Raw genomic sequence first — 72089 nt, forward strand, 5'->3', positions numbered from 1 at the left:
CCCGCTAAGAGGCGACACCAAGGACCAAATTGGTTCCACCTATATTTTCTAACATCTATCCATTCCTCTTCATGAGATAGTTGTGGTCTTATAATAGTCTTATATCAATTATAACAACATGTTGCTAACATAAGGCCACTCTACCTAGAATGTAACTCGCACCTCAGGAACTTAAGAAAATCTTCATCAGATGTTGGATGGTGACTCAAATCCCTAAGCAGTTATCAAATATGGATAGATATGGAGATTCTATACACAATCCTCGACCTCAGCTGAACCAATTTTCCTTATGTATAAAGCCGACATGTCTTCCCATAACCAAACTTAAGAAAAACAAGATCACATGTGGAGAACCAAAGAAATGTTGTTTCTGATAATTTGAACTTCTATCATCACATGTCAAAACTTCATAAGTCTATAATAATCACTAATACCAACCACCCCTACATGAGTCAAACAATTTTAATCCATAATCCTCACACATTATGGTGGATCACTAACGAATTCCAACCGTATCACTCTACCCCTATACTCAAGGAAGATTGTTTTCAAGAACTCATTTACTTTTAAACTTGTGATGATACCCAATTACAACATAAAACAAAGAAAGCATACATACCTGTTTCTAAAACTGATCCGCAATTTCCAATCCTTGACAATAGAAAACTGATCCTTGATGCGAGCTAACCAAGTTCTAACATTCGAATATTCGATCTAGGTTATCCACTTACAAGAGAGTTTTGATTAAGGAATAATGATCTCGAGCTGACACTCTTATGGTGATCCACTTGTAAGCGAGTTTCCATTAAGCAACTCCTATGTTGCGAGGACCACTCCTGTATTTCTAACAGCAAAGACCCAATTGGTTACACCGGTTGCACCCACGATCTGATCGATTCCTACATTCCTTCTGACATCGGGATAGAAATCCAACATACCTTTGATAGGTACACTGCTTAAACTTGTAACCACAAGCACTCCAATGAAAAATATGTCTCCTTTCTCTTAACACGTTAACAAACCTGAACTGATAATTCTGCATATGCGAATCGTAGACCGTTCTGACCCATGACGTTGAAACCGAAATTCAAACTGTCCTTCGAATAACCAAAACGAATATCCAACTCTCCCCGACTTAGGGTTCAAACAACCATCGGTTGTCGTCCACAACATCAAATTCCTGAATCGGATCGGCCAACACTTATAATCCTTGATTCTCAAAGACTTTTCCTAATATAAAATCATATAGTCCTTTGGATAATCAACTCCACCCTAGAACCCTATCCGAACATTGACATAATTATAGTAGACCACCATCATAACAAAACATACTGGCTGCCTCGATGGGTGTTGGTTCCCACACTATCCTTTCGATCCAATCAGAGACAATCATCCTTGACACAACCCAGTTAATTGCAAAGAGAATTATACTCTCTTTTCACCTTACTTATAGTCTCAGTTGAAATAGCCTCTTAACGATATTCAAAGTACTATGAAATGTAAGAAAGACATATCCCTTTGTGCGTCTTCTATACCTAATGAAATGACCACGACATCCCTCATCTACTGATGAGCATCGACTGTCTCGAATCTCTTACCTACTAGTAGCGTCTAGCCATGGCCTAACTCCATCTTCCTCTTTCGGATATTCAGTCCGGACCCTGGAATCAATACCTCGACCTGCGTCGGGAACACCCGCTCTTCTTAAAACAAGGTCGGAGACTCGACTCATGACCTGGTCTTCACCACGGCTACCAAACCGACTAACAAAGCCAATATCTAATACCCATCGTTTCTAGCAAACGACTGAGTATCAGATCTATTATCCCTCAAATTCAGGATACTGGAAAAATATAACTCAATCATAGCAAAAGACAACATAAGTCCTCAGCTAATCATCCTTGATAAAAGCTTCAATCCTCCTGTCAAACATCATGCTCACTTTTTCCTTGAGTTTGTAAATTGACTGATGAGAGTCTAACTTCTTCTTCTCTAAAACATGGAAGACATTATTAACCTTGTCATAGCAAGTGGCATCTCCATCCTTCAGCTAACTGTCCCAGACAATAATTGAAAACCTCATGTCGATCATCACGTTATCTACTTCCTTGAGTCTAGAAGCCTAAGCTAATACTACCTCGAACTAGGTCTATGCGACCTCATAATCGATTAATTGGTGCATGCCTACAATACTCAGACTCAATCCATCCGGGCCACTTAGGACTGAACCCAAACTAGAATCATTCTCATCCAGAATAATCATAATCATAAAATCAATGGAGACAAAAATATGTTATGAACAACTGTAGCACCATACCATACTTTTTACCTCCTACCAGTTCCTCGGTAACCTCTTCGACTCTTCCTGATCCTCATACGGATCTTGTTCTTCCAGTAGTATGGGTTCATACTACCTTGCACACCCATCCGTACATTGTCCCAAGAATTGCCTTACAGTTCCCAAGTCACTACTCACTACCAATACTTAACGTTCTAATCACATATACGCGTGCTAATACGAGCACACACCATTAATCTTCCTAGACTTTCCTACTAGGATTCTTCTAACCATATATTCCACCTTACCCTGCTATCCTACTAGCAAGAAACTTGTATCGATATCAATTAACTATCTTATGAATACTAACTACAGGCATCTAGAATGAAGCCGCCCTTCAATGGAGAGATCCACTCTATAACGGTTGGACTCAAACAAGAGTTGCGCAATAGGAATAAACGAAGTTATCTAAGACTATTTAATCCTAGGGGCATGCAATCCTAACGCATTTGTTTAACAATTAATTAATATCGATATAAATTTCAAGCAAACCAACAATCAAGCAAGTAATCTAACATGAAAGTTTAGCACACTATACTAATAAGCACCTTAGTTCATCTACTATAAAGCATAATCATGACATGCAACTACAACCTGCTTAGGTGGAACTAAACATACATTGTCATATAAACACGAACTGATTGCATATGATCATCAGATAAAGAATATAAGTCATTTTTATCACATAAATAACCATAATCTTTTCATAATCATAACTGACTAACCATGGAGCTCGGATGAATGGATGATATGAATTCTCTTCTTCAAGGCATTTGGAATTTTTCTTCATTTATATTTTCAAAACTAGTCTCTTTCAATTAGTTTTACTTATAAAAACAATTCTTTTCAGAAATTTTGTAGTGGTTTGAGTCTAAACACACTAAGTGTATGTTTAATTGTCTCAAACCATACCTCTGGTACTAACTTGTAACATCCCAAAAATCCAAGTAATTTAACTTTTTTTTTTTTGAAAAGTAGAGTATATGTTTTCCAAAAGGTTTTATTCATAATCATTACTAAAATATAAAGTTGTCTTTTCACTTCATATTAATAAAACATAATGAAATTGCGGAAGCTATGTCGTGTTTTGAAAACCATAATATAATAAATAACACAGAGCTAGATGCCATCCCTCCAAGAAAGTCTAGATATACCAATCATGCCAGCTCCCTGTCCTTCGAACCTGAAGGACCTATAATATAAAATATAAAGTAGCAACTCTTAGCCTAAGTCTTAGTGAGTATTGACAACACTCACCCATTATATAGATCATATACAATACAAATAGCACATATAATAAATCACATATTACTTACATTCTATCACATATAACTAAACACATAAGAATGCTAGCATACATAATCCAGATGGTACCACTAGATTCCCATCCTATCACATAAAAGGTAGCATACATACACCAGATGATACCACTAGATTCCCATCCTATCACATAATTGCTAGCATATATAATCCAGATTGTACCACTAGATTCCCATCCAATCACATAAATTCTAGTATACATACTCCAGATGATACCACTAGATTCCCATCCTAACCACCTACCTATATTGGGACCTTTAGTTGTATAATATACACATATAAATATACTCCAGATGGTTAAATTCCCATCCTGACCACCTATCCACACTGGGACCTTCAGTTATGTAACATACACATGCAAAATCACATAGTCCATATAATAAATAAGTTCATGAGAACTCACCTAGCGAAGTAAAAAAACTAGATAAACCTACCGAAGTCTCTAGGATTGAATTTCAACACTTAGGGGGTGTTTCGGATAACTTTTTAAACTAAAAAGTCCTTTTTAGAAAAGTATTTTTTGATTCATGTCTTTTTCCAAAAGATAGTTTTAAAATGTGTTTCTATAAACTTTTGAGGGGGCAAAGGGAAAAAAGGCAAAAGTTGCTAAAAGTCACAGATTCATGACTTCTTAACCCCCCTCCTTTTTCTTCTTCTCAAAAAACTAATTTAAAAGATCTTTTGAAGTAACCAAACAACTTTTTAAACTTTTGACTTTTTGAAAAAACCAAAAGTCTCAGGAAGGTTTTTATGATCAAAAGGTATACATGGTTTTGATTCATGAAAACAAGCTATTTTCATACACGAGGCAAGGTCAGAGAAAAGAGAGAGGAAATACAAAAAAAAAAAGTTAATAAAAGTACAACATCAAGTAATTAGTGAAACCTACATGATATATACCATGACAAATTAAGGCAGTATAGTCCAAATCTTATTTATTAGGATAAATAGAAACTATATACAAACAAAGATTTTCATTAATAGGGGTGGAAATTGAATGTCTATTTCATTTATATTGCAAATTAGAGAGCATCGAAAAATTAGTGTCAAAATTGGAGAGATTAAAAACTCAGTGTCTACATCGCATATATATATATATATATATATATATATATATATATATATATATATATATATATATATATATATATATATATATATATATATATGAAAACATACTGACTTTTGCGCCACTTTTTTTTTCGCTTCTAACACGTCATAATGTCACGTTAGCAGTGGCAACCGAATGACCTAAAGCAAAACGGTCAACTTGTTAGAATTGCAACAAATTGAAAACATAGTGACTTAATTGTAATAGAAGACGTTATCAAAATCGGAAAAAAAAAGGTGAAAAGTTTGTGACTTTTGTGTCATTTACCTTATAGATAAATGAAAAATACATTAATTTGTTTTAAGAGGGTGCTTGGCTAAGCTTATTTAAGCTCCTTTTTAGCTTATTATCGATTCTATACCGGTATAAGCTAAAAAATGTGTTTGGATAAGAATAACTTATCGAGATGTCATTGTAACAACCCAAAATTCAAGGCCAAAAATTTTCATGTTTATTTATAAAACCGATCAATATAAAAACTTTCATAATAATATTTCATATCAAAAACCAGAGTGTCAATGATTAATAGAGTATCATAAAACTATATCAGAGTGTAATCCCAAAGATCTAGTGTGCGGAAAACATAGTGTGATGCGCTGCGACCAAGCCGGCTCCTTTCCTTTAAAACAATGTACATGAAACACATAACACATAACACGGTAAGCACGCATGCTTATGAGTTCCCAAAATACCACATATACATATTAGCCACTCGAGGGTATAGCTCTGTAAGACCTTCCGGTCAATGTGTCTCAGTGGGACCTTCCGGTCCCACAACTCTGGTAGACCTTCCGGCCCTACCATGACTTGCCTTCCGGCCTCAACTCTGATTGCCTTCCGGCCATAACTCTGTCGACCTTCCGGTCCCAAATCATACAACATATACATATCACATAAGTCACATAGCTCATACGAATATACATATATAAGACCTTATGGTCACATATCACATAAGTCACATAGCTCATACAAATATATAAGACCTTCCGGTCACATATCACATAAGGTCTCATAACTCATTCATACACATAAGACCTTCCGGTCATACCTAGTTACCATTCCAGGTAAGGTATAGTGAGAAAACTCACCTGACACTGAAGTCCCGCAGACTCAATCCCACGCTGCTGAAGTCCTGCAGACTCAACCCCAACTGCTGGATGACAGATTCCCGATCTGTCAATATCAAAACATCACCCAATTAATAATTGGGTCCCACTACATAACCATAAATACCTACTTTGGATAATTACTACATTACACCAGGCTTGGCTTTATTTAAACCCAAGGCCCAATCCATAGGCCCAAAGTCAATTAGGAATCAAAGCCCAACATATGGCCCAACCTTCCAAACTGGGCCCTAGCCTGTACATGGTCTTATTTTGAGGCCCAACATCATGTAATCGTTAAGGCCCAAATTGTGGCCCATCTATGGCCCAATTTTCAAAATTGGGCCCAACCCCTCATATGGGCCTTACTTCAAAGCCCATCAATTATTCTAGTCCCTTTGCTTGATCTTGGCTGGCCCATTGGTAACCCAATCATCAAGGCCCACTAGAAAGGCTCAACAATAAACCCAAGTGAAATTAGGGTTTCACATAAAATGACGATTAGGGTTAAGTTTTCCTACTTAACCCATTAGGGACTTAATCCACTAAAGACTTAATCCATTAAATCCAATATTGCTTAGATTAATTTTTGCCAATGATTATTATTTAATATCTCCAGTTATTAAATAATTCTCGTGTGTCCCGATTAATTCCACAAATTAGGGTTTTATTTGCATAATGGTTTTCCAAACCCTACTTAGGGTTTCCAATCCAAATACTAGCCCATTTATCAATTTGTTGGGCTTTTAGGTCAATTAGGGCTTTATTGGGTCTATTAGGCCCACTTGAATATCATTAAGCCCATTAGGGTTTATTAAGCCCATTAAGTCTCATTGGGCCCATTAGGGCTTCTTTGCGCCCATTAGGGTTTCAAGCACCCTAAACGAATCAACACAACGAGGCAAAGCACACCGCCACCCGACACGGCGGCCGGTGGCGGTAGGAGGCGGCAGCCACCACCATACGGTGGTGGTTAGGGTTTCTTTTATTATTCCATTTTTACAATTTATAAAGAAAATACCAAAATAAACACACACACACTATACTAAACCACACATACACGCAACCACCCTTGTGGTGGCCGGTGGTGGCACAGGCGGCAGCCACCATGGCTGACGGCCACGGTGGGTATCCTTTTTGTTTTCCGGCAAACAAACACCCTCAACAATTTACACACCCTCGATTCCAATTTGTTCAAACGGTCGAGCCACCCACTTGGTGGCTCACGGAGGCGACGGCGACTGCTTCACGATGGCAGCCACCACCTCATGGTGGTGGCGGTGGTTTCTTTTGGATTTTGGATCAAGCAACCCCATGGAAAACGGCTTCAACTGGAACGAGTGCGAACATAGCACCATTACGCACACTCACAGCCACCACTCGCAGTGGCTGGTGGCGACAGGAGGAGTTTGGATGTCGACAGCCACCATGGTGGCCCTCTTGCTCTCCAGCCAACATCACACGACGACCACTGAAATCCAGACGCATACACGAGCTGGAACACACAACAGAATAAACGGGGAAGAGGAGGAAGGCCGCAACCCCGCCTTGCAACCCGCAGCGGCGACAGATCGCGTTCTTCTATTTCTACTTCGACATCGGCTCCATGCAAACTTATAACGAAAATGGCGGAATTGGTCCCTCCCATTCCAATCTCTTCAAACAGAGTCCAATAGTTACCATTTAAACCCTGAATCCTTAAAATCCTTTCAACTTTGATCCAATATTTACCAAATGGCCCTAGCCTCTAAAATCTCTTTAGATGAAGTCCCAAAAGTTACCATTTAGTCCCTGCCTTCATAAATACTTACAAAACTAGTCCGGAACTTACACTTTAACCTCCAACTTCTAAAATCGCGACAATTTAACCGTTGAAACCATCACCTTACTATATTATTATTATTTATCGATTTTTGGATCACTACGCATTCGTAAATTTATTAATTTATTTATTTATTTAACTAATAAATAAACAGGGTATTACAACTCTCCCCCACTTAATTTAGATTTCGTCCTCGAAATCATTCCTTACGATTCCTTCCACACCCAACCACTCTTGTAACATGGTCACTATCCTGGGCGCACCCTAGCCTTCTCAGGATAGCCGTGACCAATCTTCGCAAAGCCCTAAAATTCGCAGATGAACGAATTTCCCGCAACAAAATAACATCTACTTGATTCGAAATTTGTTGTCTCGAGACGGTCTGAATCCCTGACAGACCACTCATATTGAATCATTATCGTTCAGTCCAGCCCGTTTATCCCTCAACAGGCTACTCAACTTCTGAGAACTCAAGGTTCCCGCTATAACACAGGGTCACAGACCTAATTATCCCTGCAGATCACTTGTACTCGGCTAAGGCTCAGACACTCCTGCTGTGAGTGACTTATCACTCCTGAAATCATCTAGCCATTCCGCCCGGACTTGCAATCCAAAACACAATACTAACTCTGCCCAACGCCGAACTGTCCGAACACTGATCTGCCTGAAGCAGTATGTTGTCGCATGACTGTTTTCCCAAAGTCTATCGAGACTTTCCGGTCTCACTCGTTCACCAACCATCTGAAATACCGGGTTCCGGCCCGGCTGCGGAGCCAAAGGACTCCCTACTTAGTTGATTCACACAACTTCTGAACAAAATCCTTCTCGGGAACTAGTTGCCACTAGTTATCATACCACTGTGGCTCTAAACACTTCCCGATCCACCCGATCGGATCCATACGTCGAATCCTGACGTCACCAAATGCAATACCAAAAGTGATTGCTACCTGACCAATGGTAGCCTTATGTCACACTACCTTAAGCAATTCCTTGCTCCCTTGATCTCCTAACTGTAGTGACATTCCTGCAGTCTTATTACTGGCTCAACTAGATCTAATCCATCCAAAAATTCTGAAATCTAATCCGTGGATTTCCCTATCCTCAATGTTGCACCCGAACTGGTGGGTGCTACTGTCCCTTTCACGTTCTATGAATGTGCTCATGCTATCTACCAATCTAGTGGATGCTACGGCTACACCCGCAGTCTTACAACACTCTATCACTATCTACCCATCTGATGAATGCTGCAGCTACACCCGCAGACTTACAACACCCTAAACTATCTGCCCGTTTGGTGAATGCTACGGCTACACCCGCAGACTTACAACACCCTCCGCACTGGTCGAACACACACTCGACCTAACATGCACTGAACTTGAGTTCTAACTGGAGCTCTAACCTGGTTCCCAAAACCTGCTATCAGATGCCAAGGAAAAACATGAACCAAACGTTGGAACGTTTTCTAAACTTCTAGCTCACCCAACCCTCAACCTAGACGGCCACTCGACCGTCTTTCCCCCCAACGGGGATACGAAACTCATTCTAGTTTCAAACCTACTTCTGCTCCTGGACACTTGATCGATTCTCCCCCACTTAGCTTCAGCTAAGTCTTCACGGTTCGTGAGAATTGAAGGACTCCCAATCCTTCTCGCTTCCTAGTATCCCACTGATGACACCCGGTGCTTACTAATGTTAGCGATCAATCACCAGTTACACCCTAAGATCGCCCATCCTTTGAAATCTTGAAGAGTACTCATGAAATCTGGTTCAGTCTGATACCTCAATCCACTTCCCATGCTGACAACCAGAGGCCTTAATCTTCACTCTGGCTGACGAATCCTCGTTCTCACTTTCATTCTTGTAGCATTACTGAACTCTAACCGAGCATAACCATGCAAAAATGCAATTCTCTCGAAAATTCAATGACCAAACACCCATACATTTAACACTCACAACTGAGTCCACTGTCTTAATGCTACCAGTCCTCCCCTAGTAATGGTAGTGCCTTGAACTCCAAAGTTCTTCCGTAGGCAGCTAATGATCATACCCAACAATGATATAACCACTGAACCCCGACTTCACTGGAGAACCATCGCTCTAATCCTGACCCAACGTCCCCTGAATAATACTCCTGTACCGATCTCCTCAAAGATCCGGAGTGATGATGGTATACGCGGAACCCACTCCGCAAGATACGTCCCTCTGTGGGTTCATCAAGGACCTTTCGGCATGCAGGATGGCATATATGATCCTTGATAACCCAAATACTAACAGAAAACCGACCTGAGATCTGTCCTGTCCAAGCTCACTCACAATTCCAAGGCGATACGGATTCCCAATATCCACCTTGGAGTGGCAAAAGATAACATATTCGCGTACATTTGGAGGAATACTGATCACCTTCAGCTGACATGACCAACCCTGCCACACCTGTAGCAGTCTACACCCTTGGAGTGACAGACTCCCTTATGCACTTTCTTGTACGTGCTACACTGTCTCAGGCCCTGCTGGCATTTCACCCGCTGATCAGAAGTCATGGGTCTCTTCCCAAGACGCTCTTCTATATGCACCTAGCACGCACCTCTCTCCTTAAGGTGCTCCAAATTGATTATCACATCTGCAACCTCTTGTAAATTATATCCTTCAGGGTCTGACACGCTCACTAGCTCACTTGCCAATGGCTAAGCTGCAACAACTGGAACATCCTCTGTTCCCAACCGAGTCACAAACTTCTCCCCGAAGCTTCTCAGATTCTCCAAGACTCTTACCGATTCGAGTATGGATCCTGTGCTTTCAATAGTACGGGCCCAATACTACCTTCCACACCTATCCATACTTTCCTCAGCAATCCTCCCGAATCCTCCAAGTCACTTCCTCAAACTGGTACACCCAAGTCTCACTGAGCCTCACTACTAACCCACTGAATCATATCCTAGGCTTCCCTAGGTTCCCGAACTCACCCAGTCCTCAGCTGCTGAAAGATCCCCAATAATGACAACTAGCTACCTCATGAATATAGCGAGCTCACATTACTAAGAGTCCCCCAAAGCACCAAGCAAGCAACATTCAGACAATGGAAAATCTAACCATCCTATTCCAATCAAACCTTTCTATCCTCTACTCAGGGATTTGTACATGCAATTCAAAGGTTCATACAATCAGGCATAATCTAAACAGGCTATCCTATCGCTGACTGATCAGTACTAGCATGCAGGTCTACAAGCACATACGGTAGGCATATAAGGCATCCTTCCTAGATCCTTAGCCCTAATCTAGCATGCAGTTCTCATAATCATATCATATCATAACATATCACAACATGTAATGGTATCTTGGGAAAACTTACTTGAGCTCGGCTGATTGCACGCATCACACACCTTGTTCTTTTTAAAGTTCTTTTCTCCATCCAAATTCTTTTTCAAACTCCTTTTTATAAAATGGTTTTATTTTTTTTTGAAAAATTTTCATACCATGTCCTTATTGAGTTTAGGCACACCCGAGAGTGTACCCGAATCCCTCAAACCAAAGCTCTGATACCAACTTGTAACAACCCAAAATTCAATGCCAAAAATTTTCATTTTTATTTATAAAACCGATCAATATAAAAACTTTCATAATAATATTTCATATCAAAAATCAGAGTGTCAATGATTAGAGTATCATAAAACTATATCAGAGTGTAATCCCAATGATCCAGTGTGCGGAAAACATAGTGTGATGTGCTGCGACCAAGCCGACTCCTTTCCTTTAAAACAATGTATCTGAAACACATAACACATAACACGGTAAGCACGCATGCTTAGTGAGTTCCCAAAATACCACATACATATTAGCCACTCGAGGCTATAGCTCTGTAAGACCTTCCGGTCAATGTGTCTCAGTGGGACCTTCCGGTCCCACAACTCTGGTAGACCTTCCGGCCCTACCATGACTTGCCTTCCGGCCTCAACTATGATTGCCTTCCGGCCATAACTCTGTCGACCTTCCGGTCCCAAATCATACAGCATATACATATCACATAAGTCACATAGCTCATACGAATATACATATATAAGACCTTCTCGTCACATATTACATAAGTCACATAGCTCATACAAATATATAATACCTTCCGGTCACATATCACATAAGGTCACATAACTCATTCATACACATAAGACCTTCCGGTCACACCTAGTTACCATTCCAGGTAAGGTATAGTGAGAAAACTCACCTGACACTGAAGTCCCGCAGACTCAATCCCACGCTGCTGAAGTCCTGCAGACTCAACCCCAGCTGCTGGATGACAGATTCCCGATCTGTCAATATCAAAACATCACCCAATTAATAATTGGGTCCCACTACATAACCATAAATACCTACTTTGGATAATTACTACATTACCCCAGGTTTGGCTTTATTTAAACCCAAGGCCCAATCCATAGGCCCAAAGTCAATTAGGAATCAAAGCCCAACATATGGCCCAACCTTCCAAACTGGGCCCAAGCCTGTACATGGTCTTATTCTGAGGCCCAACATCATGTAATCGTTAAGGCCCAAATTGTGGCCCATCTATGGCCCAATTTTCAAAATTGGGCCCAACCCCTCATATGGGCCTTACTTCAAAGCCCATCAATTATTCTAGTCCCTTTGCTTGATCTTGGATGGCCCATTGATAACTCAATCATCAAGGCCCACTAGAAAGGCTCAACAATAAACCCAAGTGAAATTAGGGTTTCACATAAAATGATGATTAGGGTTAAGTTTTCCTACTTAACCCATTAGGGACTTAATCCACTAAAGACTTAATCCATTAAGTCCAATATTGCTTAGATTAATTTTTGCCAATGATTATTATTTAATATCTCCAGTTATTAAATAATTCCCGTGTGTCCCGATTAATTCCACAAATTAGGGTTTTATTTGCATAATGGTTTTCCAAACCCTACTTAGGGTTTCCAACCCAAATACTAGCCCATTTATCAATTTGTTGGGCTTTTAGGTCAATTAGGGCTTTATTGGGTCTATTAGGCCCACTTGAATATCATTAAGCCCATTAGGGTTTATTAAGCCCATTAAGTCTCATTGGGCCCATTAGGGCTTCTTTGCGCCCATTAGGGTTTCAAGCACCCTAAACGAATCAACACAACGAGGCAAAGCACACCGCCACCCGACACGGCGGCCGGTGGCGGTAGAGGCGGCAGCCACCACCATACGATGGTGGTTAGGGTTTCTTTTATTATTCCATTTTTACAATTTACAAAGAAAATACCAAAATAAACACACACACACACAAACTATACTAAACCACACATACACGCAACCACCCTTGTGGTGGCCGGTGGTGGCTCGTGGCGGCAGCCACCATAGCTGGCGGCCACGGTAGGTATCCTTTTTGTTTTCCGGCCAACAAACACCCTCAACAATTTACACACCCTCGATTCCAATTTGTTCAAACGGTCGAGCCACCCACTTGGTGGCTCACGGCGGCAACGGCGACTGCTTCACGATGGCAGCCACCACCTCATGGTGGTGGCGGTGGTTTCTTTTGGATTTTCGATCAAGCAACCCCATGGAAAACGGCTTCAACTGGAATGAGTGCAAACATAGCACCATTACGCACACTCATAGCCACCACTCGCAGTGGCTGGTGGCGGTAGGAGGAGTTTGGATGTCGACAACCACCATGGTTGGCTGCCATGATGGCCCTCTTGCTCTCCAGCCAACATCACACGACGACCACTGAAATCCAGACGCATACACGAGCTGGAACACACAATAGAATAAACGGGGAAGAGGAGGAAGGTCGCAACCCCGCCTTGCAACCGGCAGCGGCGACAGATCGCGTTCTTCTACTTCTACTTCGACATCGACACTCGTCGGGGAACATCTCCGGTGGCCCACGACCTCAACCGGTCTACGTGGGTGGCGCTGATCGCCGGTTCTGGTGAGATTAGGAGGTGGCAACGCCGGGAATAAAAGATGGGGAGGTGAGGACGGCGGCTGGAAGATGGGAGGCATAAGGGTGGCGGCTAAAGAAAGGAGGTTAGGGTTAGGGCAACATGGGGGCAACGGGTCTTAAATCCCGTCTCCATGCAAACTTATAACGAAAATGGCGGAATTGGTCCCTCCCATTCCAATCTCTTCAAACAGAGTCCAATAGTTACCATTTAAACCCTGAATCCTTAAAATCCTTTCAACTTTGATCCAATATTTACCAAATGGCCCCTAGCCTCTAAAATCTCTTTAGATGAAGTCCCAAAAGTTACCATTTAGTCCCTGCCTTCATAAATACTTACAAAACTAGTCCGGAACTTACACTTTAACCTCCAACTTCTAAAATCGCGACAATTTAACCGTTGAAACCAGCACCTTACTATATTATTATTATTTATCGATTTTTGGATCACTACGCATTCGTAAATTTATTAATTTATTTATTTATTTAACTAATAAATAAACAGGGTGTTACAGTCGTACCGAAAATAAGTCAAAATGACAAAATCTATAAGTAGATTATAAGCTATATTTTAAAAAATGCTTAAGAAAAGTCATAGGCTTGGCCAAATAGCCCATAAATAGTATCTATATTCTCATGGGCATTTGGATGGTGGCTTTGATTCTGGAAGTCGCCACTCGCAAGCCACATATATGTTTCATTCCTACGTATACGATATTCCACTATCCTCAAACTGGTTTGCCAACAGAAAAAACAATTTATATACTTCCAATCGTTCTCTAATGAGAAGCAAATATTAAAAAAAAAAATGAAGATCACTGCCGCTACGTTTGTAAGCAAAATCTTAGAACGCTTAACGTCATTCCACCATATGCTGAGATGTTTGTGCCACTGGTCTCGAGCCATACTATCTTCTTTACTTCGGGCACTCCTCCTTCGACTGGACCCTTTTTGGCGGCAAATCTGGTACTTTGTTTCCCTATTCATGTTAGGGTACTTCGTTTTGGCCATTTTGGAGCCACAGAATCCTATGAATCGCCCAAAAAGCTATGATCTTCTTTTCACCGCTGTCTCAGCAGTGACTGTATCTAGCATGGCCACAGTTGAGATGGAGGTTTTCTTGAATACCCAACTCTTTTCCTTGGCAATTCTGATGCTATTGGGAGGAGAAGTTTTCACCTCAATGCTTGAACTTCAAATCCAGAAATTTAAGTTGTCAGAGAAGATGAAGAGCAGATCCAACACTTCAAATAGCGATATACACTTAAAGTACAACTCAATGATGTTTTTAGGGGTTATCGTGGTAAGTTACTTCGTTGCTTTGCATATAAGTGGATTTCTTCTCGTTTCTTTGTATGTAGGCCTTGTTACATCGGCAAAAGAAGTGCTCATAAAAAAGAATCTTAATATACAAGTATTCTCAATTGTTACCACTATCTCTACTTTCTCCAACTGCGGATATCTCCCAACCAATGAAAGCATGATGGTTTTCAAGAAAAACTTAGGCCTGCTTGTGATTCTAATCCCACTAAGTCTTCTTGGAAACACATTGTACCCTGTGTTCCTCAGACTTTTACTATTGTTTTTCGGTAAAATAAATAGTAGAGAGGAATTGAAGTATGTTTTAGATAATGAAGCCGAGTTGGGGTATTACCATTTGTTATCAGGGGTGCATTGCTGGTATCTTGCTCTAACATCTATTGGGTTCATAGTGATTCAGTTTGTGCTTTTAATCTCTATTGGCTGGAAATCTCAAGCCATGGATGGATTGAATCCTTCCGAAAAAGTAATAGGCTCTTTGTTTCAAGTTGTGAATACCAGGCACGCAGGCGAATCAGTCTTTGATCTTTCCCTCATCTCTCCAGCAATCATTGTTCTAATTGTCACGATGATGTAAGTATTCTCTCCCCTCTCAACATTGCTATACTATAATTTACGCGCTTAGTTACCTTCATTTACACAGATACCTTTAATGTTACATGATGACAAATTAGATTTAATTACTATTCGACTAAAACACAGAATTTCAATTCTACACGATTAGAATTGCTAGTGATCCATATGCAACAATAATACATACAGGGTCAACGAAACATGATTTAAGTTGTGAACGTACATACATGTCGGACGGATTTTAAACGTGAAATGATATTCAATATTGATTACAACGTATTGTAAGGTTTGTTTTTTTTAATCAGTTTAGACAAAAGGTCCCACCATATGCGCTTGGCAGGTAGGCAACGGTGTGGTCCGAATGAATTGAATGTTAGACACCGCACTTAGAACCACATATATTTCATATAATGCTTTTCACCACTCTCTATTGGATATTCGAACTTAAGTTATGCTGCTGGCATATCAGATCTTATCTCAAATACGTACTTTATATACATATATTCTACACTAAGGCTTAATAAAGTATATTTAGCAATACCTTTTCTTCGGAACGTACAAATCCTTTCTAATGAATATTTGTTACTTTTTGTCAACTAGCTAGATATGGATTTTTATGGGTAGAATATAAGGACATATTTTAGAATGTTATATGCTTTAATTCCACTAGTCACTACAACTATTTCATAATTTTTTTATCTAAGGTTCATACAATTTTAGTATTTGGTTACACCAAGTATATGCTGATACGGAAACACTAAATTTCTATCAGACAACACATGAAGAGATAGAACATTTAACAGCTATACAACTACATAGTATTTTATTTAAATTTTGAACAGCAAGCAAGTATATTACGACTAGGGGTGTGCTAGCTAGGGAAAAATAAAAGATTGCAAGAATCCTCAAAGGGTTTAAAGAGCACGTTATATCCGAAGAAAAAACCTTCCCAAAATTTGATCTAAAATTCACCAAAAATACAACTACAAACTATTATAAAGCTTACACAAGTAGAAGAATTTTTAAAGAACAGAAAAGAATACTAGTCTCACTTAGAGCATTGATTGGTGTTCTCTATAAGATGTTCTTTATTTGGCCATTAGTCAGGTACTCAGGTTGTCAACTTCGACATGTCATATGGTTTCTATAATTCATTTGTGTGTTCATCTCTCGGCTTGGACGTATCACTTTGCAAGACAGCAAGGTGATGGTACCCCACCCTTTCATTGTAAAGATTGTGATTGTGCGCTATCACAAAATATATATAATTAGTGCTATTGTTGTTTTAATATATATATATATATATATATATACATATATATATATATATATATATATATATATATATAAACAGAATTAAGAAGAAGTATGCTCTAATGTTATAAATTCAAAAGACTTCAATGTGTAAAATAAAAATTACCAAACTTCATATTGTGTACTTATAAGTCTGAGGAAGGTTGTTTGATTTGATTGACCAAATCGTGGTTAAAAGGAATGAAACTGTAATATTTATTACTATAGGTGAATCCATACGCAACCAATAAAATTATAAAAGTCAACATAATAATAGGGGTATCAAACGTGTAAAATTTTCGGGTTTCGGGTAGAACGGGTATTTTCTTAAGAAAATAATACCCGATACCCGAAAATTTCTTAAATGACACTTATTGATAATTTTTTTTTTTTAATATTTTTTTTTACATGTTGGTTGGTTTAATAAAGAATTGGGTAGGAAAATACTTCATACAATTAACAAGTACATATATAATAACAATACAAATGATTATAGTATGTTATGTACTTTTTTAATTCCATTCCAAATTTTGATAAAATAAAAAAAACCATGAATATGATTAGCATGGAATAATAGGTCTAAACACAACAAAAAAAGTCTAAATAATTAAAGTCTAAACACAACAAAAAAAGTCTAAACCCAACCCAACTAAACTATAAAAGTTTAAACATAACAAAAGAGTAAAATTCATAAGTCATATCCTAACTCAAAACATAAAAGTCTAAACATAACAAAAAGAGTAAAATTCATAAGTCATAACCCAACTCAAAACATAAAAGTCTAAACATAACAAAAAAAAAGTCTTGCATCTTCACGTTGTCATATTCATTTCCATATCCAATCCGAGCTCTAATTAGACATACCAACTTCTCCCAATCCTATACAAATGGAGGAGTCGATGAGGGTTAAGGGTAAACTGAGAAACTGAGAATTGCGATGTTGTGCGATAGTGAGAGACTGAGAATTGTGATGACGATTCAGGGCTTCAGCTTCAGCGTCGTATTCCCTTTGCAAGTTTGCGGCGACTGTCGAGCCGTCGTTCATAAGAAGGAAACAAAGGGTTTTGTTTTATTTGAAGTGTGCGTACGTGACTGCATTGTATATTTGGTATTATTTAAAAAAAACGAATCCGGGTATTCGGGTATACCCGAAAATAAATATTCATACCTAAAACCCGACCTATATTATTATCGGGTTAACCTATTACCCGAATGTTCATACCCGTTACCCGTTCTGCCCGACCCATTCTACCCGAATTCGGAACGGGTCGGGTGGATAGAACGGGTTTCGGATTTTTTCGACAGACCTACGTAATAACAAATATATTTTGTTAATAATATCTTAGTCATTATTTAGTAACTATGAATTAACAAAATTTATACATTAAATCAGATGATGCGTATAAATCTTTGTTATTATCTTGAATATTATATCAAAAAACATACATATACTAGAAGTTGAAGTAGAAAAATTGTAATATGTATAATGGTTGAATAATACTTAATAAATCTATGTATTTGTTATTTCAAACTTATATGTTATTTTCTTCATATTAAAAATATATAATAAAAAGTATCTAGTAATTACGGTGTTGTACATTCATTTGTGAGAGTTAATAAATAATAACATTTAAAAGTATAATAAAAATAATTATTTATCTTGGATGATATTACTTTAAAAGTCTGTTATTTCTATTGTAATAAATGAATAGTTTTAATCTCATTTTAACAAATGTCACTCTAATACAATTCTTCATTAATATTATGTCATGTGTCATTTAGATATATTAGGCAACTTATTTCAAAATTCAAATTTATATTTTATAATTATATGTTAAATTTGAAGTTATAATAATTTTAAAATTTTGATATATCTCTTAATTAATAATTTATTTAAAATGATTTATTTAAAATAATTGATTAATAATTATAAATTTTTATTATAAAAATTAATTATTTTTATAACCGTGGTTCCCACGGGTTATAAACTAGTAAGTGAATATAAATTTAACAGCTAGACAAACAAAATAAAATAATAAGAATGGTTTTTGTAGTGATTAAATTAATATACCGATAAATATCCAATAATAAAATAAACGGATAATGGTCCAAATAAGAAATGTTAATTTATTCTTATGAAAATATTTTCTTTTAAATTTATTGCAAATGAAGTGTCTCAAAATTAGGACATCCCTTCTAAAAAATCAATACATAAATTGAAGAAACCAATTCCATAACATAATGTAACAAAATATCATCTGATGATGGTAAAAGTAAGACAAAGAACCTACAATATGATTGTACATGCATGTCCATGTGAAAATTTTCTATTTTATATTTATCAATAATCATCTAACATAACTAAAACGTGTGTTAATTGCAATAAGTTATTGTTTTAATATAATAACGTTTGAACTTTATGATTATGACTTTAACCGCTATAACTCAAAATACATAACTTAAAAATTGTTTAATGACATTTTTGTTAACTATTACAATTCTTAAACATTCTACAAAAATTATTAAACAACGATAGCAATAAATAAATTTGGTTAATTGCACTAAAACAATTTTAGTATTAAAGCTCTCCAAACTCCATGTACAACTTATCTAACATCATACTATTATAACTCAAAAAACTATTCTAGCTTACTAGGGGTGTGCGCGGTGCGGTTTAGAGCCAAAACCGCAAACCGCACCACATATGCAATTTGAGTTATTTAGAAACCGCAAACCGCACCGCGAACGTTCAAAACCGCATTATGCGGTGCGGTTTGGTGCGGGCGGTTTATATGGTTTACATGCGGTTTTGCGGTTTGACTAATTATTTACTTTAAATTTAATGATAATACTATCATTGTCATCACTAAAGGCTCACTAAGTGGTCATTAAGAAATTGATTTTGTGGTCAAATAATTGTGGTCATTAACTACTTATGAATATACATAAGTTAAGAAAACACAGTGATCATAAAATAATGGTCACTGAATTTTAGTTGAAAATGAATTTTAGACAAAAAAATATGGTAACTGCGTAAAATTTTAGATTAATTAAGATTACATTTTAAAAACATAAGATAATGTCACTGATTTAGGACATATCAAAATATTTTCGAATATATATATATATATATATATATATATATATATATATATATATATATATATATATATATATATATATATATATATATATATATATGATCATTAATTGATTTTATCAATGCGGTGCGGTTTAAACCGTAATTGTGTAATCGTAAACCGCAAACCGCACCGCATAATGCGGTTTAACAAAAATACAAACTGCAAACCGCACCGCGGGTGTTTTAAACCGCGTTATGCGGTGCGGTTTGGTGCAGTGCGGACGGTTTATGCGGTTTGTGTGGTTTATTGCACACCCCTATAGCTTACCATAGTTTTAATCTATGGAAAAAGTAATTTGGTTTGTAAAACTAATGAGAGTGGTTACGCAAAAATGTAAACCAACATTAATGTTTAGGAAGTTGATTTCGTTTAGTATTTCTAACTTAATACTTTTAGTTTAAAAATTAAAATAATATGAACGAATTTTCTCGTAATAATTTCATGTTCTAATAAATAAACAATAATAAATTTCTTAAGTAGTTGTAAAAATAAAGCAACGAACACAAACTCTAATCAATAGTTGTCTTATGAAATTTTTTAGGCTTATTAACAAACTACAATGAATTATTATTTTAACATTTTCAATTATTATTTTAATATTTCTACTTGAAAAACTCACATTAGTACAAAGCAAAAATCTTCTTAACCAACTTTTTTTACGCATCATAATTGTAAACTAGAAAGGTCGGTGATGTCTAAAATAGAAATGTACTTTTATGTTTTGTCTAATAAAGGCATGTACTTTCATATGCACAATATAAGTTGGTTTCTTTGAAAGACTGGTGTATCTTTCTTCTCCGGGTCCATAAATAGCAGCCGTAACGAATCACAGATGTGCAAAAAAATTCCCCTCTTTTTTTTCCTATAAAACAATAGCCAACAAAAAATTGGGTAAACAAATGTCAAAGTGTTTTAAAATTAAAGATAAGGCATTGTAACTGTAAAATATTTAGGTACATGTCTATAATAGCCACACATTAACATCACTTTTTACCTTCCACCTAAAAAACCAATGAAAAGGCATCTGATTTGAACAAAAGAAAAAACAAATAAAAAGGACCAATCACAATCCCTTATTCTCTTCACAACTTTTTCTTTCCTCTTTCTAATAAGGCAGCGGGCCTCACCTGGCGACTTGCTTAGCACATCTTAGGGAGTGGACTTGGCGAGCTTGGCCAGCGAGCTACTCCCTCCAGCCTAATAGTAAAAATGTACATTACTATTTCCTGCAATTTGAAACAGATACAAGTTGGTTAATTTTCCTGCTATATGTACATTTGACGTATTTTAAGTCTGATAATTCTCTTTTTAGTGGCTGTTTGGAGGTTCTAACGCTTTTGCCTTTGGTTTTTTTCTTCTCCCGTTGACATTCACCACACCGGCTAGTAAATGTGTTTTCTCATCTATCTTAACACAAAACTATAACAAAAGAAAGCAATAAGTCACCAAATGGTGAAGTTGTAGAAACAGTCATTCAAAAATTACCTGTTTAGCACTGACCTTTGCCTTGCGTATGCTTATCATATGTATCAGCAACCGGCCATTTAAAATTTCCAGCTCCTGTTTATAGAAAAATATGGATTTTAATTGGGACTATGCAGCATATATCACCCATAACAACTATATACTAAGAATTTGGGAAGACATCTTAGACAAACATACCATTATGGGGTAATTAAAGAACTATATGTAATTTTTTCGGTTTAATAAGGCTAACTTATGTCAAGAAAAATATCAACAAAAACTTGATAGATTTTTGTTAAGAAAATTCTTATAAGATTTTGTCATTTTGATGATTTGCACAGCACTTTTACAGCGACAATCTAATGTATTTTTAACCATAAGTTAATATTTAATACTTTATATCAACCGACCAATTATGCGCTAATGAACCCCATTTAGAATGAAATGAACCTTACATTGTAATGTAGCACGTGAAATCCTATTGAAGTAGATCAACTCATTAGTTGCCAAACTCCTTGCAACATAAAAGAATCGAGTGATTGAACCATGATTTCCAATGAAAAAAATTAATTTTACGTTAAAAGGTTTCAGTTAAGCCTGAAATTTCCTTTAATAACCTGCTGTTAAGCTGCCACCACTGCAAAAAAAAAAAAAAAAAAAAAACCCAAAAAAAACCTCAAAAAGAATGGTCAAATAGAATGATGTTGTTTTTTCTGGAATTTGGCTGATATTCAAACGATTCTTAATTTTCACAAATAACTGAAGAGATATAGGACTATAATTAAAGTACCAAGAAGAAAGCTTTGAGAGTCGGTTAATCATGAAAGCAGAGTTCATTTTTTCTGGAAATACCTGCGAATAGATAGAACACAGGGCCTTATGTTATATTTTAATTCAATTTTACATTGATGACAAGTTAGTGTATTTACATAAAGGAAGTGCTCATTATAGTGATAACTAACTTACTAACAATAAAACTTCAAACTTAGTTATATTTTAATAATTTTGTTGGAACATCAGTTGCTTCAAGTAATATAATTATTTATTATCTCATTTTCTAAATGATTTAAAAAAAAAGGAAAAAACATCGTATTTCTTATTTTTAAAATTAAAAAGAGAAAACTTTTTACAACTGATCAATCTTAGGCTCTTGCTTCATTCTGCAGATATCATCACAGCTAACAAAAGTATATAAATATGATGACCTTGTATCTACAACGGAAAAGGTTTTCTTTTCAAAAATTAGTTGAAACCAAACTACCTTTTCTTTAAACAGATAAAAGAATCAAAAAAAAAAAAAATACCTTCATCTTTTAACGGTGCAGGCTACCCGTTTAGTACTGGCACCTTCAATAAACAAAAATGACAAAAAGTTAGTACAAGGGCAATTAGGTAAATTATCTTTAATCAGTGCAGATAAATATCAAAGTAGCAACTTATTCTTCTTTTATTTCGGGTCCACTTTGGCTCTTGCATCTTTGAAGGCATAGTACTCTTTTTCCCGTAGTTGTTTTTGGGTTCCGTGGGACAATTTTGCCCCTGCCTTATTTTTTGTTCAATTTTTGCCCTTAATAAAAAGCTTGTTCCAGAAGGCAATTGATTGGAAATGCTTATGGAAGTGATTCGTTAAAACAAATAATACACTGAAAGCAAGGTTATATGAAGATAAACTTACAAAAAAAAAAACCTTTCTAGAAATCACATTGAAAGAGTCCAGTACAACCTCTCATTGTGAAGTACTATCAAACCTAGACAACAAACCCAAATTGAATCAATAAACATATTAATAAAGTGAGAACGGAAGGGAAGAAATAGAGCCAAACACAGAAAAGCCAAATTCATCATTAATTTAACCAAAATTGAATCAATAAACATATTAATAAGAAACTGAAAAAGAAACTTACATGATGAATGGAAGCTGCAGGGGCTGGGAAATTCGAAGGTTGAAGTCAATAACATAGAGTCAATCGGAAGGCACAATAAGACATATAAGGGCACAGTAGAGTGAGAACGGAAGGGAATAAATAGAGTCGGCAATGGAATAAAACCTGGATTCGTTCAAATCGTCCGCCTTACGAAACCCGGAAGATCAGTTATGAGGAGGTCTCCCTCTGTTTTTCAAGGGTGTAGTTCCTATGTCTCCTTCTCTTTTTCTTTACAACAAAATCGTTTGCACTTCTATGAGTTGTAATCGACATTACACCACCACAAAGTGCAGAAATTGAAAGATAGAAAGGAGGAGGGGTTTTTTTGGTCGTATAATTAGGCGGTGCACCAACAGAAGTCTACTAATCTGGGGAGACAGTGACGGGGAATAACGGTGAGGAAGGATACTTTTGGTTTTCATCGAAGAGACGTTTACCCTGGAGTCGAAGTCGGACGGTGATTCCTACTGAACCCTAATCGAATAAAAAACCCTTCGCTATCCGCTACCGGAGCAACCCCTTTCTTCCATCACAGTTGACGACAGCTCCTGCTGAAGCCTTCGTCCTTCTTCTCCGATCAAGCTAAGAGTCGGTGGAGGTCAACTACCAGACGAAGACTACACCACAAAGGGGCCACCGGAGGTCAACTACTTATACAGAGCGTCTGATTGATCGGTGATACCTTCATAAGAATTCAGAATGAAATCGATTTGAGGTATTAGGAGATTGATTTGATACCTGAGAAGGAGAAGACGCTGGTGGTTTCTTCTATTGCGATGATCTATGGCGATGGCCTGAGGTGGATCGAAATTGGAGCGGAAGGGCTTCGGCTCTGGTGGCGATTATAGCCATGAACGGTGGTGATGTAGGGAACATCTTTGAAGAAGACGGAACTGAAGCGTAACGCCTTCGGACATTCCACAACGGCTGTAGAGCTCATCGGAGAGAGCTATGTTGAGAACACCCAAAACGATGCTCAATTGACAAGTCGTACACGAAAGAAATTAGCGTACCAGGTGGAGGTGGGTTGGGGAAAGTCGTCGCTTGGAAGAGCATCGGAGTGTGGAAGGAACTGGAAGGCAAAAGTCCATTAGTGGAGGCGGTGGATCGTGTTAAGCGACCCAAAAACGTATCCAGGAGGATCGAATGGAGTCGGTGGTGTGAATGTCGCAAAGATAAACATGACGAAGAGGGTTGGGGAGAAGGTCCTAGAAGGTAGAGAGAGGAAAACCATAGGCGGTGGCAGCGGTGGTAAAAGAGAAGATGACACGTTTGCTGAATGAACAGTGGTGGTGAAAGAGAAGAGTGACGTAGACGACCCATGGACTGAACATTAAGCACTGTTATTCTTGCAAGGACCAAATTGCCATTTCAATAAATAGCTGGACCAATTCCGATTTACAGCAAATGAAAGGGATCAATTATGCCAAATCCTAATGCAGTATACTGTTACTATTTTGCAGAACTTTAATATATATATATATATATATATATATATATATATATATATATATATATATATAATCATTGGTCATGTGTCATATTCAGCTCATGCACCATCGTTTATATATATATATATATATATATATATATATATATATATATATATATATATATCTTTCTGTGTGTATGTATGTATATATGTATATATATAAGTATATATATATATATATATATATATATCACGATATGAAGGAGTGGACTGTTTAATTTTCTACGTGAAGAATGTAGATGGAGATGTGTACCTATTTATAGGAAAACATATGGATGCCCGGATTTTAATGGGCCATGGTCATCCATAATTCGTTGATAGATGGAAACAGCCAATCAAAGGACGCTATACAACTGCTTTTAGAATCTTCAATGTTGAGGAGTGTGCATGCCCACTTGCCATGCACTTTAGCATGTTCAACATTTTCCAAAAGATCAATACCAACACATTTTCAGCTCCAGCAACACATTGTCAACTCCAGCAGTGCATTCTCCAACTGTTGGAGCGTATTCAAGAACAAAGCATCACCTATACATGACCCCAATAGATTTACCAAGTAACATGGACACATTCAGAAGGGTGAAGCTCATTATGATTATGGTGTAGTGCATTCAGTTAAGGCAACACATAGTTGTGAGTGATAGATCGTATTTGGATACCTAAAGAGCATTTTGATGCTTCCAACGCATTCTCTAAATGTCATAGGTTTTTCTCTAAATGTCGGGAAAGTTTGAGGAGTTAACATATTTCCATTAAGAGGGAATTCTCTGACCAAGGGAGCACCTTCTCTGACCAAGGGCATATTTTCTCACAATGAGTACATTTGTTCACCAAGAGCACATTTGCTCACAATGAGTACATTTGCTCACCAAGAGCACATTTGTTCACCAAGAGCACATTTATCCTTCCAGAGCACATTTACTCTCGAAGAGCACCTTTACTCATCAATGGCAACTTTCCTTTTCTCACCAGTATCACATTTACTCTCCAAGAGTAGCTTTTCTCACCATGACCACATTTGCTCACCAATAGCACCTTTTTGTCAAGACTTCACACCACAACAATATCTTACTTAAAGGATTGAACAACTTAGTCATTCTCGCTCATTCAAATCTTCAACATTCCTCTCTCTCTCTCTCTCTCTCTCTCTCTCTCTCTCTCTCTCTCTCTCTCTCTCTTCTTCTCCTTCCAACCATCTCTCTTAAACTCTTGGAAGTGAAGTTAAAGTCATGAAAAACTTCAACTTCTTTGTGATAAAAACCTTGGTACATTTATCTATTGAGTTCTCTATACTAACGACTTTCTTCAGCTTAGGAACTCCCAATTTCACCATCTTGAGCTCTTTGGACAACTGTATGTTAAGCTCGTTGATATTCTACATGTTAGAACTAACAATAAACATGTTTTTACCTTTCAGCTAGAGGATGATGCAGGAGGAGATAAATTTCATCATGTAACAATAATGATCCATCTCACGTCTTGTGTACCCCATCCTCTTCATGAAGTCATTAAACTTTAAGTACTACTTCTTTGAAGTTTGGTTCATTCCATATAAACTTTCCTTCTTCTTGTACACCTGATTTTTCTTACCAACTATGAGAAAACTCCTTATATGTGCCCTATAGAGTTGATCTTTCGGGTCATCGTGGAGAAAAGCTTTATCCATATTTAGTCGGAGATCTTTATAGGCTACTATATTCATGTTTGATTTAGTTGCAGTCATCTTTGCAACTAGGGAATCAACATTTCCCTTCGGTTGGAATCCTTTGGCCACCAATCTAGCCTTGCATGTCTTCATGTCATTTATCCCAACTTTAACTCAAAATATTTATGTTATGTAGTGTGTTAAATTCGTCTCCATATTTTTCGCTCACTATATGGAGTCTTTTATGACTATTCACTCTAGATATGACTCATGTACATAGTTCTCACACAACAAGTGATTATCAGATAAAGAGTACCTAAATAGAGTATGTCATTCTCTAATGGATCTCTAGATAGCGGGAGGTCCAGTCTTTGCATCATCTACAACTTCTTCCTCTACACTACTTTAACATATGATCCCAGTATGTGTAGGTTTATCGGAGCTCTAATTGCTTCCATGAAAGAAAGCTTAAACATTACATTTCATAAAAAATGATATTAAACTCAGGTTGTTTTTTAACAAGACTATATTATTTCGGAGAGAATAGGACATCCCCATGATCTTCATAACAGTAACTACAAAAAATCATTATATATACAAGCTACAAAAAAAGACCCTTGAACACACTAGGCCAAAAAAAGAAGAATAATGCATATGAGTAGCCGGTAGAAAAAAGTCAAATATTCCTTTACATAACTCCATATAGTACATGTATCCAAAGCTAAAATTGCATGCTTTCCAAGCATACATGATACATGAGTTTTATACTTCTAAATTGTTTGAGGTAATACGTTGATGTTGGAGTAGAAATAGGTGCAAGTAAGACAGTCGTAAGACCAAATATCGAACCCACAAGGATTATCCTATCCTAAGATAGAGTGAACTAGGTAATTGCATGTAAAAAGTAGTTGATTTAATTAAATTAAGGAAGCTATTAAATAAAAATAAAACTTAATCTAAGGTGCTAACGAAAACTATAATAATCGAATAAACAAGCACACAAAATTCAACAATTTAACATTTATGAGAAAAAAAACACGATTTAGTTGACTTATACAGGTTCGATGGTTCTTCTAATGCAATTAAACTGTCAAACCAATTATGTAAAAATGAATAACTTAACACTAACAAAAGTTATCAATTACCTCTCTGATTCGATTTAAAACCATTTATTCATATCTCTATGTAATCCATGGTTCTAAAAAGCATTAAGTTGGATGTTTTGTTAAAAGTGTCATAACACACGTCTATGTTAAGTTTAAGTGAAATAACAAAATCATACACTTATATTAATTCAAACGATGTCACAAATAAAACTTATTTCGAAGTCAACATTGCATGAAAATACAAAAATTAAGCAAGACAAACTACTCATAATTTATGTTGATCAAATGATAGCCAAAATCAAATTTACCCATCAATATTCATATTTTTAAAATAAACATACATTTGAATATGTCATTAGATTTCAACAAAATTGGTTCAAACAAATCAACTACATTAAAATTACCATCTCACCAAGTCAACTAAATCTTAATAAAAACCTACTCCATCAAATTAAAATCCAAATCAATAACCAAATAAAAATTTAACATCGTAATTTTTTTACTCAAGTTTTAATTAGAAAAATAACTTGAAATACTATCTATTTGCCAAAGAAAATAACATGCATAAAAGAATTAAAAGGAAAAGAAGGCACCAATTTGTTTTGCTCTCAATTGCCAACAGATTACCATGCATGAAATCAAAAGAATCACTTTTCAAGCGAATTGATTGCAAGTGTGGTTTTTAGCTTCCCTCTCCATCTCCTTCTGTTTCCACAAACATAATATGCTGATTGGAAAAATATTGATGATGGTGACGTTTGTATGGCGGTGATATTGCCATATTGGTAATGGTCATGAACCGATGAAATATGATATGTGTAGAATAGATGTTGTGGCTATGGAGAAGAAATGGCGGTAGTGTAGGTTTTCCTTGCGTAGGCTTTGGTCCTCCCCTTCTGATTTCACGTATAACATAAAAATATAAAGCATAAGTACATTATTGTCCCTCCAACTTTCAGCCTTAGAACAACTTTTGCCCTTGACTGCACTTTAATTTCGGATTTACTTTTCGTCCGTAAACAGACCCCGACTTCCACATCGATTATGAACTAACGGCCGAATTTGACAAAACTCAAAACATGAAACTTGTAGATAATTCTATCTAGCTTTCAGAACATATTGAATTGCCTAAATTGGGGTCTCGAGGAGCCGGATATTATAAAAACATTGAGACGTGGTTCGCCTTTAATTGTTCATGATGAATTTATCTTTTTTCGTATCTGTCAATTCCATTTTGAAACTATTTGGACATTATAACACTAGTATAGAAAGCTTTTGTTGATGCGGTTAAAATGATTAATAGATGTGGTTATTGAACCGCACCAATAAATATAGCATCAAAAAATACTCTTATTTAATGATGCGGTTATAAAACCGCCACAAAAAATATGACAACCGCACCAAAAAAAATGATTTTATCCATAAAAAATAAAGACAACCACCCTATTAAATGCAAAAACCGCACCATTAAATAATAAAAAAAGGAATCGCACCTAACATATAGCCACTCTTCAGTATCCAAGAACACCACCATACTTACTATATAAACCACCTTAAATTATAATACAGAAACAAAACAACAAAAATAACCCATGAATCATAAAAGTTATAAAGGCATAATCCATGGGCAAGATTCAAATTATTTAACCAAGAATACAATTCTTTCTTACAATTTCATCCTTGTATATGTTTTCATTTTGATATAATAACAACATAAGCATATTAAATTTGTGGTATGCACACTGCCTTTGGAAGATATTCAACTTTTCTAATATATAGATGTTTAGATTCGTCATCGCCTTCTTCATATAACCACTTTTCGGTATCTTGCAAACCTTTAGAGAAGATGTCCACCTCTGAATCTGTTACCACACTTTAGTAGGAACTCAAAGCTAGATTACAAAATAATCTTATCAAAATGTATACAATCCATATAATCAAAAGGTAAATTACACAAGTTATATTAAAGATTGCCAACACAAAAGAAAAAACTTTCAGAGATACAATTGTTGTAGATAAAAGACATGAGGGTATTCCTTTTTTCTTTAGTTTTATCCACATTTATATCTTCATTTACGAACATATGTGATCTCTTTTGAACTTCACAAGCTTCTTAGCCCAGCCCCTTGTTTCTTCTACACCCTAACTTAAGAAATCAAAGTATCAGAACACATACATTAAGAAATTTTATGAATCAAAATTATAAATCAGAATATCATAAACATACCCGAGAGTCTTGACGATGGGTTGATGGCGATGGACAAAGATGGTTATAATGGAGGTGACGCTTCCAAGAGAAATCAGATTCATCACGTTTTGACCTGAAGTCGTGAATCGGCAATGATAGGAGTGGGGTGGAATGGAATCAGAGATAACGGAGGTGGTAGCAGCCGAAATCAGCGATGAATGTGATGTTGTGTAAGAGGACTCAGCGGTTGTGGTGAGGGTGGCAGAGTCGATGATGTTAGGGTTAGTGTGGCCAAATGAAATTAGGTTAAGAAAATATATAGTGCGAGATGAAGGCATCGTGCAGGAATGAAAATTTGGAAGGAGCATCGCTCGAGAACAAAAATATGAGGAGGAAGCTTGATCTTTAATGATGCGTTTTATAAAATAGAGCATCCAAAAATCGTGATTTAATAATGTGTTTTATAAAATACAGCATCAAAAAATCGTAATTGAATGATGCGTTCACAACAATTCGCACTAAAAATCGTTTTTAATGCTATTCTTTTTTAACCGCACTAACAAATGCTCCATGTGATCTTTTTTGGTGCTTTTTTAATGCGGTTCTTTTATTTTTTTTAATGCTATAGACATTTAATAAGACGGATTTTACAAGCAACCGCCTCAAAATAAGAAAAATGTTTCGCGTTATTAAATAACTTATGTACTAGTGTAATATGAGTCCAACTCTCGCCAAGACTAGTAGTATAGGTGGTGGAGGCCTAATATGCTTAGTCAATCTTGTATACACAAGATAAAATCTGCTAATTCCTTTTAGATTTTTAAACTTCAAAAGAAGAAGTCCAACTCTCACCAAAACCCATAGATTAGGCGGTGGGAACCCGTGAGACACACTGGTTGCACTTTCATTAATAACAAGTAAATTGAAAAACGTCAATTCCGATGCAAATCATGAGGTGTTATACTTTGGATTTCATGCAAATTAAGAAGACCAACTCCCACCAACCTGTAGAATAGGTGGAGGTGACCTAATAAACTTAGGCAAACTTGTAAAAAAGTTAATGAACTGTTAATACATTTAATAACTTTGGACTTCATACAAGGAAGTCTAACTCTCATCATCTTATAGAATAAGAGAAAAAGAACCTATGTAAGACAGGTCAAAAATCCAAATGAACAAGAGCAAAAATATCAACATGGACATTTTTGATCTATTACATTGATTAACATAAATTTATTTTTTTAAGCTTAAAAAATGATGTATATTGTAAAATTCAGGCACAAAAATAAGCTTTTTGATCCATTTATAATCTCTCTCTCTCTCTCATAGTTACCAGAAACGCCCAACTAGTGGCGTACCACGTACCGAAACGCACTGTGCCCAATCGATTAGAAATCGGTTCGGTACGTGATATATGAACGTACTTCGAATTGGATACAGTCGACCCCAATCGCGATCCCAATCGAACCTAATAGCGATCCCAATCGAACCTAATAACGTTCCTGGAGTCGAAATCGATCGTACTTGGAGTCAAAATCGAGTGTCCCAGAAGTCAAAATAGAACGTACCTGAAGTCGATTTTGTTGCTTCCGATCAGATTTTATGGGTCGACTGCCATGGCGATTTGGGCGGGAGATAAGCCGCGTTTCACATAGGCTGTTCGATTTCTCCAATCGTCGACTAACCTAGATACGATGGATCGATGCTTAGTCTTCTCAATGTTAATTTCACACTGTAATTTGGAAATCTTTGAGATTAGTATATATAGACCTTGTCATCTTGTATCGGACATTCAAACTCAATTTCCATTTCAGCTTTCTGTCTTCAATTTCGATTTCAGCTATTTCTAATTTTCTAGTTTCCACTTTCCACTACAAATTGTGTATCCGATTGTGAAGAATGGCATTTGGAAGAAAAAAAAATTCAGAGTCTCAGCCAACTCATTCCGAAAGTGAAACAGAAGGCACTCACATTAGTGAGACCCAAGATCAAACAACAATCCATGTTTATGATGAGGTTCAACAAGAACAAACAGCCCCCAAAAACAATGTTGAGAAATATCCAAGAAAACCACTCCATGAAGAAGTTACATATGAAGAAGTTCCAAGAAACAAGAATAGTGGAGGTTCTAAACGTTGGACCTGTAACCACTGTAAAGGCAAATATACCAGCTCTTATACTAGAATCCATGTTCACTTTTTTGGACCTCCTGTGGGGAAAACAGCTGAGATCAAAAGGTGTCCGGTTCTTGTTAAAAGTAACTCGTATTATGACATTCTATATAATAGGGTGAAAGAAGCAGAAAAGAATGGTGTTGCTGCCAAATCATTGAAGAATTCGTTGCTCTAAAAAAAACTCAGTTTCAAAAAGAAGGATTGAAGATGCATTTAGATGCTCGAGAGAGAGGAGGTTGACATGAAGATACTTCGAGGCTTGTGTGCTAATGGGATTCCGTTTAATGTGTTACGGAACCCACAATTCCTTGAAATGATTCAAGCTATTAAGAAAGCACCGGAAGGTTACAAGCCACCTTCATATGAAAAAGCTAGAACTTCGTTGCTTGATCAATGTGTGAGAGAAGTAGGCAAAGAACTTGATCCGGTCAAAGACACGTGGTTAACACAAGGAGTATCTGTTATCTCCGATGGTTGGTCTAATGTAAAAAGTGAACCGCTTATAAATGTTATTGCACAAAATTCACGTGGTGCAACTTTTATGTATGCGGAGGCCTTTTCGGGGATTGAGAAGACGGGGGTGGAGATTGCTAAGTTTCTTCGACAAGTTATTGAGGAGATTGGTCCAAGTAGTGTTATTCAAGTTGTAACCGATAACGCGGTGAATTGCAAGGCGGCTGGACGGGAAATAAGAAGGTATATAAACATATTTTCTGGTCCCCTTGTTGTGTACATTCTTTAAATTTGATTTTCAAAGACATGGCGAAGCAATTTGACTGGCTGTCCGATACATATAATAGAGGGAAGGGTATTGTCACGTTTTTTTTAAACCACACAGACGCCTTAGCTTTCTTTAGAGAGAAATCGAAATTGCAATTGTTGAAGGTTGCACAAACACGATTTGCATCGCATTACATATTGTTGAAAAGACTAACCGAGTGTAGGGAGGCACTTGCTACTACTATTGTCGTAAACTCGTGGCGGGAATGGGTCAACAAGGCGGATGAGCACACTCGGGTACTTGCTAATAAAGTGGCAGATACAATTAAAGATGAAGATTTTTGGGATGATATTGTTCACATTTTGGCTGTCACAAAACCTATCTTTTACATGGTAAAGTTTTGTGATGGTGAAGGTCCGAAAATAGCAGAAATATATGAACGAATGGACAATATGATGGGTCAAATCAAAGAGGCTATGACTATGAGGGACAATAGATTCTCAATGTATTACAATAAAGTTGAAGAAATTGTGCTCGAAAGGTGGGACAAGATGACTATCCCCCTCCATTGTTTAGGATTTGCTTTAAATCCTAAATATTATGACAATCATTACCTTGCAAAGTTGGCACCAGGAGGCATGAAAAGAAATCCCCCAACGAAGACAAAGAAGTTATTGTTGGTGTTTTGAAAGCATTTGAAAAAATTTCGGAGAGTGAAGAAGAAGAGAAACAGTTGAGAGAGCAATTTGCAACCTTTCACATGAAGAAAGGAATCTATTCATTGGTCGGGACGCAAGCCGATGCGGTGACTATGGACGCGATTGATTGGTGGGCAACATATGGAGCAGAGATTCCGGATTTGGCGGACGTGGCAAAACGAATCCTCTCGCAGCCGATTAGTAGCTCTTCAGCTGAGAGGAATTGGAGTACATACTCTCATATACATAGCATCAAAAGGAATCGTTTAAATGGCCCAAGAGCGGATAAACTTGTGTATATTCACTCTAATCTTAGACTTTTGTCCCGGTTTTCAGAATCTTACAAAGCCGGACCCAACAAAAAATGTGACATCAATCCGGAAAGTGATCACATTGAATGTTCAAGTGCTCGTCTAGAGGAAATGGTGTGGGAGAACCTTGATGATGAAGGCGTAGAGGAAATGGTGTGGGAGAACCTTGATGATGAAAGCGTGGAGAATGAAAGAGGAAAAAGGCAGCGGATAAACTAGTTTATGGTATTTTAATATTTTTGTTATTAAGTATTATGATGAAGTAATTGTGGTATTTCTTTTGTTCGTGTTTTGGTAATTGTTACTTTTGTTATTAAGTATTTCATGTCTGAACTTTGAAGTGTTAAATTGTTAAGTAATACTATACATATATTTTATGAAACGTCTTAGAACTAGGCACACTGTACCGGACTATACAATACACTGTACCGGTTCGTACCGAAATAAGCCTACCCCCCCCCCCCCCGGTACCCGATATGGTATATGTCGCGAACCCCGTACCGTACCGTACCCCGTTTCTGGTAACTATGCTCTCTCTCTCTCTCTCTCTCTCTCTCTCTCTCTCTCTCCCTCGTGTTCGTCCATTAACATAACCGATCACTCTGTGTGAACCATGATAAATATTGTGTTCTTGTTTTCATTTGCATTTTTACTCTTAGTGTGATATCGTTTGAATCGTTTATGTAAGTGCTTAAATCCTAACGATGGGGTATTTCTCTGTTAAGCTTTTTGTAATTGATCACTCTGCTCGTGTGAACCGCGATAAATAGTGTGTTCTTGTTTTTCATTTGCATTTCTACTCTTGGTGTGAAATCGTTTGAATCGTTTATATAAGTGTTTAAACCCTAACGATAGGGTATTTCTCTGTTAAGCTTTTTGTAATTATGGCTTAATTAGTTCCTGGCGTCCTTGTGTAAGGAAGTAGGCTTATTTTTTGAAATTATATGTGGCTTGCTTTCTTAATAGCAATTTATAATATAAAACGAAATTCTAGTGTATCATTTAGTAACAAAGATTGTGTTTATTTTGTCCCAGGTACCTTCCAGCATATACTTATTTCTTACCAAGAGAAGATAAACGCAATTTACCCATAACTGCCATTAATCACATTAAAGAACATAAGAAGAGTTCAATTGGCTTCTTGCTACTCTCACCACTTCCGATTTTAGTCATTATTATTATGCTTATCTGCATTACAGAAAGTGATAATATGCAGAAAGACCCTTTGAATTTCAGTGTATTGAACATCATTTTCGAAGTCATTAGGTTAGCTTTCCTTCGGCTAAACTTTTCAATATAGCGACTAAATTATTGCTGGTTCTACCATCAAATCAATAAATACTGTTCTTCATTTTCAATATAGATGTTATCAATTTTTAATAAGTTATTATTTTTTATGCATAGTGCTTATGGAAATGTGGGGTTCTCATTGGGCTATAGTTGCAAAAGACAACTTCAACCTCGTGGAGACTGCATAGATTCATGGTACGGGTTTGCTGGAAGATGGAGTAATATTAGCAAACTGATTCTTATTTTGGCCATGATATTTGGAAGACTTAGAAAGTTTCACAAGAGAGGAGGTAAAGTATGGAAGCTATCTCAGCGTTAGTATTAATAAAGTCGGCTGAAATCCGTCGTGGATGGAACTAGTGTCTGCTAGATTTCTTGCCTCTTTTATTTTCTGTTTTAATGTTTTATTATGCCATAAGTCAATTGAAATATAGTTCTACACCTGAGTATTTCCACCCATTAATGTGAAAAGAAAAGTAAATGTATTTTATAAGTGTCACTCTACACTAGCTACAAGAAAAAACACATATACTACATCGGAAAGCACATATTAAGAGGGAAAATGTGATCGCTAAAGGTGGAAAAGTTGTAGCTAACGTCATAACGTTTGTCGCTATAGACTTCCTAGTTATGGTTCCTTTGCAGCAACATCACTGTTGTTGTAAACTGTCGTTGCAATAATTTATAGTGACCTTTGTCACAAGTATGTCTAAAGTTAGGAACAAAGTTCCTAATTTTTTGGCAGTTTTGGTCCTTTATTTATCGAGCTGTTTACAATTCTGTCTCATTTGTCCTTGGTTTTTGCAGATGGTCCACTTTAAGGAATTGACAACTTTGATCCCTTTTCTAAAAACTTGCTAATTTCAACCCTTTTAATTCTTTAGTCATTTTGACATTTTTGGTCATTGCAGTTAAAACTTTTACATTTTCTCATAAAAAACACAAGAAACGGCCGGGGACTTTCTACCGTCTGTCATTTTCTTCTTTTGGTATATTTTTTCTATATTGGTCCTTATATTTAATTTTTTTTGTTTTTTCATTTCTTCTATCTATCCATCTCCGTCTGTGAAAATTAGGGGTTGAATTATCTCACCTGCATCTTTTAACAAAAACGACATTCAAATCAGACGCACACGGCCCATGCGGAGCATGGGCAACATATCTAGTTATAATTAAGAAAATCAAAAATTACATTTACCGGATACATCTTGTGGCATAATGTAATTCAAAAATTAAATAAGTAATTACTTTTAGGCTTAACGGAGAGGCTCGTTGGAGACCTCGTCAAGGCGTGTTAGAGGCGCTGCACACGGCCCCTGGCTCACGTCAGGGTGATCTCCGAATACGGCTTGTAACCCACAGAGAGAAGAGAGAGAAAGAAGTTTGGTGGTTAGGAGGCGGTTAGCATTTGACTTTTTTATTTAATCCCTCTGATCATATTTTCTTTATAAAAAAATCTTCCATTTTTTAAACAAATATAGCTGCTTTTTGTTATAAAATACAAATTTTGAACATTTCTTCCAACCACTATAAATAAAACTTAAGTCGTGTTTCTAGGTATTAAGTTATGTTTCTATGTATTAAGTCGTGTTTTAAATTATTAAGTCGAATTTCTAGGTATTTTAAGTTTTAACTTATTATAAATTTTTTATTTAATATTAAAGTTTTGTGTGTTAAAAAATATAATTTATTTAATATGAAATATTTGTGTTTTAAAAAAATATAAAGGATTTAAGTTAGAAAAAGAAAATTAAAAACAAATTCAAGGAATGCTAAGGGTGCTAACATTCCCTATAAAATACTAAAGAAAAGATGTTAGCGGGGTGGCAGTAAAAAAAATAACATATCAACAACAAAAAAATGATGTCGCGGTGTGCTAGGAATGCTACCACTCATTTAAACTTTATGCACGACATGTCTTCATACTTGATAATTCAGAAATTAATTATATTTAACAATCGTTAATGGTATTGTACGGTCCTTGAGAAAAATTAGGTTTTCACAAAAATACTTGGAAAATAAAATAAAACGAGAAAAACATTAGAAAATCGAGAATCCATAAATAATATATGAAATAGTATAATTTATGATAAAATACATAGAGAATCTAGATCAAATAAGAAGGAAATTTTTGTTAGGAAGGTAAGAAATTTTTTATATACTTAATTTTATAGTGAACCAACAAAATGAATCATTATATGAATCAAAAGTAAGTTGATTCACAAGAAAAAATTCTCAAAAAAACTCCATTATTCATTTTTTAGAAAATCAAGCACAAAATCATTTTTATGACAATTTTAGCGAACAACAACAAAATAATCGCAAAAGTTAATCATCGTTATGTTTTTTTCCAAGATTTTTTTTGTGAACCATGTTCATTTATTCATTAAATTATTCATTATTTTGGCTCGCCAAAAATATACAGAAAAATAAAAAAATACATCTTATCTTCCTACGAAAAAAATCCTTCTTAACAGATCTATATCCAATATATAGAATAATAAACTAATACAAAGTTTAATATGTTAAGGGTTTATAAAGTTATATATATATATATATATATATATATATATATATATATATATATATATATCACCAACATGATTAGGTCACATATGGATTGAGGACACACACAAAAACAAACACACACACACACACATATATATATATATATATATATATATATATATATGAACCTTCAAATATGTATACATGCACATTTCAAAAAAAAGAATGGTCAAATCTTTTTTTAAGTCTAAATATGGCTTAGACGCTGCATTTCGTTAATATTCGTGCTATCACTTTTTATTTTGGAATATACCTTTTCCAGATTTAATACCAAACCCGAAAGCGAGCAAATTGTCCCTAACCTCTTCTTTATTAGGCGGCAAATTTACACTTAGTGATGATTTAAAATGTGGCTTAAGGATCAATGTGGACTTAACACTCAATGTAGTTGGTGCTTCAGCAAAACTTATAACGCTCTCTTAATTTAGAAAATCTCAAACAAGATAATCTTTTTTTTTACTAGAACTCGAATTAGGGAAACCCTAATTTGATTATATTTAAAGGATTTGACTCTCGCTTGAGGAATTAATCCAATATGGTCAAAAGGCTCTTCAAGTCACCACCTCTCCAACTATACACTTGTATTCAGCTAAGTTCTAATTGAGTACGATACCAGTTGAATTTCGGGACGAAATATTTTCAACTGGGGGAGATTTTGACAACCGTCAAAATTCGAGTCGGTTCTAGACTTGAATAACTTAGTTGCGCGTGTATACGTGCTAGATTTAGTAGCTAGAGGCTAAGTCATAGCCTACAAGAACTTGGAGACAATTAGAAACGAGAGATAGTGTATTTAGATTTCACATTGATATGTGAATTCTATCACTACTTTAAGTGTAGTGACTATCAAATTCGGGTCATTCCTTGACTCGAACATCTTTATACGTTCATGTGGATATATCATACACTTGACCTAGTAGTAGAAATTAGGTCCGAGTTTCGTAGGAGCTTAAGTTAAAGTTCAAACTAGGACTAGGTTCTTCAATTTCACTTGAATCTCGGAACGACTACATAGAAATGTCAATAACCGATAAAAATAAATTACAAACATTATTTCTAAGTTAAATAAGATTTAGGAAACCCTAAAGTAATTTGATGTCTCCAAAATTCATTTCATTTTGATATCCAAAGATTAGCAAATTCTTTAAAACGCTAAAAGCCCAAAAGCCTAAATTTGTATAAATCTAACATTAAAATTTATAAAAATGGATATGAACCTTATAATAACATCTTAGAATAGTTAAAATTTGGAAATATAATGAAGGAAAATAAAATTTAAGTCATTAGTATTTACCCATAATTTATAAGTCAAAAATCAAGAGTTTTATTAATTTATTTTTATAAAAACAGAGGGAAATTATATAAAAAAAATCTCCTATCTCCCTCATAATTTTGGATTTCTCTCTCTCCCCTCATTTCTCCTCCCAAAGTCAATCATTTTGATCACTTTCACGCTCTTCTCCTTCCTCATTTCTCTCTCTAAAAACTTCTCTCTTCCTTCTCTCTAGAAATGACGAACTTAGAAGCCAAATATGTGGGAGAGACTTTTCCACTCGGTTATTCATGTGTTTACACACATTTATGAATTTTGGTGACCGATTTTGGTGGAGGGAAACCCCAAAGAGATGACGAGAGAGATTGGGTATCCAGAGAGATAAAATCTCTCTTTTCTTTTTTCTAAAACCCCCCATTCTTTCCCTCTATGAATTAACTCCAAAACCCACAAAATTTTCAGCAAATATCCCTCATTTTACTCAAGAATTTTCATCATTTGAAGTTGATCTTAAAGGGTAAAATCAATTTCCTTACATTTTGTTCGCTTTTATTTCAAAAATTACAAGATTTATTGTATTTTTCTCCCTCTTCTACACCATTCTTTACGAACATTCATATGTATGTTCATGCATGTCAAATTTGATGATGATGGTGTTAGGATTTCACCCAAAAAACAACATGCATGTTGTTAGAAGGTGAAATCCAATGACCAAAACCATATGCATTTAACTTTTTCATTTAGAAACATCATTTTGAACAAAATAAGTTCATCCATGGTCTTCAAATCATAATGCATGTGATGGACATCAAGCTTAAAGGCTTGTTGATCAAAGTACATCGTTAAGAATGCTTATAAATGATTAATTCAAAAATAAATATCTAAAACTCCTTCTTTGATCAAGTCTGATTTTTCCCAAAATCCAAACAACAAAATAAGATAATTTGTAAATTTTAAGAAAATAACTCATTTTTTGTCGATTTATTGTAATTTGTTCAAGAAAATAGGACAATAATTCATATAAAGTACTTTTGAAAGTTAAAAAAATCTGTAAAAAGATTTGGAAGACCTATACATTAATTAAAGATAGTTTATGAGGTTGCATGCATTTGTATTGCTATTTTCTATTTGATTTGATTTTATGTTTGTTGAGAACAAATAATAGTAAAATACATTTATGTATGTCAAAAACCATATTTGATAATTTTTGTACCTTCTATACATTGCAAAGACTCCATGCAAAAAGTTACAGATTTTTCCATGAATATTTCTTACTTTTCCTGATTTAATGAATGTTTAAAGGGTTTAATTGATATTAAATAGCTAAACTTATTTAAAAATTATAAAACTTTATCAAAATATTTTTATAATACATATTAATCGTAAATAAAAAGTTTAATGAATTGTACTTAGTGTTTTGTAATTTTTGATGAATTAATGCTTATTTGTGTGAATAAATCAAGGAAAAAATAGTTAAATTGTTCTAAAAATCACAAGAAATATTGATAACGCCTTATATTATAGTTTAACAACAAATACAAAGTTTGTGAAATTTTCTAAATTGTTTAATATTTATTTCCATTTTTGCTAGAATAAATACACAAAAATCATAAAAACAGGTTAAACTATTTACAAACCAGTTTCAATATTTTTCCCAGTTTACATAGATTAAATAACAATTGTAAAAAAGTTTGAAGATTTATTTCAGCTGTTTGATATTTATTTCCAATCTCCTAAGATTAAACACACACAAATCCAAAATTGGTTTTCAACTATTTAAGAATGACTTTTGATATTTTTCCCATATTATATACATTGTATAACACTTGTACAAAAATATTGGTAATTTTCCTAAACAATTTAGTATTTTTCACATTTTTATGATGCTTTCAAGGAATCAAATATTGGAAAAATAGTTAAACATATTTAAAAATCAAGAAAGATTACAAGGAGGTTCTAAATTACAGTAAGAACTGAAATCTAAAGTATGAAAATTTTTAGAACTAAATTGATTTAGTTATTAAATATTTATTTATTAAAACACCTCCTAAAATGCTAAATTTAACATTTCAATAATGAGAAATTCCACTTGAATTTGTTTTATAAAAAATTGATTCATAGAAATCTAAATTTCACATAAATATGTTTGTAACTTATCAATATCAAAATTTTGACACAATATTGTCATAATGCTATTGTAGTAGTAAGCTATGAAGTTGTCGCGGTCTAAGATCTTATAGCGGTCACTTGCCATGATTTAAAATACCGGTTCTTGCGGTGGGATATCGGTGGGATTTATGTTTTTAAAAATTATATATATATATATATATATATATATATATATATATATATATATATATATATATATATATATATATAATCACAAAAACTAACATGTTTACAAGTTAAAACTATAATATGTTGCACAAAAAGAGTTACAAATTAAATGCATAACTGAGGTTTGATTACAATTACAAATTAGATGCATTAACAAAAGGTGATTGGTATTATAATATTACAAGTTGTGGGCTAATCCATATCAAAGTACTTATTTTATTTATAAATCTGTATAAAAATCCCAAAAACTCAAATAGCGTGAAAAAAATGGGATACCGGTATTGAAATATCGGTGAAATAGCGGCCGATATCGGCTGATATCGGCGATAATCTCGGCTCCGATATTTTAGAACGCTATTTGATACCGGGATTTTGCAAACACCCGAGAAACGTTATCCCACCGAGATCTCGGTGCTATTAACTGCCCAGGTAGTAAGTATACTAGTATTAGGTTTTGATTAGAGACTCATTAGTGTGAAACATCATTGTATGAATCGGTAGTGGTACGAGTGGAGCGTAGTTCAAGGCACCATTTGCATTATCTCAAAGCATTGTCACTATTTACAACCCTTATTTTTCCGTTTTTACGTTTGGGGTGGAAAAGCATGTCCTAAATTATGTTGGTGATTTTGTATCATCAATGTGTATTTAAGTGTAATGGATTAACTTGTTGACCAAAATCAATCTTGATGAATAGTAAACAAGTAAGGAAGATGCAGAGTGCACACTTGGTTAAGTTCATTCAAGATTCAAAGTAGACTGTCATTTAGGGGCGAAACCCCTAAACGAACGGGGGTCCGAGGGCAGTACTCCTAGGAGTGGGGTCCAGGGGGTGGCAGCCCCTGGCTGGGTCCAAGGGGCAGAGCCCCTGGCTGGGGTTAAGCTGTTTTTGGACTTCATTTTGACCCTTATTAAGAATCTAGTTTTAGTGATAGTTTATGACTGTTATAAACTGTCTTTTGACAGTTTGAGTAGTTTTTTGACAAAGAAACTGCTTTGACAGTTTTTAGACACAGGAAGTATTTAAGCATTTTGGTCATAATTTTCTTGGTACAACTGTAATCACGAAAATCATAACTTCATAATCTCTGTTCTTGAAAACTCTTCTGAGTCTTATCCGATTAAAGGTTGGGAGTACCACCCAAATACTTTGATCTGAAAGTAAACACACGATTCTTAGAATTTCCAAGCCTTTTATTACCCCGAATTAATTCTAACAAATTATTTATGTTCGTTGTATTTAATTTGACTTGTATCAAACTTGGATGCTATATCTTGCATGTATGTGTATGTTACTTTAATTCATGAGGCCTGTATCACGGTTAAGTCCTTAGAATCATTTGACACAACTCATTAACTCTTTTGAGCCCATGGTCATTATGGATAGCGTTATTAGGAGGTAGACAACTCCTCACTCGCACGATTCGCGGAGTGTATTTTTACCATTTTATTCACTATGTTAGCGATACACATTGCAATCAATAGGGCACGATTCGGTCATTAGGCTTGGGTTGTGAGCTCATGGATGAAATCTTTATGCACATATGAATCTTACATCGCATTTTAGCAACAAACTTTGTTTCTCATTTTAATAACGAACTATGCATTCCATTATAGCAATGTACTTTCATTTATGGAAACTTTTATCAAAACTTTGATATGATTTATGAAACCATTATTTTTTTAAACATGTGAACTCATGGATGGAATCATTATGCACATAAGAAACTTGTTTACTCATTTTAGGAACGAACTTTATTTCCATGAGAATATGAACCTTGCATCTCTTTTTGGCAACATACTTTATTTCTCATGATGACAACGAACTTTGTTTATGCAAACTTATTTACTCATTTTAGCAATGTACTCTTATTTATGGAGACTTCTATCAAAACTTTGATTATGATTCATGAAACCACATTTTTGTAAACCTGTGAACTCACCAATTAATTTTGAAGTTGACGCTCGTTTTACATGCTTTTTCAGTGATCATCTAGTAAGAGGCACATAGAGACACAACACTTGTAGAAGCATTACGCATGCGTTATTTTTCAAATGTATTGTAATATTTTTCGTTAAAGTTGTTCAAACTCATTGTAAACTGTAAAGCTTTTAATACTATGGTTGGTGTTGTCTTTATCTTTTGCTATGAAACCCTTTGTACTGTCACACATGTGTTTCCGCTTTAGCGGGGTGTAACATACTGTCACGTCGTGGCGACTTAAATGAACTTGCGATGCCTCTTGATTTGTCACGTCGTGGTGCCTCCCCCACGTCGTGGCAAACCTTAAAATACTAAAAGAAAAAAAACATTGAATTTGAATTACCGTGGGATTTAGGTGTTACACCGTAGGGTATGTATGGGAAGCATCTTTCACTTTTTGAGTGTCACGTCGAGTTTCTCTCACTCTTCTTTCCCTCACCAAAAAGGCTGGAAATGATCATCTTTCACTACGGTTCACTTTTATTTTATTTTTAAATAAAAATAATTGATTTTTAAGATTTATAATTCAAAAAATAAATATAATTTTTTAAAAATGATTAATAAACACAACAATTAATTAAAATAAAAATACTTCATTACTTAAAATAAAAATTACATAAAAACAAACTAAGAATAAAAAATCCTAGAAAACAACCAAGATTTAAGTAAACATAACCTAGATTTAAAAAAAACAAAAAGCAAAACAATCTACGGGAAATATTTTTTTCATGATCTTTCTCTTTCTTCTTCAAAACTAGTTCGAGGGCCAGTCCCGAAAGATGATCGGTGTTTCCATCAAGAACTTCATATCCTCCATTTCTTTCCTTTCCGCCCGTTCTTTATTTTTTTCGGCCTCTTTTTCTTTGTCGAATGCCAAACGTTCAGAGCGAAGTCCAGATTGTATTGATCTATGTCGCCGTCATTTTCTGCATTTCGTCTGCGTGCATGCTAAAATCCGATGCACCGTAAGAAGTCACCTTCCCCTTCCGTTTTGATTTGTCCCTACCCATCGGTCGGATAATTTCTTCTCGCTCGAGTTCGTCCTCGTCATTTGAATCTAGCCCAACACAAGCATTAAAAGAAGTTGTGTATTCACTGAAGCCCCTTTTTGTTCTTTTTAATTGGCCTTCTTCTCGTAATATAAAATCTTGTTCGTATACATTAACACTATACAATACCAAAATATAAAATTTCAATTAGTTTGCATCATTTAAAATGTTTGTAAGCATTAAACGATTCATGTTGCATTTTTTCTCCGAGCATGCTATATTGCAAATATATAGTTCACGATTATTCATTTAATTCTTTTAATTTATTTTCTATTGGGCCTTATTGACTTAAGTATGCTCAAATTACAGTTGTTTAACATAGGGATTGTTAGATAAAACCAAATTATTTAATGTTGAATGATTCCAATCTCTTAACAGTCGAAAGAAATTCATTCAAAGACAATAAAATGCACATGACTTTTAGAGTTTTCATTTCTTAACAAATCTGTGACATACAAATCAAATATAAATGAATCAAATAAACAAAATCACTCAACGTTGTTATACATGTGGAATTTATTCATGAAAATATCATATATATCTTGATTACATGTCAGATGATTCGGGCACAATCTCCTGCATCACATATCACAACAGCTGTTTCTTGGTTAAGATAGGAAGCCAGATGAGGTTGAACCTTCAAGTATTCCTTCTTCACAAACAAAGAAGCTTCCTCTGCGTATTCTGCATTCACAAATGCCACACAACAACCTCGAAATCCCGCACCACTGAACCGGGCCCCATAGACGCCAGGTGTCCTTATAAGGATCTCGTATAGTTGAATTAGCGGTTCACAACCTAAAAAAAAAGTTCAAATATTTGGATCTGACAAGACAGTCTTGTACCGCGTTTGACATGCATTGAACAGACAGACTGATATGACGGGACAAAAAACAAAAATTGCAATTTTTTGTCCTACCCAAAAAAGGTGGGACGGGACAAGGACTTGGTCTCGATCTCTTCTATGTGAAAAAGACGTAAATACCCTCCTCATCCTTATCATCGAAGATAGCCCTAGAAAGACGTGAAGACAGCCTTGTACTACGTTTGACATGCATTGGACAGACCGACTGATATGACGAGACAAAAAACAAAAATTGCAATTTTTTGTCCTACCCAAAAAAGGTGGGACGGGACAAGGACTTGGTCTCGATCTCTTCTATGTTAAAAAGACGTAAATGCCCTTCTCATTCTTATCGTCGAAGATAGCCTTAGAAAGTTTGTCCTGTTCACTCCGGTCACATCCAACCGTGTCCCGTGTATACACGGGACACAGCCTGACGGGATTAGACTGGACTGGACAAGCTTTCTAGGGCTATCTTCGATGATAAGGATCAGGAGGGTATTTACGTCTTTTTCACATAGAAGAGATCGAGACCAAGTCCTTGTCCCGTCCCACCTTTTTTGGTAGGACAAAAAAATTGAAATTTTTGTTTTTTGTCCCGTCACATCAGGTAGTCAGTCCAATGCATGTCAAACGCAGTACCTGTCTTCACGTCTTTCTAGGGCTATCTTCGATGATAAGGATGAGGAGGGTATTCACGTCTTTTTCACATACGAGAGATTAAGACCAAGTCCATGTCCCACAAAAAATTGAAAATTTTGTCTCGTTGACATTAGTCTGTATGTCTCACAGTCTGAGTCCAGTGCATGTCAAACACAGTTCTACTTAACAAATGGGGATTTAAAGAACATGAAGTCATACCGCATTCATAATTCTCAATAGAGCTTAAGCCAGAGGCAGAGATAAGTTTCCCAAACTCCTCAAAATTTCCGGATCCCCATGCTTCTAATCCTGTAACAAATTAAATTATTATATGAATTTGATGGAATGTTAAAAGGGTAAAATTAAAAATTAAAGATCATAACCTTTAATAACTCGCATATTCTCGGAGAAATAATGTTCTGCTCTTCTAGCTAAATCTGGTTCTAATTTGGACTGAAAAACAGAAATTTATGTTAATGGATGAATTCATTTATAAATGTCTATTTTTTTATTAGTTCTAATTATAAAGGTGGAGTTAACTGCAGAAGGTTAAAGAAAATTAAAATATAACCTTATGAGCTTCATATTCTTCTTGTTCAACTGCAAAATAAGATTAAATAAAAAAAGAAAGTTAAGAGTGAAAGAAATAAGAAAAATAAATAAATGAATAAACAAGAGTAAATCCATAAATGTCACAATTCTATTTCTAACCATTAGACAAGATTGGCTCAACTTCTTTCCCTGAGGCCCTGTAAAATAACATTACATTTTCATGTAAAAAATCCACAGTATCTGTGATAAAGGAGTAGGGGCATTTTGGTCTTTTTCCTAGTTAGGACTTAGGTCGGTTTAAGTAATAAGATTAAATATGGTATTGGTATAATGATGTTGTATACTGATTATTTTCTATTTAATTCACATATTCATTAAATATTTAATTTGAAAAGTAAATAAAAGTAGGTTGCTATTTCTTGCATTTAGGAATTTAGGTAAAGAATTAAGAATCTTACTTTAGAAGAATCTTTGCAGCCTCTCTACACTCAGAAACTCTTCGATTATATCCAGGGTTAGTTGTTAATGCCTGTTTTAACCCTGAAAAAGCTAATAAAATCTTGTATGGAATTTTGGTTTCAGATTTTTTCTCCATTTCAAGCTTAGGTGGATGTATAAGCTTGTGTTTTTTAGTCTGCATAAAAGTTTACAAGATTCATTTAAAAAAAGTATTCAAGAAAAACTGAGTAATTGCATAAATTTATGATAAAAATTTTTATAATAATACCTTGCAATCCATAAAAGTTAAACAGCCATAGCTTGAAAGCAATATAGCTGATTGATCCAATATGCCATTTTTCAGACCCAAGTATTCATTCTCAATTAGCCTATATAAGATTTAGAAATAAAATAAATAAATAAATAAAACATTTTTTTTTTCATTTAAAATAATTAGGAACCTACCTATCATACTCAATATTTTCTGTAGGAGATATGCTAAGATTATTTGCACTTTCCAAAGCCAAAAGATAAGCAACTCCAACCTATCAAGCATTTAAAAAAAAAAAGAATCATAATTACTAAATTAGAAGATATATAAAGATGATTCAATCATTCAAATGAAATATTTATAAAGAAAGGAGAAAAAGAATAAAAACTTACAGCAGCAGAAGAGCTTAGACCTGAACTATCAAGACCCTTTGTCCCACAAATGAATCCAGTGATACCCTGAAACAAGATTTAATCAAAAACTTATATAAAAGTTTGTGTTATAACTTAATAACTTATAAAATTATTTATTTAAAATCTTTTAACTTGTTTTAGATGGTTTTTTCCACGTTGTAATGCATACAAAGCTCCTTTAGCATAACTTCCCCACTTGCATTCCTCCATTGTATTGCCATTTGACTTGTCAATATGCTTTGGAAGCTGAATTTGGTCAACTCTGTAGTCAATTTTCCAAACTCAATATAGAAAATGTTGTGAAATAAAACATGGAATGAAAATAAAATTACCTGAAAGAAACTTGTCCACTAAATTGTCCAGACTTTAGTAGAACCTTTGTATATAGATCCATTTAACATGAAGAGGACAAAGGCTATTAAATCAAAGTAAACAGTAAACAAGAAATGAAGAATTATCCATTGGTGAGAGAATTATAATTTATAGTTTATACCTGAGGATCACCAGAAGGAACAAATCCAAGAATTATACCCTTATCAACTGTCATGGCTGAAACTGTTCCACCCTGTATCATCAAAATAACAAGGCACAAATCCATGGATGATGAATACATATGAAACAAGATCGTAAATGGAGATATGTCGCAACCTGATGATCAATATGAGCTCCCAAAGGGCAAATCCTGTAAGGGGATACAACAATTCTAACCACATCAACAGCTACTCCAGCCATTTCAGCAACTATCTTCCTGATTTTATCCAACTGCGGATATAAACACCGAATTCGTGACAAAATCAATATCAATATTCGATTTGAAAAGCAATCAGTTTCAAACACTCTTGATTTAAGCCAAATTAAGTTACGAATTCCATAAAATGCAGTGATATGCAATAGTAAGGGGACTAGGATAGGAGATTGTATGTTCTAATAACGAAACAAACATCAGTGAAAAGTGAAAACTAATAATATCGCTAGTATGACACGAACTCTTTTTATCCTCCATTTTACTCGGATCCCATCAGAAATCCTAGTTTGAAAGCATCATCAAGGATTGAGTTCATAGAATAAGAACACATTGCATCAAAAACAGTAGCAGTGAATTAAATGGGAGTGTGTAAACGAATAATTAAAGTAAGTAAAACTGGATCAAAAACTTCACCTCTGAATCAGATGGCCAAGACAATACACCCATTTTGGAATCACCCTTGTTGAATGCCAAAGCTTAATTGTGTAGTTTGATATTGAATCAATGTTATTGAGATTTAACACAGAGGAGTGAAGATGAAGAAAAGATCAACCGCGAAATTATTAGTCATGAGTTGAGATGTCGCGATGTGATATGAAATATCATTATCAACGCACAGTGAAACAATCCTCTGCATCTGGTTGGATATTCTGTAAAATTAGAGTAAATTACAGAAATGGTCACTATGATTTGGTAAAATTTGCAGCTTTGGTCCAACCTTTGATAAATTGATTAGTTGGGTCCCTATGGTTTCAATACATTACACTGCTGGTCCCTTATAGATAACATCATCCATACTTACTGTTAAATCAGTTAAATCGGTGTAAAATGACCAACCTACCCTTTCATTTTGTCTATTTTGTTATCTATAGATATAAGGGCAGGGCACCCCCACCCCCACCCCCACCTAATGTCATTACCCGCCCACCCAACATTACTAGCCAGGCTCGAGCTCGACTCGGCTCGCTTAAGTTATACGAGGCTCGAACTCGAGCTCGGCTCGATTCGAATTTTCTTGTACTGAGCTCGGCTCGAGCTCGTAAAGAATTATACAAGGTTGGCTTGAGCTCGGAATCGACTCGTTTTTTATTTGATGTGTCTAAATAAGCTTAAGCTCAGTTCGGGCTCGTTAAGAAGCTCGTTTACTATTACTCTAAATTCATAATTCCCCAAATATGTTTTTATTTTAATATATAAAAATAATAATATATTATTCTATATAAAGGCTCGTTTAGGCTAGCGAGCCTAATCGAGCTTAGTGACATAGGCTCCAGCTCCAGCTCATTTAATAAACGAGCTTAATATTAAGCTCGAGCTCGGCCTCGTTTAAAATCGGTTTCGAATCGATCTTTTAACGATCTGATCCTGAGTAGCTCACAAATAGCTTGACTCGTTTGCACCCCTACCAGCCAGCCAGCCAAAACTACTATGCATCACCGTAATGTTCATATATAGCTTAAAATCAAAACCAATCCAAATAGTTAACAAAAAAAAAAATCAAGAACTAGAAATTAAGAACCCAAGCAACCAAGAATTTCTAAGCAACAATGATGATGTGGATATAAATAATAACTCATAAATGTATATGTTTTGAAAGAAAACTTCGCCACCTCCAACATTTTTCCCAACAATTTCACATGTGAAACTCCATGAGCACGAGTTATCCTACACTTGGGTTTTCCAAACTCGTCATACACATTACACACCCTTTTTATATGAGAATCTGACAAGCATCTATTCCTTAAGAACCACCTAACTGGATATAAATTTTTTTAGCTTCAAGGTGTATCAAGGTATATATGAACTTCCAAAACCATTCCCACACCCTCGTTCACTACCAATATATATATTTCCACCACCAGAATTCATGGAGATTTTAGGGAATTAATGGAGTAGTCTGTTAGTAATGAGAAAGAAGAAAAATAGATTCCCAGACGACAAAACTCATTTGGTATCCAAACAATCCCACTATTTCTTCAAGATCTCAATGCCTATGTTTATTAAACTATAGTCAGAGAATTATTAATCATCCCCACGAAATCTGGATTTCTTGAAATTCATCAACGTAAAAAAATTTATTAGTGGAAATAAGGAGCGGGGGTTGTCGATTTGTCGTGGGTAATTAGTAGTAGGGGAATAAGAACTTATGTTAGAGCTTTTATTTATGTGGTCCATATGGTTAGTGTTTTTATTGTTTTGGTCCTTATAGTTAGAGTGTTAAATAATTTCGACAAAACTTCAAAAATGGTCCCTGTGGTTTTCAAAAATATCAAGTTTAGTCCCTAATTTCAAAAAACCTCACAGATGGTCCCTGTGGTTTCAGAACTTTTAACAAATGGTCCTTTTCGCTAACTCCGTTAGCTTTTGGCCGTTAAGTGAAGGGTATTTCCGTCATTTCACAAAAGAGGGACCATTTATGAAGTTTTTTGTTATTTTAAAAAAATATAATTATTTAATAAAGGGTCCCACCCTCTCTCTCTCTCTCTCTCTCTCTCTCTCTCTCTCTCTCTTCCCTTGAAGCCACAGCTCAGGAAAGATGGAAAAACGGGATGTCGGCCTCTCCATCTCCGATTCTCGACTGTTCCAGCCCCATCTCCATCCTTGCTTCGTTAATTCAACACCCACCACCTGCTTGTTGTATTTTCAAGTACCATCGACACCCAAAACAGCCTCCTAGCAAGGCTTAAACTGCTGAGAAACTGTCACGATAAAAGCACCGGCAGCTCTCCCTTAGACGACCAAAAGCAGCCTCGAACACCCCCTCATTCCCTTGACCGACAGATGCTGCTACTGTCTCCCTTCTGTCGGGTTACGGCTGGCGATGAGGCAAAATGAAAGAAGGAAACCGCCGGAGCAAACCTGTACAGCCGACGCCCCCTCCCCCCTTTCTCACGATCGCCAGCCACATGACCACCATTTTGACTGCCTTCGATCGCCTGATGCCTTCTCGATCTAATGAAGACGAAGATGAGAACCGAGGTCCCTTTCTCAGTCCCACCTTGTGATCTGCTTGAACCTCATTAGTACCCTCGATTTTTGATTGCTTCCATTCGTGTTCTTCCCTGATCAGACGAAGAAGACGCACCATCTCCCTTTTGCATTTGAGTTCATCGACGAAGTGAAGATCCAGTTTAAGATGGGTTCTTTTGAGAGAGAGAGAGAGAGAGAGAGAGTGGGACCCTTTATTAAATAATTATATTTTTTTTAAATAACAAAAAACTTCATAAATGGTCCCTCTTTTGTGAAATGACGGAAATACCCTTCACTTAACGGCCAAAAGCTAACGGAGTTAGCGAAAAGGACCATTTGTTAAAAGTTTTGAAACCACAGGGACCATCTGTGAGGTTTTTTGAACTTAGGGACTAAACTTGATATTTTTGAAAACCACAGGGACCATTTTTGAAGTTTTGTCAATAATTTATTATACTAAAATGGTCATTATATTCAAATATAACAGCTTTATAGTTAGATTTCACGGTGAAGGGACAAAGAATGTAATTTGTTGAAACCACAAGGATGTAACCTATCTATTTTCCAAGGATTAGACTAAGCGAATTTGTCCAAAACACAGGGACCATTTCTGTAATTTACTCGTAAAATAATATACGTGTCAATTAAGGGGTGTTTGGGTATGAGGATATCCTCTTATAAAATTGATGGATTATGGAAGACAATGTTTGGATAAATTTAAGCTGTTTAAAGTTATATTAATTGGCTTTGTAATTGTATATATTTAGGTAGTTGTGAAATATTAAGCAAAAAAATGTTCACAAATGATATTATTTTATAATTATGAACTGTATAAATTTAGAATATAATAATTCTTTACCAATTATGATGATATCTTCTAATAATTGATTTATTACTAAAAATGTTTTCCTCTATAGTTTTAACGAGTAGTTTTATTTAGAAATGAAAACTTATAGGTATATAATGTTACTATAATGATGTTAAAAAGAGGTATATTTTTGGTTTTCTTTCAAACAATCAGTTTATTGTGTGGCTAAATTTGATTTTGTTTAAATAAAAAAAACTAATATTTAATACTTAATAATCAGTTTTTTTTTTCAAAAATTAAGAAACTAATTATTTTAAACAATAATAATTAAAGAATAACTATACAACAGTTAATTAAAGACAATTAATTGAGTTGATTTATATTTTTTTACATGTTGTATTTAGATTAATACCTAGATTTGATTATTGATAAGAGTTCTTAGAACATTATTAATGATGACAAAAAGGAGTACCCCAAGATGTTCCTTGTAGCTTATGTTGAGATATTGGTTTACCCAGAGAACAAAAGAAAATTATGAACTAAAACAGAAATTATTAATTAGATAACTTTTAGTACGTTATAACTAGCTAATTTAATTTCGAGCTTTTTATAATCATTATTTATGACAAAATTAGCTAGTTTAGGTTTCCACCTTTTTATAATCGTTATTTATGGCAAATAAAAAAACAGCTTAGGCCATATTTATTGGGGTTTGGTTGCAACCGGTTCGTGGGAGAAAATAGAAAAGATGAAAAAAAAATCGTGACAACCACATATCAAATGCACATGCCACATGGCACTTTGCCATTAATTTATCATTTTTATTTTTATTTAAACTTTAGAAATAATATACTATGCATTAACATTATTACAAAAATATAAAATATTTATATTAAAACTTATACTTTGTAATTATTTATAAATAGTACATAACAATATTAATATATTTTAATTGTATATTTAAGTCTGTCAATTAGAGTTTAAGTTTTATTAAGATAGATTGTTGATAAATGATAAAAATATTCAAATTGGTTGGTAGACCGCATAGTATTAGTTGTGTTGGTGGATGTTGATGAAAATTGGGTTGTAACTGGTTGTCGGTTCCTGATAAATATAATCTTATAAACTAATTTTTGAAAAACTGCTCACAATCGGTTTTCAACGAGCCCATTGAACCTTTTATAAATTCTCCAAAATACAATGTTTATTAACTAATAAAAACATAATCGTGTACATGTTTTTTATGTCCATTTTATTTTATGTATTTTATTTTATGTATTTCGGTTAATTTTATCAAATGTTATTTTTTATTGACCAGCTTATAAGTTCGTAATAAGTTTTTAAATATCAGTTTTAATAAACATTGATAAAAACAAATGTGTAACAAAATTTGCTACAGATCTTGACTTTTCAAACAATTCTTCAACACATATAGTATGTTTTTGAAACAATTAATGAAGTATGTGATTAGTAACTGAAAATATCTCTTCGTGGATTCAAAACATACCTAATTATTAATCAATATTAGAATAAATATTGTATCATTGGACGGTTTTGAAGATACACTTTTATCAAAGTTCGTGAAAATAATATATAAAATATAGAAAGAAAAATTAATAACTTAACTTCGGTTAAAAACGTCATTTTACTCATAAATCTATATCTTTCGTATAAAACGGGACTTCAACCTCTAACTTTTAGTTAAAGTGCTCATATCTGTCAACTTATGATACCTCTAGACCATTGACCCTATGGTCTTATATGAAAGTTTATAAACTTATTAAATAATTATGTAGATGGTAGTTTCTGTTAAAACGTTACTAGAACGAAGGCGGAAGGCTTTAATATCTTTCATTATTTTTGTTCTTTTTTTATCTCGAACGGCTAAATTTTTATTAAGAAAGTTAGCAATTAGCTGACAAGTAATTACAATGGAATAGATAAAATAGGATTTATAAACCATCCTACCCGACTTATACTAAACTTTATATTCATATTAACAATTTAATTATAAGAATAGTCGGTTAATCTATCAACCAATAAATTCTTTCTTACATTTTGACCACTAAAAAGAACATCGTTCCTAAAATTTCATAGGAGCCACCACATTACCATAACAATTGATTCTAACATCATTCGTTTTGTCTCGGACAATTGCGTCGAATCATTGGATTACATTTTCAATTTGGCCAAAATCAGGACATTAAATCCACACCGTTTGCCCAAATATCGCCATAATTCGACCTCTACTTGATAAGAGATAAAAAGATACAAAATTTCCTCTGTCTTCGTTATATATACCACAGACAATGGAAGGTATGTCAATACCTTTATCATCTGGATTGATTCGCATTGGTAGCCTGTTTAGTCTTGTTAGCCAATAAAAAATATTCATTTTTCTAGGCAGATATGTACTCCACCTTGTACACACCACACCATCCGAAAGAATATTATCATCAATACACTTTCGAACTTTCGAAACAATGAATTCAGTATCTCCATCAAAGTTCCATGCCCAAGTGTCACACAATGTCTAAGTTCTTTTGTGTTGTATATTTCATATATAAATGCATCATATATATCACATTCATCACAATTTGAATGTGGAATTAGGCGTTCCAGGTTAGAAAACAAATACTATATATACATAAAAGTGTAAAGATGTAACAAACGTAATTTCTATGGTACTTGAATGTGACGAATTCGTTGCATATTGTAGAATAGATGGAGGTGGAGTTTGAAACCATGTGATTTAAGTAGTTTTGAGTTCATTTTTTTTGGTTTATACACAAGTCGATAAACAAACAATGTAGAGTTTTAGTTTTTGTAAAAGTCAAAGCATTTTTTCATGTTTAACATTTGATTTTGATATAGAAAAGCAAAGTACAATAGTGCAATAGACCAGGAAAGTTAGATAACATGTAACATGTTAAAGGAAGTGCATAGTTATACTTATTGATCACATAAAATGTGTTTTTCATGAAAAAATGAAATGAAAAGTTGTAACTTATTTTTTAGTTTAACCGATATGGATCTTCAAATATGTTAACCATAAATCTCCTTAACCAATTCAATACCACATGAAATTGTGATCTAGAACTATATTTTAACAGTGGTGCATATTTTTTTTGGGACGATGGATATTACTAGTGAGACACTAGAAAAGGAACAAATATGTATTACATAGGAGAGATAACTAGACTTGGGTTATACAGCCAATCAACTAAATTAACTTTATACTTTTGCTCCTGTTGTGCATACAAAAATACGATCAATGTGAAGAAAAAGGAGATTCTCAAAGTGGTGATAAAAACGACCTATCAAGAAACTCAAGAACACAATATGCACAACATCAACAGTTCGTATATCAATTAAAGACAAAGAACCAGTTGGTTTTCACAATACTTACAACTCAAAATTCACTACAAAAAAACTCTTAGAAACTACACTCAACCTAAACTAAAACGATCATACAAGATCTAGTGAGTATTGTTAACGTATCCCACCAGGAATACGTCAAATATAGCGGAACCGTCATTCTGATAGACGGTTTGGGCAAAGAGCGGCATATGCCTAACGTCGGGTCCTCGCTCTCTCCCTCGCTCTCGCGATTCCATATTCATTCCTTGGCGCCCAAGCGCCAAAGCCAGTGTCAAGACAAAATAGTAGCAATCGCCTCTCAGAGCGACAGGCGTAGCGCTCAAAATGTTGCTCTTGGAAAACCTGCACCAATGGCAAACGACTGCTCGTGGAGCACGATCTACCAATCAAAGGCAGTCTATCCCTGCCAAACTTGAAAAGGTAAAAGATACTGTCGGGGATCTGTTCCCCCGACCACAGGTATAAAAAGGTCCCTTCTCCTCCAAGAGAAGGAATCGAGAAAAAAAACCCTTAAACACTTACGTAACACTTTTTCGCCTTCTCTCTAAGAGACGAACTGACTTAATCATCGGAGCTTGGTTCTGGGACTGCCTCCCGGACGACGACCGGAGATCTTGTTTCCTTTGTTGTGATTCTTTGGTCCTTCATTTCCATCCTTCAAAGAGACGGAGTTAAGCCGGAGACATATCACAACAGTTGGTGCCATCCGGACATGCACCCAGTACGGCACAACCCGATAAACAACAATACGTGTCTATGATGGTAAACACAAGACTTACATCGTCACAAAACGACAGCACCCGCCCCGCCAGATAAATGCTATCAGCCATCAGACTTGGCCTCCTGGCGCCAAGCATTGGGCGACCAACGTTGTCAAGGAATTTGCGACGAGGGTAGGGTGACCGCCGCTTATCTTTCTAGTCAACAAAAAGCCGACATAAAAAAAACAACAACGGCAGGACAGAGTGCTTACGATCAACAGACCATTCAAGAAACGTGAGCGATATGAGGCAAACCATAACGTCAAAGCGATGACCCGACAAATCAATAGCATCAACTTCTCTATGGAAGACCCGAGACCGCAAGATTGGAATCCCAAAGACCCGCTTCTCATAACCGCGTGCATACGTCACAAACAAATCCACCGAGTCTACATAGATAATGGCAGTAGCACGGATATACTGTACGGACATTGCTTTCGGCAACTACCAGAGTCCTGGAAGGAAGAATTGAATCCCCAACAAGTGGACCTCTAGTCGGTTTCACGGGACACAGCCTATGAAGCATCGGAACAATACACCTCCCACTTACATTAGTCAGCTACGACGGGAGAGAGAGCAGGACACGAACAATCAAATTCTCCATGATATGCCACCCATCAGAACAAAACATATTGTTAGGGCGCCTGGCACTCTTCGAGCTGCAAGCCGTGCCGTCAACAATTCACAACACAGTAAAATTCGGCACACGGTCCGGATCAGCAACCATTGTCGCCGACACTCCACACAAGCGGACGTGTCACGAAATCATGGCGGCATCAGACCTGGTCAGCGCCCCTAAGAAATCTAAAGCAGACCACCCACTAGAAAAGCACGTAATACATGGTGAACACCCTAAACAAGCAATAAAGATCGGAGCCGACCTATTGGTGGAAACCAAATTTCAACTAGTTGCACTACTAACACGCTTCGTCGGGGTATTCGCGTGGCAGCCTGCAGATATGACTAGAGTGGACCGAAAGATCATCGAACACAGTCTATACATCATACCGGGCAGCGCTCCGATAAAGCAAAAAAGGAGGGGGCAGGCAAGTGATAGAAACAAGGCAATCAATGACGAGGTCTCGAAGCTTGTGGATGCAGGCATCCTTCGGGAAGCAATGTTCCTTACATGGATAGCAAACCCGGTAATGATAAAGAAACACGACGTCTCGTGGCGAATGTTCATCGATTATTCCAGCCTGAATAATGCATGCCCAAAAGACCATTACCCCCTCCCGGAAATAGACCAGAAGACCGAATCTCTGGAAGGCTTCCAACTCAAATGTTTTCTTGATGCCTACAAAGGCTATCACCAAGTCCAGATGCGATGGAAAGACGAGGAAGAGACAGTGTTGACGTACCCCACCGAGAATCCGTCAAATACAACGGAGCCGTCAGTCTGACAAACGAATCCAAACTTTCAGCTAATGTCGGGTCCTCGCGCTCCCGTGCTTATTCTTTAGCGCCCAAGCATCAAGGCCAGAGTCCAGACAAAACAATACCAACCAACTCGCAGGGCGACAAGTGTGGTCCCTAGACCATCACACCTGCCAAACCTACACCAATGGCAAGCAACCACTTACAGAACACGGTTCACCAATCAGAGTTCACCTGGCTCTGGCGGAACCTGAAAAAGCAGAAAGTAATGCCGGGGATCTGTCCCCCCTTTGCCACAGGTATAAAAGGCACCCTTCTCCCCCAAGAGAAGGGGTCAAGATCTCTAACCCTTGAACACTCTCTTTACACTTTTAACCCTTTCTCTCAGACCCTCACTGACTTGATCGTCGGAGCCTCGTTCCGGGACAACCTCCAGGACAACGACTGACGGTCTCATCTTCTTTGTTGTGATCCATAGGCTCTTCATTCCCGCCCTCAGATAGACAGAGTCAAGCTGGTGACATATCACAACAGTTGGAGCCATCCGGACGTACACCCAGTGCGGCACAACCCGATAAACAACAATACATGCCTACAATGGTGAGCACACGCACTACGCTGGCGCAACACGACAACATCGGGCCATACGACGTTGTCACATGCAGTACGACAACCACCAGGTGCTAATCGATTACTTACTTAGTAAACGAAGAGCTGACACCAGACACACACTGAAAGCAAGACGGAGTGTTCACGGTCAACGGGTGATGCAGGAACCGAGAACGAACTCGATCAAAACACGACGTACAAGCGATGACCCGACGGATCAACAGTATTAACTTTTCACCAGACGACCCGGGACTGCCAGAATGGGATCCCAGAGACCCAATCCTCATAACTGCGTGCATAGGACACAAACAAATCCACTGAGTCTACATAGATAATGGAAATAGCACGAACATCTTATACGAACATTGCTTCCGGTTATTACCAGAGTCATGGAAGAAAGAGTTGAAGCCCCCAGCAGGTGGACCCCTATTCGGCTTCACAGGGCACAGTCTATGGCCTCTCGGCACAATACACCTCCCACTGATGCTAGTCAGCCACGACGGGAGAGAGAACAAAACACGAAAAATTGGATTCTTTGTAATCCGTCACCCAGCGGAACAAAATATACTGTTAGGGTGTCTAGCACTCTACGAGCTACATGCCGCACCGTCAACAATTCACGGCACAGTCAAATTCGGCACAAGGACCGAATCAACAACCATCATCTTCGATGCCCCATATAGACGGACGTGTCACCAGATCATGGTGGCGGCGGACGTGGTCAGCGCCCCCAAGAAATGCAAAGAAGACCACCCGTTAGAAAAGCACGTCATACACAATGAACACCCCGAACAAGCAGTAAAGATCGGAGCTAACCTATCGGTGGAAAACAAGGCCCAATTAGTCGTGTTACTAACACAGTTCGTCGGGTCTTCGCATGGCAACTCGCAGATATGAAAGGTGTAGACCGAAGGATCATCGAACAAAACCTTAACATCCTACCAGGCAACGCTCCGATTAAACAAAAAAGGAGGGGGCAGGCGAATGATAGAAACGAAGTGATTAATGAAGAAGTTTCAAAACTCGTGGTTGCGGGCATTCTCCGAGAAGCAATGTTCCCTACATGGATAGCAAACTCGATTATGGTAAAGAAGCATGATGGCTCATGGCGGATGTGCATCGACTACTCCGAATTGAACAATACATACCCAAAAGACCACTATCCCCTCCCTGAAATCGACCAAAAGATCGAATCCCTGGAAGGTTTCACCCTCAAATGCTTTCTTGAAGCCTACAAAGGCTACCACCAAGTCCAGATACGGTAGGAAAACGAGTAAAAGACACTTACGGTGCTACTTTCAGGCGCATAAAATAGAAGTACTGTCCAGCCACCCGATAAAACAGGTCCTACTGCGACCCGAAAAGTCGGGACGACTGGCGAAATGGGCAATATAGCTGGGGGAACACGACATAGAATACCGGTAGCGAACCAGTATCAAGGCCCATGTCTTAGCAGACTTCCTGGTAGAAATACCAGACACGTTTAGGGGAATACCAAAGGCCTTACCTGTAGACCCGCTGGAGCCCGAAGCAAGCAAAGACGTATGGGAACTACACATTGATGGTGCTGCAAGTAAGGAGGATTCGGGCGTGGGCCTGATTTTGAAAAACCCCAGGGGGGACGAAATAACTTGCGCCCTAAGATTCGATTTCCAAGTTTCAAATAATGAGGTCGAATACGAAGCGCTTCTTGCGGGCCTTCGCTTAGCGCAGGAAGTCAGGGTGAAACACCTCCGAGCGTTTAGCGATTCACTGCTAATAACAAACCGGGTAAATGGCACGTACGAAGCCAAAGACCAGAGAATGCAAAGATACCTGGAAAAGACACAACAGCTAGCACACTCGTTCGACAGCTTCGAAATCAAACAAATACCCAGGGGGAAGAATACAAGAGCCGACGCTCTTAGTAAATTGGCCTCAACGTCCTTTGACCATTTAACCAAGAAGATGCTGGTAGAAGTACTTGGAGAAAGGAGCATCGACAACAAGCAAGTCGATGTCGTGACAGAACTGCCAGACTGGACCAAACCATACGTAGATTACTTGCATCATGGAATTCTCCCAGATGACCCAGAAGAGGCCAGGCAGATAAAAATCAAAGCCCCCCAGTTCGCGGTGAAAGGCGCGCAACTGTACAAAAGGGGGTATCTAGCATTTTGGCTTAGATGCATCTCGCACAACGAAGGCCAAGCTCTCCTGGAAGAAAGCCACTCAGGTGATACGGGAGCGCATAAGGGGGCGCGAGCACTCACAGGGAAAATACTACGCCTAGGGGTATACTGGCCCAACGTGTACAAGGACGCAATAGGAGTCACGAAGAAATGCCCGGAGTGCCAAGCATTCACCCCGTTCCAGAACCTACTAGTGACGACCATGACCATCATCAACAGTCCATGGCCTTTCCACCAATGAGGCATCGATATCGTGGGACTATTCCCAACGGCCCAAGAGGGATTAAAGTTCCTATTATTCGTAGTCGACTACTTTACAAAGTGGATTGAAGCAGAGCCTTTGCTCACAATCACGGGCAAACAGATGATCAGATTCATGTAGAAGAACATCCTAACTTGGTTTGGAACTCCCAGGGTCCTGATAAGTGACAACGGCACCCAGTTTGAGGGTATCCCTTCAAAGAATGGTGCGAGGAGAAGCGAATCCACCATTGCTTTACCTCAGTCGCGCACCCCCAGGCGAATGGACAAACCGAAGTATCAAATAAGACCATCGTGAATGGACTTAAAAAACGCCTAACGAAAACAAAGGGGGACTGGACTGAAGAGCTGCCAACGGTGTTGTGGTCATACCGCACCACCGAGAGGTCAGGAACTGGAGAAACACCCTTCAGTCTAACATACAACATGGAAGCGGTGCTCCCACTCGAGATTCTGAGCGAATCCCTACGGGTGACGAACTTTGACACGAACTCGAACGAGGAAGAGCGACTGAAAGACCTGGATATGCTAGACGAGAAGCGTCAGGCAACACAGTTGCGACAAACAGCCTATAAAGCTCGCACGGAAAACTTCTACAATAAACGGGTGCGAGTAAAAAACTTCAAAGTCGGAGAATGGGTGCTGAGAAAGAACGAGGCCAACCATTCGGAGGTACAAGTCAAGCTAAGCTTGACCTGGGAAGGCACGTACAAAGTAGTGAAGACGCACCGAGACGGAGCGTACACACTGGAAGCACAAGACGGGAGACCAATACCCCGAACATGGAACGCACGCAACCTACGCCACTTTTACTTATAAAACAACTGGCGAATACCATAGCAAAAAAAAAGGGGGGACAGTGTCGCCCAAACTTTTAGCCTCAAGGTTGCACCCAAGTCAAAGTGACAACACGTAGACCTTCGATATTTTCTCCAAGCACTTTCCAAAATAGTAAAGTCTTGTATGAAAATAGAACCGATTTTACTCATCAACATATACACATACGCATGCAGATGCAAATATAAAAACCAAAAATAAAAAAGAAGGGTTACGTGAATTCACCAAACGGGAGCACGGGCTGATCACCCACACCATTTAGGCGAACCAAATCGCCAACATGCAACCACAAATCTCGAAAAGAGATGATTCCTCAGGGAACACGTCGGTTCGGCCAAACAACAAGGCCTATAAGCTCTCGAACCAGACGTATACAAAGGTTATGAAGGATCATAACGTCCCCCTAAAAATAAAAAATTTAACAGACACGGGTCCAGGGAGCCTCGAGGTGACGACCTCGGCTCACCTTAAGCGACCACAAAAGGAAGGTAGTAGGTTACTCGGCTCAGGGCTGAAGTCCAGGCCTACAAAATACCCTCCGGGGAGACGCTTCCCCGAAACAAAGGCAAACATGATGACATTTCAAAAACATACAAAACATTAAACACTGAAAGCATCTTGTGGTGTCTAACAAACAACAAATAACAACGACAAGAGTACAAAAAACATCCAACAAAACATCAACCCTAACAAGACTACGTTCACACGCCGCCCTCAAGACAATTGGCGGAGATCATCAAGACTAAGCTCGCCCAGTCTGAGATAAGATGCGAAGTCCGTCTCAGCAAAATCCCTAATGGCAGCGTGCATGGCGTTAGTGGACCGAGCCACAGCGCCCGGTTCGGATGGGCCGGAGCCGCTACCAGAGGACAACGCCACTGTCGCCTGCTTTTCTTTCTCCACACCAGCAGCCACACACGTGGCCTTCATGCGGCAAATTCCGAGCGCAAACTCACTACTCTCGACAACGCGGTCCACCACGCGGACCACCCCCTTTTGAAGAACCCAGGCCAGATCAGTCTCTAGGATTTTCCTCTTCGAAACCTCAGCTGAGAGCTCACGGCCTCGCAGCGCCAAACGTTCCACTAATGCCGCCTTCTCCGTAGCCAAATCTTGGACCTGCTGAGATAGGCGGTCGACCTCCCTGTCCAGAGTCGCCGTATGAGCCTCAACAGTGGTTTTCTCCCCAAAGAGCACAAGGTAGCGTTCATCGAACTTGTGCCGCTCGTCCTCGAGGAGCCAGACCCTCTCAACTAGCTCGTTGCGCTCCAATTTAATGAGAGCCAACTCCGTCCGGTCAGCCCCGATGTAACGGAGACGACCGGAATCCGCCACCAAATAAGGAGCCACCTGAGCAACGGCTTACTGAAGATCGTCCGCCATATGAGAATAGGAAAGGGAATCAAGGGCCTCCAGGGTAGCAGACGGAAATGCATGATGGCTCCATTCACTAGCAGGACCCTACTCCGATAAAAGAGAACTGGGTGTAAGGTTCCACCCTGGGAGATACACACCAGGGGCACCCGAAAAAGAAGGCCCCACCTTCGACGGGATGTCATTCGAAGACGAAGTTGAGGTGGGGCAACCTTCCGCAACGATTGTTTTCCCCTGACGGTGTGAACAAAGCGCCTCTGCCCCTGACAACTCATCACCATCAGCAATCTCGATAACAACAGGTGACTTAGCAAGAAAAGGTTCGATGTTGCGTTTCCGGCGTAAGCGTCGGGAAATAGTATCACCACCAACATCCTCCCCAAGGGCCGAATCTGTTGGGTTTTGAGCATTCTAACACTCCTATGGTGTACATGCAACCCTATAAACCTTGGATCTATGTTTTCTCTATTATACATGCAAATATTAACTATTCCAAGGTTTCATCCTAACTAGCATATTATGAAGCACCTATACTACAAAGTTCTAGTTAGATGACATACCTTTTGATGTAGCTTGATGTCTTCAAGCTTTAAGAGCTTAGCCCCAATAGTGTGGAAGCCTCAAATGGAATCACAAATCACCAAAACACCTTGGAAGAACTTGAGAGAATATGTATGCACACTAAAATCGGCCCACTCTTATTTTCACACACTTGTGCCAATTTTGTGAGCCAAGGACCCCTTTATATATTATGGAGGATTAGGGTTACATCCATGTAAACCCTAATACCCCTGACCTTTCATTTACATAGGATCCATGGGTTAAAAGCTCCATGGACCATCCATGAAAGCTTAGCCCAACCTAAATGAACTTGGCCCATTCCATATATATAAGAGTCCATATTTAATTAGTTCTTTTTGATCACTTAATTAATTCTTGATCAATACTAATTAAATAATATGATTCCATATTAATATATTAGAACTTATAATATATTAATATAAATCATAAATATACTATTCTCAAAAGACTATCCATATAAATTGTGCCGGTGAAGTGCAACTCAAATGGACCATGCCGGGTCGGGTCAAGTACATACCAAATATAGTTATGGACTTAGACATTAATCCAACAGTCTCCCACTTGGATAAGTCTAAAACTATTATTGAGTATGACTTCAAAACCTAACTGGCAATCGTAGCTCTTAAAGCCGCGGTCGAACTCTGACCTTGTCAATGACTTGTCCATTAGATAAGGGATCATATATTCCTCCATTCTAGATATCATATGGACTGAGACATGGATTATAATCATTCTCTCTGTCCATTTTTTGTTTCCCGATTTTCGATTTATGATGACTGACGGATTGAACAAATCAAATCAGTCCTGGCTTGGCCAAGCACTCACATGTGTCATCGCTAAATCATCGAAGGGCCCACATATATCGCTTTTATCCCGAAGGTAAAAGGAATGGATAAACTTCGACTCATATGTCTTGTTCTACTACTTGTTGAATCATACACAAAGGCACGTTTTATAACATCGAGTTACCAAATGCGTTTTCGTGCAATAAATGTATAACCAACTCATAGTAACAACTCATATCTCTAGGTTTGAAGAATATAAGATATTATCGTCTCATGATCACTCGTGATAAAATCCATGAAGTGATTCAAATGAGCGCGGGTTGAATCCAATACTCGGAACTTATGAGTACTCATGAGTGTTGTAGCACCACTTTGTCCACCAACTTGGACCTCTACAAACCAACCCATGATAGTCTTGATTCATATCTACTTCCAACATATGACCGACTGTGGATGTTTTGAATAACTTAATCATTCAGGAAGAGCGACTTAGTTATTCTGAAAGTCAAAACATGCAAAGTGAAACACAAGAATAAATGAATCAAATATGGTATCAAACCCTAGGAATATAAATAAACACTTTTATTTATCACCATACTGATTACTCATTATTCATTGTTTCGGTTTTATCAACTTTATACTTGAATTAAAAACACTAGTTGTCCCATGCTCCAAGCATGTACACTATGTTTTTCTTAAACAATAGCTTTTTCATACACCAAGTATGCACTCTATGTTTGTCTATGATCCTTACTTTGTGAAATAAACCAATTGAACATAATTTCAATGATTCTAATTTCACACGCCCAAATCCTTATCGAAAAATGTGAGAATTTCAAATTCCTATCATTTATCGAAATCTGTTTAGATTTTAAACTTATATGCACTGACCCTCCTGTAATGAATATGTACAAAGTCACAAAGACTTGTCAACAGTCATTATAAGGTATTCCAATGGAGATCAACTCCATGGAAACTAAGTCTCATATTCAAAGTACATTGCTTTGGACATGCTTCTTGCATTAAGTTTTCTAATCTTACACAGATAACTTCCATCTATGGAGACAACTCCATATTCTCATTTTGACTATCACTTCTGAATAAGAGATGCCTCTTTTCAGAATATGTCAATATGGTCCTTCCAAAATTAGCACTATACTTCCAACTGTCCCTGAGCAACCAATCTTTGGTAAACCTCAGATTGTCCTCGACAATTGCTTAATCATTTTAGTCATATCCAATTCTAGACCTTTTCCCTTCTTAATGCCTCTGGGCATTTGGAAAAATTTAGAAATGACAAATATTATAGCACATGCAATCGATCCTGTACCCAAAGCAAATGGTACACGATTCATGATGTCTCACATAAAGACATGATTCTAGACCAGTCTTTTGCTACAATATTTTTATTTGCCATGTTTTCAAAATTTGACTATGAAGAGGGATGCCGTAATCATAATCGAATTTTGAGAACGCAATATATAGAATTTCCTTAAGTTGAACCAATCCAACATGAAATTCATATATATATTCTTGACTAAAGATGATCAAGGTCTCAATCTAAGCCTTTAGAACTGAAATGAAGTATATCCTCTCCCTTAATTATAGCAAAACAACTTTTTCAATCCCTGCAGCCTCACGAATTGAAACTTTTGTTTTCAATCCCTTAATTATAGGACACTTTTACTCTTACATTTGACAAGTGTTTTAAACCTTTCTTTAAGATATGTCACTCAAGTTACAATCTTGGAGTGTGACTCTAAGAATTGTTTTGGAACGAAGTATGACTCGTTTTCCTGATCTAACCATTTCAACAATTCATGACTCCTCTTCTTAGTCATAAGAATGAACTAAGATGACCTTTAGAGGACTAATTGTGATATGATTTCTAAATCATTAAGATGATCACAAACATGATACTAAAGTACTCTCCCATCTTTTCAGATTTGAGAAACTTTTATCTTTCTGCCTAATTTGATTCTTCCCATTCGTTCTGCCATACATTGAGACTTTTCCAATGTTTCAGAATTATACTTAAACTTGTAAGTATAACCATATTTACTAAACTTTAGTAAATCAAATAGTCTTAACGAGCTTTGTGGTGGACATGACCAGTGCACAAGAATGTGTACTCGATCCCTTTAGTCCTTCACTTGACTCACACATCCATGTGAACAAGTAATTAGTCTTGATTTCCCAATGCTTGAAAGTTCTCATTCATCATACTATTCAACTTGCATGATTCCAAGTTTCGGTCCAATTGAAACTTGGGTGATGAGGAACTTTCCTGATTTGGTAAATTTAGACACTACCACAAATGAAAGAATCAAATCCATTTTCCAATATTGCTGTCAGTGGAATTATATAAGCAACAATTTTCCACAAATGCCATTGTAAGGATACTTCAAATAAATAAAATTAAACAATTTTCTTTTATTTTAAAACTTTGCGGAAAAACTTATCCTTACAATTCACATGGAAAATTGTTGTTATCTATTCCTTAGCAATATATCATAACTTCTTAAGCAACTGCTCAAAATTCTGATGCGATCGAAATCCACCTTCGCGATCAGAATCAGCATATACTTCCTTTAAGATTTCTCTCTATTCTTTGATTCTTAAAACATCAACATGTGACCCAGTCACATCATGTAATGAGGATCTCAGAATAGAACTTAACAGAGTTACATAATGGGCTCTACCTGATGTAGAGTCAAACTTATTGACTTTAACATCCTTAGGTAAATTTGACAGCTTTGCAATCAACGCCCCTTCTTTTGGCAAAATAAACATATGGACCCTTTGGTAATGGGACTATCTCAGACTTAGCCTTTCTCTTTACCATTTGGTCAACCGGGTTGACTATGGCCAATCCCTTTCCATTGGGAAGAGAATGCTTTTTCTGGATTTCCAGTGTCACCATTGTCACTGTCCATAAAGTTTTTGGGAAGTTGATCTTCTAATCAAATTTGCTTTACTATCGTTCCAAATCATTGCTGATTCAGCAGCACCAAGCAAATAGATATGATCATTAAGGTTCATGTCATAGTCTGTTTCATAGTAGTCCCAAAGGAACTCACTATGTGACTTAGAAAGTGATTGAACATCCAACTTTCTCAAGACTTTGACACCCAACTCTCCTAGCTTGTCAATATGTGACTTCATCTCTAAGATGTGATCACACATAGACCTTGCTTGCCATTAGGGCTTGAGTGACCTTGAACTTGTGGGTTATGGAGAATAATTGGAGGAGGTGGAGGAAGAGAAGTATGACTTCCATGAGCCAAACTCGGGAAGTCATATTCATTGGGAAAGCTTGGTTTGGGAGGATCATAGATGTCTGAACCAGACATCTTTTTGGGAGATATTCAAGATAGTTGATTTAAAGTCCTTAATATAACACCCAATATGAAATATTAAGGCTAGGACCCAACAAACTATTTTATTACTTGGAAGAGGGATGCCGTAATCCAAGCTATAAAATATTTGAAGGTAGGTGAATGACGATTCACCAATTTCCACCAAGATAAACGAAATGTATTATTAGGTTTTAATTGGTTTTGAAACTCCTAGATTCTTTTGAGATTCATTGAACTTTTCAAAGGCATGTTTCAATCTCGAGTGTGCCCTTCAGGTTTTGTGACTGGGATGCCGAGGATCACAAAACAAGGTGTGAATAACCATGCAAATATACTTGGTACCCTTAATATTTACCCCTCAATCGATGTGCCGGTTAACCACACACGCTCCACCGATACTATGATAAACATTAAGTTACCCTTTTCCTACCTTGTTAAATCAAGCTAGTGTGCCGGTTAACCACACACGCTCCACTAACTGACTTAAGCAAAGTGCAAAGTGTAATTTCATGGGTTAGGACCAAATTCATATTTTCCTAAGTAACTAAGATTGGGTATTATTAAGAGTTTAGTTACTTAGTATTTATCATTAATACTTTTAATGAAGGGAGAATTATAGTCCTTGTCCTACCCGTTCGGCTAACGACCCTCCACCGGTCAAGGAAGCGGTGGGTGAGAGTAGACACCCATTAAACTGCCATTTTATAGGCAGTAACCTTATACCCCCCTTATAGACCGGCTTCGTGAATGAGGCATACTATTGGTAAGACGACTTGCTCTTATACATATAATATATTAAAATTTTAATATTATAATAGTATAAGTGTGTATTTTAGACATTTAAAATACTTGGTGGATTAATCTATTAATTAAACTAAATTTTTAATTTAATTAAACTCAAACCATATCTTTATTTATGGATTTAATAATACTCTTTTAATTAAACGCTTTAATTAACTATTAATAAAGTCCATAAGAGTTAATTTGAATTATTCAATAAAACATCATAATTCCAATTATTAAATTCAAAATTAAAACCATTTAATTAATTGTTTAAGTTATGAACCCAAGAGTTTTAGAATTCAATTCTTTTTTTTTTTCATAAAAAGCTTTTTTCAAATTCCAAAACTTGAGGGCAAGTTTTGTAACTCTTGAAAACCTTTGGATTCCATAACTTATGTAGTTAAATACTTGTTTTATGATGAAACTTTTCATGTTCCATAACTTAAGAACAAGTTATGGAATTCTTTAAAACATTAACTCCAAATTTTGTAACTCCATAAAAACTTTAAATCAATTTTTTTTAAAGAAAACTTTCATATCCATAACTTATGGAGGTTTCAAAACACTTAAGATCACAACTTTAAAAAAAACTTTTGAGCTCCAAAATTTTATGACAAAATTTGTAACTCCTTAAAACATTTAGATCAAACTTTTAAAACTAATAAAATAATCATATCATTTTATCTTTTACTAAATTTGACCTAATTCAACTCTTGTAGTAAAGTGACTCAAATTTTATAAATAATTAGTTTTTCATAAAATCTAGTAATTATCATAAAATTTGACAAACTTCATGTTTTTTTTTTCTTTTTTTTTCCTTCAACTTGAAAAAAAAATACATTTGCGTCAAATATAATAGAAAATGACCCATGGCTCTGATACCACTGTTGGGTTTTGAGCATTCTAATACTCCTATGGTGTACATGCAACCCTATAAACCTTGGATCTATGTTTTGTCTATTATACATGCAAATATTAACTATTCCAAGGTTTCATCCTAACTAGCATATTATGAAGCACCTATACTACAAAGTTCTAGTTAGATGACATACCTTTTGATGTAGCTTGATGTATTCAAGCTTTAAGAGCTTAGCCCCAATAGTCTGGAAGCCTCAAATGGAATCACAAATCACCAAAACACCTTGGAAGAACTTGAGAGAATATGTATGCACACTAAAATCGGCCCACTCTTATTTTCACACACTTGTGCCAATTTTGTGAGCCAATGACCCCTTTATATATTATGGAGGATTAGGGTTACATCCATGTAAACCCTAATACCCATGACCTTTCATTTACATAGGATCCATGGGTTAAAAGCTCCATGGACCATCCATGAAAGCTTAGCCCAACCTAAATGAACTTGGCCCATTCCATATATATAAGAGTCCATATTTAATTAGTTCTTTTTTATTACTTAATTAATTCTAAATTAATTCTTGATCAATACTAATTAAATAATATGATTCCATATTAATATATTAGAGCTTATAATATATTAATATAAATCATAAATATACTATTCTCAAAAGACTATCCATATAAATTGTGCCGGTGAAGTGCAACCCAAATGGACCATGCCGGGTCGGGTCAAGTACATACCAAATATAGTTATGGACTTAGACATTAATCCAACAGAATCTGCAACAGCGGACCAACGATAGGAGACGACCTGGAAGCTAGGCACACCCGACCCCTTAGACGAAGAGGCAGCCTCGGCTCTCACCACAGAAGGAGAGGGCTCGCATTTGGGAGCAGGCCCGACGGTAGCCGGGGCAAGTAGCGCCTCCACCAGGGGGAACCTCGTGATACTGGAGATCACCCCAAAAATTCCCCCGTAATACTTGTTCGAGAGACAAAAGCTTCTCGTCACCTATAACAACCACAACGCATGACCCGCAGTAAAATAAAAAATGAAGAAAAAAGAAGGAGAAACATGACGACAAGCAAAGAAAGGGGGGGAGGAAGGTAACACTTACCATCGTTACTCACAAAAAACTAAGGCATATTCCCACGCGAACGCCAAGTAGCGCTCATCCCGGCTGCCGCCAATATGCAGTCCGGCCAGTCATCGCCATCAAAACAAATCCCCATCAGTGCCCGGGCCACGGATAAACCGACACACGATAGTTGGGGCGCCCGGTCCGAAGCCATGGTCACACGAGGATAGCCTGCACCAACCAAATCACTATTGACCCACAGCCATCGATCCTGCCAGTTTTTCCGTGGTGCTTTCTGGTTAACTATAAAGGAATGTGTGTTGCAGCGTTGAGAAAAAGTGTGAACGACTGAATGAGTCGACGAATTAAAGAAAGACTGGAACGCTTGAAAATAAGGAACTACAACCAACGACCGACACCCCAACTCGAACCCAACTATCTTGTTCACAATGTTCGGGGTCAGATCGTGAACAGAAAAACCATACTCCCGCATGACTTCATCGAAGTAGTTGGAAACTGGAAGACGGAACCCGGCCTCAAAAATTGCCACTGGAATACAGATCTTCCCGGCCGATGGTTGATAAATAGTAGATCCCTCCGATGGAAACTGGACCCCATGTTCGGGCATAAACTCAAACCGGAACTTAAGAGACTCGAACTCCTCGGGTATAGGGACAATTCCAGATCTGATGGAAGCCATCGAAAACCAGAAAGGAAAAATGTAGGAGAAAATAGAGACGACGAAGAAGGCTGAGATGGCAGATTATGGGGAGAAGATGCACGTAACCGCTCCTAGAAACGGGGAACCTTTATAAACATTTCAAAAAGAAGAAAAGCGAGAAAAAATTGAAACGACACTCTTTTGACAAACGACTCTATTACGATGGAAACACCTCATGTATCGCTCCCATCCGACGTGTGTCCAGACCTAAGCTAGAACTACTCAGCTACCCTAAGCAAACACTGATATCTACTAGCCTGGAGGACATGTTGACGTACCCCACCGGGAATCCGTCAAATACAACGGAGCCGTCAGTCTGACAAACGAATCCAAACTTTCAGCTAACGTCGGGTCCTCGCACTCGCTCCTGCCCTCGCACTCCCGTGCTTATTCCTTAGCGCCCAAGCATCAAGGACAAAGTTGAGACAAAACAGTACGAAGCCACTCACAGGGCGAGATGTATTGTCCCTAGAACATCATACCTAGCAACCCTACACCAATGGCAGGAAACCACTTGCGAAACACAGTTCACCAATAAGAGTTCACCTGGTTCTGGCGGAACCTGAAAAAGCAGAAAGTACTGTCGGGGATCTGTCCCCCTTTTGCTACAGGTATAAAAGGCACCCTTCTCCCCCAAGAGAAGGGGTCAAGATCTCTAACCCCTGAACACTTTATTTACACTTTTAACCCTCTCTCTCAGACCCTCATTGACTTGATCGTCGGAGCCTCGTTCCGGGACCACCTCCCGGACGACGACTGACGGTCTCATCTTCTTTGTTGTGATCCACAGGCTCTTCATTCCCGCCCTCAGATAGACGGAGTCAAGTTGGTGACATATCACAACAGACAGTCTTCCACACCGATCGAGGCACGTTCTGCTACCAGAAAATGTCATTCAACCTTAAAAATGCCGGTGCGACATACCAGTGCCTGATGGATAAAGTCTTTGCATAACAGATCGGAAAGAATGTCGACGACATGGTCATTAAAAGTCGTAGCAAAGTAACGTTGCTCCAAGACGTCGAGGAGACCCTCCAGACCCTGGCGCGAGCACAGATGAAAGTCAACCCGGGAAAATGCACTTCTGGGGTAGAAGAGGGACAGTTCCTGGGATACCGAATAACTAAAGAGGGAATCAAACCAAACCAAGTCAAGATCCATGAATTACTCGATTCCAAGACACCACATTACATAAAAGGGGTCCAGGAAATCAACGGGAGGCTGACCGCACTAGGCAGGTTCATAGCCAAATCGGCAGAAAAAGCCCTACCACTCT

General features: G+C 36.8%; 3 protein-coding genes across 18 annotated transcripts; 1 reads left to right on the forward strand and 2 right to left on the reverse strand.

Moving 5' to 3' along the window:
- The first annotated feature begins 14296 nt into the window (after positions 1 to 14296).
- On the forward strand, positions 14297 to 35463 carry LOC145126091 (cation transporter HKT1;3-like). The gene is made up of 3 exons (XM_079061500.1): positions 14297 to 15528; positions 34724 to 34954; positions 35093 to 35463. Exons 1-3 carry the CDS (start codon positions 14444 to 14446, stop codon positions 35295 to 35297), a joined length of 1521 nt encoding a protein of 506 aa, XP_078917626.1. The 5' UTR covers positions 14297 to 14443; the 3' UTR covers positions 35298 to 35463.
- On the reverse strand, positions 20604 to 24804 carry LOC145126092 (uncharacterized). 15 transcript variants are annotated; one of them, XM_079061504.1, is made up of 11 exons: positions 23477 to 24800; positions 23333 to 23355; positions 23116 to 23176; positions 22733 to 22775; positions 22219 to 22280; positions 22046 to 22065; positions 21884 to 21906; positions 21450 to 21524; positions 21306 to 21383; positions 21092 to 21190; positions 20604 to 20826 (listed from the first exon to the last, which is right to left on the reverse strand). In XM_079061504.1, exons 4-10 carry the CDS (start codon positions 22736 to 22738, stop codon positions 21104 to 21106), a joined length of 351 nt encoding a protein of 116 aa, XP_078917630.1. In that variant the 5' UTR covers positions 22739 to 22775; positions 23116 to 23176; positions 23333 to 23355; positions 23477 to 24800; the 3' UTR covers positions 20604 to 20826; positions 21092 to 21103. The 15 variants fall into 15 exon arrangements, 9 of the variants coding, with proteins under 9 accessions (XP_078917630.1, XP_078917629.1, XP_078917628.1 ...); XM_079061503.1 differs by having other exon boundaries at positions 23104 to 23176; XM_079061502.1 differs by having other exon boundaries at positions 22865 to 23176.
- A 9134-nt stretch (positions 35464 to 44597) lies between the features above and the next one.
- On the reverse strand, positions 44598 to 48699 carry GALAK (galacturonic acid kinase). Of its 2 annotated transcripts, XM_079061285.1 has the most exons (14): positions 48509 to 48699; positions 47998 to 48111; positions 47843 to 47914; positions 47682 to 47725; positions 47482 to 47611; positions 47329 to 47394; positions 47131 to 47210; positions 46955 to 47054; positions 46686 to 46861; positions 46387 to 46424; positions 46247 to 46275; positions 46059 to 46128; positions 45895 to 45984; positions 44598 to 44987 (listed from the first exon to the last, which is right to left on the reverse strand). In XM_079061285.1, the coding sequence occupies exons 1-14, from the start codon at positions 48539 to 48541 to the stop codon at positions 44743 to 44745; spliced, it is 1287 nt and encodes a 428-aa protein (XP_078917411.1). In that variant the 5' UTR covers positions 48542 to 48699; the 3' UTR covers positions 44598 to 44742. The 2 variants fall into 2 exon arrangements, with proteins under 2 accessions (XP_078917411.1, XP_078917412.1); XM_079061286.1 differs by lacking the exon at positions 48509 to 48699 and having other exon boundaries at positions 47682 to 47764; positions 47998 to 48016.
- Between the last annotated feature and the right edge of the window lie 23390 nt (positions 48700 to 72089).

This window comes from Lactuca virosa, chromosome 7 (genome assembly GCF_052849685.1).
Source record: "Lactuca virosa cultivar CGN04683 chromosome 7, Lactuca_virosa_CGN04683_v6, whole genome shotgun sequence".
Lineage (NCBI taxonomy): Eukaryota > Viridiplantae > Streptophyta > Magnoliopsida > Asterales > Asteraceae > Lactuca > Lactuca virosa.

Excerpts from the sequence above, each read along its gene's own strand:
- LOC145126092 (XM_079061505.1), bottom strand. Across the intron at positions 21,907-22,045 it reads TGGTGGCAGCTTAACAGCAG|GATTTCACGTGCTACATTAC; the intron begins GTTATTAAAGGA and ends CTACTTCAATAG. Across the intron at positions 21,191-21,305 it reads GGAGAAGAAAAAAACCAAAG|GAAATAGTAATGTACATTTT; the intron begins GCAAAAGCGTTA and ends TTCAAATTGCAG.
- LOC145126091 (XM_079061500.1), top strand. The coding sequence starts at position 14,444 with ATGAAGATCACTGCCGCTACGTTTGTAAGCAAAATCTTAGAACGCTTA. Across the intron at positions 15,529-34,723 it reads GTTCTAATTGTCACGATGAT|GTACCTTCCAGCATATACTT; the intron begins GTAAGTATTCTC and ends ATTTTGTCCCAG. Across the intron at positions 34,955-35,092 it reads ATCATTTTCGAAGTCATTAG|TGCTTATGGAAATGTGGGGT; the intron begins GTTAGCTTTCCT and ends TTTTATGCATAG.
- GALAK (XM_079061285.1), bottom strand. The coding sequence starts at position 48,541 with ATGGGTGTATTGTCTTGGCCATCTGATTCAGAG. Across the intron at positions 46,276-46,386 it reads TGAGCCAATCTTGTCTAATG|TTGAACAAGAAGAATATGAA; the intron begins GTTAGAAATAGA and ends CTTATTTTGCAG. Across the intron at positions 46,129-46,246 it reads AAGAATATGAAGCTCATAAG|TCCAAATTAGAACCAGATTT; the intron begins GTTATATTTTAA and ends TCTGTTTTTCAG.